This window comes from Vombatus ursinus, unplaced genomic scaffold, assembly GCF_900497805.2.
Source record: "Vombatus ursinus unplaced genomic scaffold, bare-nosed wombat genome assembly UNPS02014953.1, whole genome shotgun sequence".
NCBI lineage: Eukaryota > Metazoa > Chordata > Mammalia > Diprotodontia > Vombatidae > Vombatus > Vombatus ursinus.
The window spans coordinates 310,680-382,768 of NW_020954731.1; the positions used below are offsets into that span (position 1 = coordinate 310,680).

A 72,089-nucleotide genomic window follows, 5' to 3' on the forward strand; every position below is an offset into this window, starting at 1 on the left:
CAAGCAGGGCTTGAATGACCACGTCAGCTATGTTATAGTGAGGATTTCATTCATGTATGGGTTGGACTAAATAGCAGCTGGGATTCCTTTAAATTCTCAAATCCTGTGATTTTTAATTCTATATTTCTGATTCTAAAGCAAATTAACCACCATACACATTCCGATGCTTAATAAATTCTTATTGAATAAATCATCAAACATTTATTAAGGACCTACTATGTGCCAAGTATTGTTCTATGTGCTGGAGATACAAAAAAAAAAGATAAAACTGATTTTATCTTCAAAAAGCTTGCTTAGTTCTATCAGGAGAAAAGCGTGTACATATAATTATACACAAAATATACACAAAAAATACAATGTAATAATATATAGGAATGGCCTTAATGAGGGACAAGAGTAAACAAAGATCTCAGAGAAGAGATGGAGTAAAGAACAGAGGATAGGTAAGCTGGCCTGACTTGCAGTGCACAATGACGGAGAGAGGCATCAATGTGCCAATCAGTTGAACCTCTACCACCACCTTAACTACTATGTCTCTCAGACCTTGACGCAAACCACTCAGTAACCTGAATACAAGAGACTTGGGAGTAGCAGTGTCCCCCATACCACTAGAAGTACTTTCAGACTAGCCCTTGAAGCAATCATTGAGGGAAGAGATCATTGTGGAGAAGGGGTCCATCTTCTTCATCACTATTTGTAACAACTGCTGGCCAACTGCCTCCAGCATAAAACAAACATAGGAGCCCTGTAGGTGGCAGAAACCCTTAGACCACTATTGTGTCTTCAAGCCCAGTCCTCACATTCATCATCTGGACAGATGGATACAGTGGACAAAGACAAGCAGTACCCAATGGCTACCAAACAAATGCCAAACTCAGGGCAGAAAAGTCAGCCTAGATAAGAGAGTGGGTTATACAGAGTGAGATACAGCAGACAGTGTGCTCTAGGTGGGTTACACCGGCCTCATCACCTTGACTGCCAACTAACTTTTGACCCAGGGGAAACACACCAGAAACCTGAACCCAATAACCTTAGGAACAACAATGCTTCCAGCACACTGACTGAAGTCATCATCCTGAGAAGCAAACCCAGTGGAGATTCTTTTTAAGGTTCTATAGGCACAGCTACTGAAGTCTAAGAAAAGGAAGTTTTGTAATTGAAGTCCTTGGCACTGTCAGATGGCTCAACATCAGAAAATGATAGGATTTTATTAATGGTAATGACATTAATGAAGACACATTAGCATTTTCTTTGTAGGTGATTGCTAAGGACCATGGGACCCGTCAATCTGACTAGCAGATGAAATAATATATCTGTATCTATCTATAGATATGAATGAGTATCATATATGTATATATCCATACATATATACATGTATACATGTACATACATATATGCATGTGTATACACTCATGTGTGTGTATATGTGTACACACACATATATGTATATGAATGTGAGCTCCTTGAGAGCAGGAATTGTCTTAATTTTCTATTTGTATCCCCAGCTCTTAGTGCGATGATTTACACTTGTAAATACTTGAGTAAATACTTGACAAATACAAGTAAATACTTGATAAATGATTATTCATTCTTTTCTATTTTCTTTCTCTTCATATACCTATATGAGTATACTTACACACACATGCACACACATAAACAACTTAACTTTTGCTTTTTCTTTTTTATTCTTTGTTATTAAGAGATCCCTGGAATTGTAAGAAGAGTTCCACTGGAAAGTACAGGCTATGAACTACTAAATAACATTTTGGAATAATCTCTCTCTCATATACACACACATGCAAGTACACAATTTCTTATTATTTTTTTTCTTTTATTGAAGCTTGCTTTCTTTTTCTTCTTTTTTTTTTTAAGATTGAAAAGTTAAGTGATTCATCCTCTCTTCAAACAGGGTTATCCACACATCCCGCAAGAATGGTAGAAGGGGACTTCTAGGAAATAATATTTCTTCTCTGGCCTATCTTTCAGAAAGTATCTTCCTTGCAGAAGCTGAAGCTTCTGCTTTACCAGTTTTTCTATTTGTTTTTGCATCAACATTTCACCCTAACACCCCTATTCTTTCATCTGGATATGCATCTTCTCTGAGGAAAATTTTCTGCAACTTATTGTTTTGTTTTCCAAACCTATGCATTTATGAGTATGGGGAACTACACTGAGAAAACTGTTCCTACCAGTGGAGATAAGTATTTTATTTTTTAATGTAGTCTTAAAAAAGTCTCTAGAGTACTGAGAGTTAAAGGACATTTCCCAGGGTCACATAGGCAGTTTATCTCAGAGACTGGATATAAATACCAGTGTTTTTTGTTTGTTTTTGTTTTTGCCTTGAGGATCACTATCCACTGAACTAGGTAGGCTATTATTCTGTGAATTACCAATTTTTAAGATTATTATTGGCCATTAAAGTACTTTTTTTGGTGAGGCAATTGGGGTTAAGTGACTTGCACAGAGTCACACAGCTAGTGATTGTTATGTGTCTGAGGCCAGATTTGAATTCAGGTCCTCCTGACTCCAGGGTCAGTGCTCTATCCACTGTGCCACCTAGCTGCTCCTATTAAGGTACTTTCAATTGAGTCAACTTACTATCGATGGACAATACAATGGTTTCCATATTTGTCTTTGAGCTAAAATTTCAAAGTTATCAACATATAGTTTCAATCTATCTGCTTAAAAAATTTATATATATAAATTTTATTATATATAAATATATTATTATAAATATATACATTATATATATAGATATCTATGTATATCTATCTATCTATATCTATATAGATCTATACATATCTATATCTATATCTATCTATATCTATATCTATATTTATCTATATATCTATATCTATCTATATATCTATATCTATGTATCTATATATATATCTATATGTATCTATATATATCTATATCTCTATCTATATCTATAGATATAGATAGAGATATAGATATATATATGAAGGAGTACTGATGGTGTGAGTCTTTTGGTATAATATACCAAGATGAATTATTGCCAAACTCAATCGCTGCTAAATTCAGAAAACTTCTTGAAAAGAATGTAAGGAAAGCACATGTATGTGCTGAATAGTTTCATACCAACATCTGTGTACACACTAACACTGCAACCAATACCCAACTCATATGCATTTACAATCAAGTACATGATCCCATTTCCCAGCTCCATGCCTTCATACAAGCTGGCCCCCATACCTTGAATGCTTTTATTCTTCACCTCATCTTTGAAACCTTCACTCCCTCAAATTTCAAACGAAGTGCCCCGTCCTGTATGAGGCATTTCCTGCAACTTCTCCCAAATTGTTTCTGCTTCTTTATTCTCAAATAACCTTATATTCACTTGTCTTGGACATGTTGCTTCCCCCAGGTAGCATATATGAGATCTGTTTCCTTTTTGCCTTTGTAGACCCAGTACATAGCTCAATGCTGCAAACAGTAGTCTTTTAATAGATGTTGCATCCAAGTGGTGCAGCAGATAGAGTACCAGGCCTGAAGTCAGGCAGATTCATCTTTGTGAGTTAAAATCTGGCCTCAGACATTCACTAGCTCTCTGATCCTGGGTAAGTCGCTTAACCCTGCTGGCCTCAGTTTCTTCATCTGTAAAGTGAGATGGAGAAGGAAATGGTAAACCACTTAAGCATTTTTGCCAAGAAAACCCTAAATGGGGTCATGAAGAGTCAGACATGATTGAAAAAATCACTGAAAAACAAGAAGTAAATATTGCTTAGGCATGCAGTTGGACAAGTATTCAGAGGTATCATGGGGGAGCATCCTGATCAGCTATTCCTATGAGAGAAAAAGGGGTTGCTAATTAGAATTCTCCTTGAGGTTATAACAGCTAACATTTTATACAACTCTATGACTTTGTTCATTGTATTGAATACACTTTCAAAAATAAACACAGAAAAACTGACACATACCTGTCAACATATATGTTGCTAGTGAATCAGATTATGATCAGGTTAGGATGAACTGAGGAATTTCTAAGGTAGCCATGTTCTAAGACTCCTTGAGCTAATTCTCTCCCTTAAATGTTTGAAAATACTGGAGAGATTTTCTCCCCAGTCCAAAGTATAGTGGCCTAAAGCTGCTGAACACATTTCCTAGTCCTATCTGGGACCATTTTCCCCCCAACCTATGGGTTCAGAAAAAATCAAGGTCCTCCATAGCTAAAGTCTCTCCATAAATTTCATTCTTTATTCAGTATTCTAAATCCTAACCCCAGGACAGTTTAGGAAAGGCTTTGGATGGTTAGGGTTTAGGGGAAAGGACTATTTCAATAACATAAACTTCCCTGAAAACTTATGCCCTGCAAACAACCTTCTCAAATTTACTGATTTTTTTTCCCCTGGTAGATCTCTTTTTGGAGTGTCTTAGAGTGACTAGCCCTCTCCATCTCCTGCTCCTGGCTGTCATCTTTAATGTCTTTCTCTTCAACCTCAGAACTTTCACCATGATCTTTTTTTTCCAAGAAAGAGACTAAATCAGAAGTTTATGACCAAGAAACAGAAGAATGATTTTGGAGAAGATACTTTCCATGATGTTATCTCATCAGTCAATAATATTGCCAAACAATCATCCTCAACTTCACTTCATGAGCCATTCAATTTATATCAGAAAAAAATGTGTGTGTATGAAAAGATGTATAGATATAGATATAGAAACAGATATAGCTCTATAGGAGCTGGTATGAGTCTTTGGTCTTTGAAGTATGCAGTGGCCTATACTTACCCGGTTTCACTATAGGGGCAACCCAGACTATCCTGGGGCCTCACAGGTCCATCATTCTCATCCATCCACTCCCAAGCCCTTATCTGCCAGGGATCAGCAGAAGCGATTTTATTGTTACCTGGCATGTTTCTCTTTGGGGATAGACTCAGCCTTGGAGAATTATTCTTCACTTATCTGATTCAATTAACAAGTAGTATCAACCCTTTCCATCATGTTCCCCAATGGGACTGTGTTATCCCACCTTGAAGACAGATACCAGTTCCCTACTCCCCCATCCTGGATACACTTATACCAGTTTAGCAGAAAATCAGATAGTGAGATAAATGAAATCAAAATAACTAGCTGTATTATGACTCACAGACTAAGAAAAGATCATATAATGCTGGACCTAGAAAGGCTTTAGAACTCATCTAGTAGAAACTCTTCATTTTAAAGATAAGAAAATGTTGGATGAGAGCTCTCTCTCTCTCTATCTATCTATCTCTTTCTCTCTCTCTCATCCAAGGCCACATAGCTAGTAAATTTTAACATAGGTTTTCTGGTTCCTATTCCAGGGATTTTTCAGTGATATCACAAACCCTCAAATGAAATCCATGCAATAATTGATGATTCCTATTATTAGTGATGATCACTGCAATGATAAACATATAGTTATATAATGGAACTGGGGAGAAAAGAACAAGGCAATGGGAAAATTTGACATTAAAACCACAGACTTGCAAATCCAGAAAAATGTATTAATTTAGGAGAATAACAGCACAAGGAGGCCAATAGTAAGCCTAACTACAAAGAAATTTAATTGTCATGTTACATTCCTAGAGTGTAGAAGATTATACTAGGATGGGACTTTGGAAATCTTCTAGTTCCCTTATTTAACATATAAAGAATCTGATACTCTGAGAGTAGTAGATTGTCCATGGTCACAATGATAGGAAATTTTTGAATTTAGAACAAAAGAATTTCTTTTGAAGGTTCATCAGAGATAGACTTAAGATTTAGTGTCATCTCTGTCTAGAAAGTGGTAACATTGGCAAAGAACTAAATTAAATTCAGTGACTCAATTAAAGGAATATTTATTTTAAATCCACAATGTGCCTAACTATAGGGAAGATGAGACCACCATGGGTAAGATTTCGTACATTAGAGTGAAATACATGTAATGTTAAAAAGTTCAGGGCAAGCAAAAATAGAATACATCAGTGTATTTAGGGCCTCCGATTACTCATCTTTAAAACTGTGGCAAACATTGTCTTATTACATGATTCTCACTAATATATTTGTCAGTTAAATGTATCACCATATGAATTTCTAATATTTTTTCAGCTCCAGAAAGAAAAATAGACATTGGGAAAGGGACAGCAGCAGGCGATATGACAGGATAGTTGGAGGCTTTCTCTTATTAATGAGGCGGGATTTTAGCTCAAAATCATCTGTCATTTCAATTGTGTGGGGGAAGGGAATAATAACCACAATATCCATGAACTATAGTATTTGAAAGTAGAGGGTTTCTTTACAACCTTCGGAGATAAGTGAAGATATTTATAGACAGATGAGAGAAAAACCTAAGTACTCATTACCTGACCTGATAGTGGTGGGAAGATTATAAGGTGATAAACATTTGTCATCCAAAAAATCTCTACAAAACTTAACTACACAAGTCAATGTAACCTTTGATGATGATATTAGTTAGAAGAAAGACAGGTTTTCACAAGCAGTATTCTACAATGGACCATATCTTAACTGTTTCACAACTGAATAAAGGTGTGGGAAATGCAAGAATCCATTGTGGTAATTATTTGTTGACAGTGAAAAGGTATTTCTTTCAGTAGAGAAAAATCCCACCTTAAAGACTTTCTTCTTAAAGTATTTCCTATACATACATCTAAGTCATTCAAAATTCCTAGAAAAAAATTAACAACAAATAACCCTATTTGCTGAACTTTTCACCATAGACATTAGCTTAAGCATACAAGAAGGAGATATATGGTTCCATAGATCTTTGCTACTGGCTTAGAAGAAAGCAAGCACAGAATTCAAGATGAAAAGGCATGATGACAGTGAAGTCTGAAGATTGTTCTCAAAGGATATTAGCTCATTATACCAAGCTGTAGGTAGTATAAAGCTTCCTGGAATAGATCCATAATCATTCAAAAGAGTTTAGTCTGACTACCTACACAGGAAAATCTAACTGGATGGAAAAATAGTTTGTTATAAAAATATTTTCATCTTCCTTCTATTTATTGTCTCCTTTCATTTTTCCCTACTGGAAAACTAGACTCCCTCCCTGGAACCACCTGGGACTTTGGTAGCTCAGCTTTGGCCTTATTGTGTTTGGTTCCTCATTTCTACAGTAATTTTCTGACATTCAAATCCATGCCACAAAGTGTGTACCCTCAAAATCAATTTCCAGATCCCTTTTATGTATTGTCTTTTTACATTAGAATTGAAGCTCCTTCAAAACAGAAACAGCATTGGGTAACCTAGGTAACTAGACAAACCTGCGATATTTTACATGAGGTTCTCCCTAATTGGTAGAGAGAATGATGACACAAGCTGCATCCCTGAATGAGGGGGAAAGTTGGTATGAGAGCTTAAGAGAGGAGCAAAACTTTTCTTCTTAGAGAAATAAGGTTGAGGATTTAAATATTCTATTGGGAACCAATTTTAAAACAAATGGAAAGATTTTTGACATGGTCAAAATTTCCAAATGTCCCTCAAAATGTGCTGGTTTTTATCTTCCTTCCCTAGAGATCTCATAAAAATTTCTCCTTGAAAGAGAAAGGCCTTTTTCTTGATTGAGCTGAGATCTCATCTCACTCCCATCTAGACATTTCCCTCACGTTGTATATCTTCTGGCATATTCTAATCTGTATAATATGTCTGATTCTTCTTTTATTTGGTTGGATAAAGGGGTTTGCTTGCTTTTTGTTGTTTGTGATGATCTCTTGTATAATTAGCTTTTGGTGGAAATGAATTCATGCTGTGGGTGTAAATTTGTAGTATTCTTTTTCTCCTTAATGAATGGTAGTCAGGAGACTTCTGTTTTGAACTTATTGTACCTTCAGGTCAGAAATATTTAGGACGCATACACACACACACATATATATGTGTGTATATATGTGTACATGTGTATGCATATGCATACACAAGTATATGTATGAATATATGTATATATGTGTGTACACACACATATATTTAGTTGGCTACTCCCTTGGGTACTGGCTAACTAGCATATAAGCCATCAGTGTTTCAAAGGTTTTTCTTCTCTTTCCTTTCAGTTATAATATTGGCTCTCCTCCTCATTTCAAAAATGGTTCAGATATAAGAACTTATCAGTCTATCATTGCCTGTTGCTAGATTTATTTTGACAACCCATAAGAACATAAACAGCCTACTTGGGCTATAGCACACTTTATATTTCCTTCCTTTTATTTGTATCACCATCCCTTACTGGAATCTCTTCTTAAGCTCTCTTTAAGCTCTTTTTACCCACAAATGTTTATTTCTGCCTTATGAGGTGATAATACTCATAATGATTGATCATCATTTTTGGCAAAGCTTTACAAATGAAGTTGTATTTTAAAACCATATTTTTTTGGCTACCACATCTTTCCATTTGTCAATTAAGTCAAATGTTTGCTGACTGGTTCATTATGATTTTGTAGGTCATGTTCTAGAAATTGGTTTATACCAACTAAACTTTAATCATGTAACATGCATTTCTTTTTCTTTTTTTTATTCATTTTGAACTTAAATACAAAAAGACAAAAAAAATTCCACCTACACAACATAAAAATAGGATTCAATATAAAACCATGAATTTCCATTTTACATTGTTTACTTTTTAAGAAAAAAATCTATGTAAATAAATACTATACATAATTTTCAAAGCTACCCTGCTTTTTTGTGCTTCCTTCTAAGTTTTCTTTTGTTCTCTGCTGTGCACTTTATCAATTTTTTTCTCTCTCCCTCCCCACCTCACCCTAGAAAAGGCTACCAGTAGGCATAAATATGTGCATATATGTAAAATCATACTACACATACTTCTATTTATCAGTTTTTCCCTGGATGTAGATAGCATCTTCCTTCATAGATCCTTTGTAGTTGTTTGGAGTATTTACAATATTTGAAATGACTTGGTCATTCAAAGTTGTCCTTAAAGCAATATTGATGTTACTGGGTACAATATTCTTTTGGTTCTGCTCATTTCACTTTTCAATATTTCACGCAAATCTTTCCATTTTTTTTCTAAAATCCATCAGTTCATCCTTTCTTGTAACTCAGTAGTATTATATCACAATCATATACCACAACTTGCTTAGCCATTCCTCAATTGATGGGCATCCTCTCAATTTCCAGTTCTTTGCCACCACAGAGATAGCTGCTATAAATATTTTAGAATATATGGATTCCTTTTCCTTTTTTCCTGATCACCTTGGGAAATAGACCTGGTAGTGGTATTTCTGGGTCAAAGGGTAGAGGCAGTTTTATAACCCATTGGGCATAATCCCAGATTGCTCTCCAAAATGGCTGGATCAGTTCACAGTTCCACTAATAGTGAATTAGTGTTCCACATCCCCTCCAACATTTGTTACTTTCCCCTTCTATCATTTTAGCTTATCTGGTAGGTATAAGATGATATCTTTAATTTGCATTTCTCTAATCAATAGAGATTTAGAGCATTTTTTTATATGACTATATATATACATATACATATATATATGTGTGTGTGTGTGTTGTTTTGATTTCTTCACTGAAAAACTCCATCTGTATCTTTTGACCATTTATCAACTGGGGAATGATTTGTATTCTTATAAATTTGACAAAGTTCTTTTGTATATTTATCTGAGAAACTATCTATAAAAAATTTCTCCCAATTTTGTTTTTCTTCTAATCTTGGCTTCATTGTTTTTTTTTTTATACGGAATATTTTTAATTCAACATAATTTATGTTATCCATTCTATACCTCACAATACTTTCTATCTCTTATTTATTCATAAATTGTTATCCTATCCACAAGTCTGATAGGTAATCAACAAGCATTTCTTAATGGGCCAGACATTGTGTAAAGTGTTTGGAATATACAAATACAAACAATGCAACAACCTCTACTCATATTAATCTTGCTTTCTCATAATGTGACTTTTGTGTAAAATTATTTCAATTAATGTTGGTATCATTTCTATGGTTCATTATCCATTTTTCTTATCAAATACTTATTTAAAATATCTCAGAATTGAGTTGTTTCATTGTATGTCACTTCTTTGCTCTTATCAATATTCGTGGGTTTTTTTCCTAATTTTTACTAATTCTGATCTTAACCTTGCCAAATCAGTCAGTGGTATTACTACAGAAATATACTTGATTTGGGGATAATACCAATATCAATAAAAAAAACTTTTCTTATCCTATTAAACTATAATCATTTTCATTTTCTCTCCATTACCCATAAGCTGTACTTCTTTTGGACTTCTTTAGACTTCTGGAAGATGCTGTCCTGGGAAACTAATCATTAATACATATCATTATCCCGCAAATCTGAATCATCCTTGGTGTTCATATCTTATTAGTACCCTTTGTCTCTCTGATTGGATTCTCTGATTGGAGGACATATTTGTGAGCTCTAAAACCTTCATTTAAGTAAGGGAGTAGCACAACCTTCTCTCCCAGTTCCCACCAGTGGCACTGCTTTTGGACTTCTTTAGATTTCTCCTACGTATTGCCATTGCCAGTAAATTATTGTGGTCATTGTATATGCTGTTCTATTTCTTCTTATGTCATACTGCAGTAGTTCATAAAAATCTTCCTTTGATTTTTGTATATTAGTAATTTCTTAAATCACACTAATATCTTGCTATATTTATATGACAATTTATTAATCCTTTTTATTTTTTCTTTTCTTTTTCGTTCATGTTTTCTCTTCCAACATGGCTTATTTGGAAATTTATTTTGTATGAAAGAACATATATATGTGTGTGTATGTATGTGTGTGTATACTATATATATATATGTATATATATATATATATTATGTCAAATTACTTACCTTCTCAAAGAGGGGTAGGAGAGGAAATGTATTCAGATTCCATTAATTCTCTTCTGGAGGTGGATAGCATTTTTAATCATGAGTCTTTTGGAATTGTCTTGGATCGTTGTATTAGTGAGAATAGCTAAGTCACTCACAGTTGATCATTGTACAATATTGCTGTTATTGAGTATAATGTTCTCCTGATTCTACTCATTTCACATTCCATTAGTTCATATAAGTCTTTCCAGGTTTTTCTGAAGAATCCTGCTCATTGTTTGTTATAACACAATAGTATTCCATTAAAATCATATACCATAACTTGTTCAGCCATTCCCCAATTTATGGGCATCCCCTCAATTTTGAAGTTTTTGTTAACACAAAAAGAGCTGCTATGAATATTTTTGTACATATTAGTCCTTTTCCTTTTCCTTTGATCTTTTTTGGGATACAGACCTAGTAGTGCTGGGCCAAAGGGTATACACAGGTTTATCACCCTTTGGGCATGGTTCCAAATTGCTCTCCAGAATGATTAAGTCAGTTCACAACTCCACCAATGGTGCATTAGGGTCCCAATTTTCCCATATCACCACTAACATTTATCATTTTCTTTTCTGTCAGATTATATAATCTTTTAGGTGTGAGATGAGACCTCATATTTGTTTTCATTTCCATTTCTCTAATCAATAGTAATTCAGAGCATTTTAACATGTAATTGAGAAAAGATTAAATATTTTTCAATTTTTAATAATTAAATTAAGTTAAACATTTTGAAAAAAAATTGTTAAACTGACTAGGGCCAAACATTAATTATTTGACACTTCACTGGAGACCGTCTTCCAAAATAACACCAAAACACTAATGACCACTCTGAGAATTAGATTATTCTATATCTAACTGTATTATTTTTCTTGCTTTTTATTTTACTTAAATATATATTCTATTGATATTTCTGATTTTTATTTCACCCATATTTACTCTGTATCCTTTTTCCCTCCTCCTGGAGAGCTGTCCTCTAAAACAAATATTTTTAAAAGAAAGAAAAAGAGAAAAAAAAAAACATTGGTTAAAAAAAGCAATCAAAATATTAAAAAAAAAAACCCTAAAATATATGAAATTCTAAACCTGTGCCTCCTTAGAAGGAGTGGGAGCAGATATTATCTCATATTTCTTCTTTGAGGTCATAATTTTTCTTTTTAATTCTATAACATTCTGTTTTGGTTATTTTACGGCTATTTCAATTTTCATTATTTTTATCACATCCTGGCTTTCCTTATTTCAGTTTGCATCAGTTTATGCATATTTTATATACTTCTATGTATTATAACATTTATAGTTTTTATTTTTATAATGTGACATTTCCATTGTATTTTTTTACCAGTGTTTAGCCATTCCCCAATATCGGGGCACCTATTTTGTTTCTAATTTTTTGCTACCTTATTTTTCTGAGATATTTTCCTTCTGAAAATATTCTGGCTTGTAACTTTTTTCCTAAAATACTAGAGCTGAACTCAGCAAAACTATTACATTCCTTTTCCTAGACATTTGACATGGGTTAACTTGAGTTAGTCTCTTTACTATAATGGCATTGTAGACCCAAGCAAATCACGTGTCTGTGTTGTGTTGCTCTAGATGTTGGAAAGCTCTGAATTTTCCGTGGACAACATGATATTTGTGTAGTACTATCTTTAAGCTCCATATTCCACACACTGACAGTTTTCTCAGCTACAGTGAACAGAATATACATAAGGTCTTGGTTACCTTGGATAACAGCAATAGGAATCTACTTTTTAAAGAGAGCCTTAAGGTTTACAAAGTATTTTCCTTACAGTAATCCTGTGAGATAAATGCTACAAGTAGTATTCCCATATTACACATGATCAAAATGAAGCTCAGCAAAGTTAAATTATTTTCCCTAGGTCAGTAAGGCAACTGCCATTTACAAGTATCTACTGTATGCCAGACATTGTGTTAGGTACTGGGGGTACAAAAAGAGATTAAAGACAATCCCTGACCTCAAGAAGATTACAATCTAATGGGGGACACAATAAGCAAACAAATATGTTCAAATAAGCTATGCACAAAACAAAAACGTAATAATAAACAGAAGGAAAGCACTGGAATTAAGAGGAGTTGGAAAAAGATTCATATAAAACATAGGATCTTAAATGGGACTTTAAAAGAAGACAGGGAAGCCAGTATGCACAGATGAAGAGGAAGAGGCAGTCACACAGCTATTACATTTTGGAGTTAGAACTAAAACTGTGTCTCTTGACACAGAGCATGGTAATCCTCCAAGGCCCTCCCATCTAAAACAGTGCCCTGAAGACTAATGGCTCCTTTCCCCAATATTTCTGGGTACTTCATTGAATATAAATAACTGGCATGTGAATATTGAAAATTCTTCAGTTAATCTCAGTAGAACCCTCAAGTCTCTTGGGTGGATTCCGTCTCTATCCTCCATCCTGCCTTACATTAAGCTTCAAGTAAAATCCTGCCTATTTGGGGTAGGGGTTTAGTTCCTTAACAGAGGAGATGTGCTGTCTGGCACAAAGATGATCATGGGTATCCAGGAGAGTGAAAAGGTTAAAAGAAAACAAGTAAGGGTTTTTTGAGATGTAAGAAGTGGGAAGTGAGAAGATGAAATATCCCAGCCCAAGAAGTTGGAGTGAAGAAACATTGCTGGGCTCAGGAAGTAAAGAATGAAGATTTGGGGATGCCTCTGAATATTAGGATCAGGTAGGAAGGGTAGAAATAGAGAAGGGGAAGGCTGATAAGAATGGGAAGTTCAGCTGGTGGGCACCAGCGTTTTTCTCTGGGCAACTTTTTTATTTTTTTTTCAGGGACAGATGATTTGATGCTGTTTACTTGTCAGTCACTTGGGTTTAATTATAGTGTGTAATTATACAATTAATAATGTACTATGCTCCAGTCATTGCTTCCACATATCTGTGAGTGGTACTTTAGCATCCAGATGGTAAACAACTTGAGGGTACAGAGTACCTCTCTTCTTGTCTGTCTAATAGCAGTGCCTAATCTGGGGAGATGTACTGCAAAATTGTTCATCCGGAAAGAGAATGAGGTGAGAATTAAGAGGGCAGGATTCTGGTTCTAGTGGAGGAACTGACTCACTGTCAGGCTTGCTGTCCCTGAGCCCGTTTTCTTTTTTAAATAGAGAGCACTGGGATAGGGTGGGAGACATTATTAAATGATTTATAAGTTCACTTCCAGCTTTGTCAATTTTTTATTCTTTTTCCTGATGACCAAGTTTACCATTTTTCTCTGAATATTAATTTACCATCGTACACATACCTTTTGTGAAATCCTGTGATTCTTCAGAGAAGTCACTACAGCTCAGCAGGATTTCTCACTACAGGTCCCAGGTAAGTGACAGCATATGTCACAGTCCTGACCAATGTCATGATTTGTAGTCACTCTAAGAAAATTGAATAGGATTAAGTTTTTTTTGGATGAGTAACTCTCAAAAAAGCAGGGAAAGTGGCTAAGAACATATTTATATTCAGTAATCCAATATGTGTTTATTGAGCCCCTATTGTCTGTAAAGCCCTTTTGTGGTAATGGAGGAGGTACAAAATTTAGGTACAACATGATCCTTGGTCTTAAAGGGCTTAAAGTCTAGAAGGGGGAACATATCAATACAAATAATTCCAATATATGACTTGGTGGGGTGCAAAGTCAGTCCTGTGCAGTGTCCAAGGGGAAGATCATTACTTATTGAGGGACTCAAGGAAGGATGGCTTCATGAGAGAGTGGGAGTCTGACTTGGACTTTCAAGGATGGATAATAATATATGCAAAAAAAGAAGAGAGGGAAATCCTGGCACTGGGAACAATGTAGACAAAGGCATAAAGGTAGTAGCTCATAGTTCTTGTTCAAGAGGCAGAGTTGGTTGAAATATGAAGGTGATTATTGTTAATTAATCCTGGAAAAGTAAAGTAACACTAAATCTTGAAGGATGCCAGAGATGTTAAAAGGTGTAATAAATAGGACTTACAACTGACTAGATATGAGAGGAGAGAAAGAGGGAAGAATCAAAGATTACCTGCAAGATTTTTGAAAAGGAAGACATGGATGCTAATATGGATAAAGTGAAGTCATAAGAAAGATTTAGGAGGAAAGGCATCAGGTTTTGTCATGATCCTTCATTGAATTTGAATTCCTGGCAGGACATGCAGATGGAGAAATCTGATCAGCAGCCAGAGATGTGGTTCTGGCAGCTCAGAAGAGAGGTCAAGGCTAGAGATAAAGACTTTGTAATGACCTGCATAAAGGTGGTTGTTGAATCTGTGAGAGCAGATGAGATTGCCAATTGTGATAATGTAGAAAGAGAAATGAAGATCAAGACTAAACAGTTGTAGAATTATCAATTAAGGGGTTGGAAAGCAGATAAGAAGCCAGGGAAGGAGGAAATAAAGACTGATTGTAGATAGGAGTTGAAAAGGGGAATAAGTGAAGGCAAGAGGAAAATATGGTAATATCAAAAGCAGCAGAGAGAGATCCCTGTTAACATTAGAGAAACTGGTTTCAGTAAAGTGTTGGGAGTAGAACTTATTTTATAAGGGTGTGAGTATGTGGAGTAGTTAATGTGGATGAATATCCATTAAATATAGGCAACTTTTTAAAGAAGTTTAGCTATGGTATGGGGCAAAGGGGATGTGATGACAGTTGAATGAACTGGATTGGCTACCTGAACATGTGCATAAGTAATTGGAAAAGAAATAGTGGCAAAATGGAGAGTAAAATCAATAATAAGATAATTTTCTGTAGTGCTTTAAAGTGGGCAAAATTCTTTCTTCACAGCAACAGGATGTAGAAGTGTTAGGATCACTATTTTACAGATGAGGAAATGAGGCTCCAAGATCTTGTATAACTTGCACATGTCAATAATCAGTATTTCTGTGAAGCAAAATTTAAAAACAAAAATTACTTGCTTCTGGTCTTCTATATGCTGAGTACTTATATACCTGGGCTTATCAGTAGACTAATAGCTATTGTAAACCCCTGGAAGGACAGACACATCTCCAGCTTTGAAGGTATAAAGGAAATGTCATATGTCCCATACTTCAAGTCTCTCATATTTTTTTTAGTTTTATTGATATATTTCATTTTTACATTACATTTACAGATTGTTCCCACTTTGTGAGAGGTTTCCTGTAGCAGTGTAAAATAAGGAAGTAAAACTAAGAATACAATGGACTCATCTGAAAGTTCATACAATAATTCATATCTGTAGCACAACTTCACCTCCTCCATTGAAAAAAAAATTACAAAGTATATTTTTCTGGGCAAGTAGGTGGCGCAGTGGATAGAGCACCGGGGTTGGAGTCAGGAGGACTTGAGTTCAAATCTGCCTTCAGACACATAACATTCACTAGCTGTGTGACTCTGGCAAGTCACTTAACCCATATATAATTTCATTTTTTTTATATAATTTAAAATTGCTTTCCAGAATGTTTGGAACTATTCTCAGGTGTTCCAAGAGTACATCAATGTGCCTGTTTTAACACAGACCCTCTAATATTTATCATTTTCCACTTTTGTAATATTTGCCACTCATCTTTTTAAAGCCTACTAAATGACACCTTCTTCAAGAAGTCTCACCTTCCTCTGATTTTTCATTTTGCATGAATCAACCCTTTACCTGCCTTCCCTCACCACTTCAAACATTAGTTTGATTTGTCCATTTGCCAACCTACCACACCTCTCTTCCACCATTCATCTGATATTATTTCCCTCTCTATGAAACAGAAAATTATATAGTTCTTTGTTGTGTCATGTACTGTTAGATATTGGAAAGCAAGAACCATATATTATAATCCTTCTGTATTCTTCCCAGAAAAGAGCAGAACCCACTAATATAGTTTGGGCCCCTATATATCTTATTAGGCCAACTTCATGAATTGCTATGACCCCTCAACTTCATTAGCTTTTGTCCACTCTTCTAGTGATATGCCTCTCTGCATTTGGATAGGTTAGCAGTAGGATAACAAATAAACAATATATTAGTAGACATACACATACAGCTTTTCTAGATTGACTGGATCATCCAGAGACTATGTCCTATTGCTACAGTCTTCAAGAACTCAGTGTTACCGTCATACTATGAGTATACATTGGAGTGAATCTTAAGCAGAGAAATGACATGATGATGATGATGATGATGATAACTCAATTACATGGCATTTTGATTTCTGGGTGCTTTATATCCACCATAGTATTCAATTTTCAGAACATCCTTGGGGAGTAGGTAATGGAAGTGTAATCATCCTTTATTTACAGAAGAAGAAATGGAGACACATAAAGATTTATGACTTGTCTGAGTGGCAGGGCAGATCATTAAATTCCACACCCAGTGGTATCTCTCCATGCTATTTGAAGCAAATAGCTTGCTTTAAGCAAATTATGTAGAAAGGACATGGTTCAGGGAATAGAGAGCTAAGTCAGGAAGACCTGAGTTTAAATCCTGCCTCTGACATGCACTAGTTATGAAACGCTGTGAGAGTAACATAACCTTCCAATGCTCTAGGTAATTTTCTAAGACTACAAGTTGCAAAGAAGATGCCAATCTGCATTGGTAGAGGGATGTTTCTTATCTGGAAATTCCTTATAACAAATGAAGGGACAAATTCACGCCCTTCAGACATAAGGCAATGTAGTACAGTGGAGACTTCTGGATCAAGAGCCAAAATCCCTGGATTCTAGTTCTGGCTCCAAAACTAACTCACAGCTTGAAATTAAGAAAGTCTCTTAAACTCTATGGGGTTTGTTTCTTCATCAATCAGTAATCCAAGCCTTCCCTTTTCATAGGATAATTGAGAGAATCAAAAGAAGAGGTGTAAAGTTATCCTAGAGTGAGATAAGTTCAGGTTAGATTCCTTTATTAATTATCATATATGAAATTCAGCTAGGTGGTACATTTGAGAGAGTGCTTAGGCAAGAGTAATGAAAAAGTGAATTCAAATCTTTCCTTAGACATTTCCCTAGCTGTATGACCCTATGCAAATCACTTAACCTCTCCATGCCTCAGTTTCCTCATCTATAAAATGGAGATAATCATTGCATCTCTTACCTCCCACGGTTACTGTGAGGATCAAATGAGAAAATATATATAAGTAACTTTGTACAATACCTGTCAGATAGGAGATGCTTAATATACACATGTCTCTTTGCTTCCTTCCTTCTTAATATCTATAAACCCTACACCAGTTTCCAGAGATGGTGAAAAAATTATGAACACTGGCAACTAGCCTTATGGAACTCACAGTCTAGCAGAAAGATAGAACAAATGACTTACTTAAATTAAATTACATACTTAAATTAAAAATGCTATACTACAATGTATATCACAATGTACAATAATATATATTCTCTGGCAATTAATATAATCACTTAATAAATACTTGTTGATAATTGAATAATAGGTTAGTAATAATGGCTGATTGAATATGAGGGTTTCCCAAAAGATTCTTCACAAGTCACTTTTTCAGAGATCTTTCTTAATGGATTAAAAATCATTTGCTTACATAAATTCTATCTACAACCATTTGCCCGCTGCCAAGTGTAATTTTCACTTCCTCTCCATAGCTTATCTGCTACAATCATTAGAAGTACAGATGGCATTTTGCAGTAGTGAAAAACAGTCAGTCGGTTAATGAGCATGTTTTAAGCATGATCCCCTACTAAGGACTTGTGGATACTAAGAAAGGAAAAAAAAAATCACTCTCTGCCTTTAAGGTGCTCACATTCTACTGGGAAGAAAACATGCGAGCAACTGTGCACACAAGACATATACAATGTAAATAAATAGAAGCTGATCTCAGAAAGAAGCTACTAGCTATTGGAGTGGGTGGGTGGGAATGGAAGTCATTAGATTTAGATTCATGAGACCTAGACTTTAGTTTTCATTCTGGTCCTGACTTTACTTTGGCCTTAAGCATGTCAAACCTTCTAGGTTTGACTTCCCCGCCAAGGCCTCAACTTTCTCATCGACATTCTTTGATTCCACAGGTGCCTAAGGTGAAGAACCTCTGGAGGTTCTCTCTGCAGCTTTCCAACCTTGTACCTCAGCATTGCTGATTATCCTGGGTATGGCGAGAGCTCATCCTCTCCTTCCCTCTCTTTCTGTGCAGCTAGGCCACCCAATTCTGTTTGCCTGCCCAATTGCCATTCCATCATTCCACCAATTAGTCACAACCATACCCTGGCAAAAGTGCATAGAGTTTATGACCTTGACGGGGAGATGTGATGTACTGCATGGAATGAAACCACTTGGTGAAATAATAGCTCAAAAGAATGGAATACCCTGGAATATAATATTAGAGTTACCTGAGTCTTGAAGAAGATTTCCTGGAGCATAGGTGAACACTGATGAAAATATATGTCTTTGACTGTTTTCCCAGATAATTGTGCCAATCTGAAAACATCTGAGCTCATTGACTAAAACCTCCTTTGTGTAGCATTCCGTTACCTCATTGACACCCCTGCAAGTTAGAATTATCTCCAAATATGTTCACATTATTATCTTTTTGGATCTCTTACTTTTATCTTTAGGTCTTGGAACTTCCTAAGCCCCGGCTCTAATAGCCACCCACCATGCTGGCTCCCAATGACACCACTGATGAACAGCCGGCCTTCATCTTCATTGGAATCCCTGGACTAGAAACCTTACACATCTGGATCTCCATTCCTTTCTGCCTTCTTTACTTCATGGCCCTCATAGGAAACTCTGCTCTCCTTTTCCTTGTTACGACTGAGCAGAGCTTACGTGAGCCTCACTTCTACTTCCTAGCCGTGCTGGCCCTCACTGACCTGGGCCTCTCCCTATCGACATTGCCAACTGTCCTGGGCACCTTCTGGATTGGTGCTTACCAGATTGGCCTGGATGCCTGCCTGGCCCAGATGTTCTTCATTCACACACTGTCCTCTGTGGAGTCAGGAATCCTTGTGGCCATGGCCTTTGACCGGCTGGTAGCCATCCGTTCCCCACTGAGCTATTCCCGGATCCTAACTAGCCGTGCCATTGTCTGCCTCGGTGGGGCTGCCTTCATACGTGGTGCTGCACTGCTGGCTCCACTGCCCTTGTTCCTCAGCAATTTTTCCTTTTGCAGAGACAACATTCTTTCCCACTCCTATTGCTACTACCCAGACCTGCTGACCCTGGCCTGTGGGGACATTACCTTCAGCAGTGCCTATGGGCTGGTCTTTGTACTTTGCACCTTTGCAATGGATGCACTATTCATCATAGCCTCCTACCTGAAAATCTTGACCACTGTCCTGAGCCTGGGAGCTAGTGACAGGGGCCTGCGATCTATGCAGACTTGTGCCTGTCACCTATGCACTGTGCTCATTTTTTACCTCCCTCTCATCAGCCTGGCTGTGATGCACCGCTGTGCCCATGGAACACCCCCACTCCTTTATGCTACCATGAGCAATGCTTACCTCCTACTCACACCAGTTCTCAACCCTCTGGTTTATAGTCTCAAGTCCCGGCAGATCCAGGCGGTTCTACAGAGACGACTCTGGGTTCAGAGGGTCACAGCTGGAGAATGAACTGAGCTTTGTGGGACACATGGAGCTGTAGATGAATATTTGTGAGGAATGAACACTGTGGTCTAACCTTGGGAGTCAGCTTGCACCCATGACCTCTGACATGTGGATCTGTGAGGTGATGCAGAAAGAGTTTCTTCCTCTTAGTCTTATGGAAGAGCATTAGACTTTTGATCCTATACAAATAAAGCAGATACATGTGGAATCCCAAATCACCTAATTTTTGTTTTGCTTTGTTTTGTTTTGTTTTGTTTTTATAGTTTAGAAATTCATTATATCTTGCCACTTACATTCATGAAAGAAAGTAACTAAATCTCTGAAAATGTATCCATACCAGGGCAGCTAGGCGGACCAGTGAATAGAGCATTGGCATTGGAGTCAAGAGGACCTGAGTTCAAATCCAGCCTCAGATGCTTATTAGCTGTGTGACCCTGCGCAAGTCGCTTAATTCCATTTGACTTGCCAACAAACAAACAAACAAAAATGGATCCATACCAAGAAGAAGCTGAGGGATTATCGAACTTTTTATTCCTATTCTCTTACTCAGAATCTCTGCTTTACTCTATTCTATGAATGGATGACTTAACTGCTTAGACTGTGGCAAGGCACCAACCTAAAGAGAATGACCTTCTCCCTCTTCTTATCCTCAAAGGGTGGGGAGATGGGAAAGTGTTTCAGATTAAGAAACTTTCATTCAGAAGTGCAGACTGAGTGCAGAAGTGAAAGAAATGTGAGGGCTGGCTAATGTCAATAAATAATAGTCAGAGTGGGTGATGTCAATGACAACTGATGGGTGCACTTTTTCCCTGGGTATTATTTACAATTGGCCTGGGGAGTAGTCTCTCTGTTGTTGGCACAGCAGGAAGTACATTTCAGGCTTGTGAAGAGATTGAAATGGAAACATTCAGAGAAATCCCCAGATGGTGAACTAACAAATCAGCCAGACAATCACCAAACACTTAATGAGCATTGACTATGTATTCTCTTGTGCTGGGCACTGGGTAGGGTGCTGAAGAGATGTGCAAGGTGCATCTTGGGAAAGAGAATTCTGGATCTGAAGTCAGAGGATGTGGGTTCAAGTCCTCGTTCTCCTTTACTGAATATGTGTTACCTGTGAGACCTATGGCACATTATTTCATTTCTCTGAAATATAATTCAGGAAATCTATTATATATTTCAATCCCAGGCCAGAGGTTGAGGAGTATATAAGAGGTAGAAAACACAGCACCTTTCACCAAAGAGATTTCGATCAACTTGAGGAGATGAAATTGACACATATAAAACTACCAGATAATTTTATATACCTCTACCTGCCAAAACTCAAGCCTTTTGATATTTCAAACACTACCTCTTCCAGGAAGCCCTCTCAGATACCCAACCCCTAAATCTGGAAGTGATCTTCTTCCTCTCTGAACAATTGTAACACATTAAACCTTTCTTACTACATTTAACAAATGGACCTTTGATATAGCTAATTAGTAGGCAGCAAATATTTATTGAATTGAACGGATTTGAATTTATGTCTGTCTTATTTTCCCAACTATAACTCAAATCATAGGAGATAAATCACCTTGTCTGATGCTTCTTTTGTTTCCTTCAACACTAAGCACAGAATTGTGAAAACAATATGAGTATGTTTAAAGGATTACAGAATAAGTAAATGAATGGATGAGTGAAGTGATAAATTCAATATCACCAAACACAAGAATGGCTGAAACAGAGAGAATTATTTAACCACAATGAATCCAGTTTCACAGATAAATGTCATCAGGGCAAAATAGTATAAATATAACAGAATATTTCTGGTTTAAGATGTGCCCCTGAAAAATTTTGAACATATATGCTCAGCACTCTGTTGATATCTGTCATCTTCCAAACCATCTCTTTTAATGGCTATAAAACAAAATTTGTGGCTTTTAGGCCACATGCATTATCTCATTTGATCCTTGAAAACAAATAGTCAATACACACTTACTAAGCACCTACTATGGGCTGGGAACTGTGCTATGTGACTACTTTTTGAGGAGGGAGAATTTGATGGGAAAGATAATTTGTTCTGTTTTGGACATATTGAGTTAAAGACTCTTACAGAGGATTCAGTTTGAGGTGTCCAAGAGGCAGTAGGAAAACCTTAACTGTAGGAAAGCAGAGAGTCTAGGGAAGTATCTGCTATCAAAGTTGAATCCATGGGAGCAGATGAAATTGCCAAATGAGATAGTCTAGGGAGAAAAGAGAAGGAGGCCCAGGATATAACCTTAGGAGACTGAATGATTGACCAAGGGTTAGGGAATCTCTTTCTAACCATCCTGGGGAGAAATGAGACATAGCTCTCTGACTTTGGTGCCCTACATTCTTTTCCTTGATAAAGACCTTGTATAGAACTTCAAAGGTTAAAGTCAACAAAGGCCAAGCAGAGAGGGTAAAAATATAAATGTTAATTTGAAAGAATGTGTTCCTACAATTATTGGTCAGGACCAATCTGTGGACAGTGGGCAATAAGCATGGGAACTCACTCCTGTAAGAAGTAATATGTTATGGGAATAGAAATATGTCCCAGAATCATGAGAGATATGGCCAGATGATGATAAAAATAATGAGTATAAAAGTTTTTATTGAACCTGGACTAAGGGAACTTGGTTTCCAGAGAATAAAGAATGGAAACACAAGAAAAAAACAGTGGACAACATAAGTCAGAGCTGGGAAAAGGGTGAAGACATCTGGACTGAGAAAAAAGCTTCAGGAAATTGAACCAAGAGCTCAGGAAGTAAGGAGTCACTGGGGAAGTGTTTTGAAGGGAAGATGAAAGTCATCAAGTCGAAACACAACATTCACAGCCAGCCCTCATGCTGGCGCCCTAGTGTTGCCTACAAGTATGTACTATAACCAGTGGACAGGTTGACTCGCTACCGAATTTCCTTTACTTGTTCACCTAGCAGGAATATCCAGGGACAAAATGGAAGCCTAAGCCTCATGACATCCCTGAGGTCACCCCTCTTAGGAGGTCAAACAGTAGACTGAGCTGCCTTAATGGAGGGAGTTCCTTCCCCGCTGTGGCTCACCCACAGACTAAAATACTTATACATATACAACTTATTCACAAATACATGCACAAAGTGTGAATATACATATATGAGTGGTTCAAATGAACATTCATAAACACATTTTAGTTTTGTAAATGTTCATGTGCTTTCATTTAAATAAAACAATATAAGATGTGTATACCTGAACATATAAGATGTGAATACATGTACACAGATATGTGCATGTTCGCTGATCTAAATGTATTTGAATAAACATATAAAATAGGCATATTCAAATATATTTATATAATACAATATATTCAAATACGTATGTATATTCAAGAGTATACAATATGTGCATTGTATACACTTGTGATAACTGAGTTTACTTAATATACTTGAATATGTAAGTACGCATGTACTTATTTAAATATTTAGTTTTACTGAATTTTTGAAGTGTTCACTAGATGTATGAGGCTGTATTGCATACTGGAGGAATAAGAATAATTATGGCATATTTCCTGCCTTCAAAGATTTTATAATCTATTGGACATAGTAGTCTATTACATGCATGTATAGGGACACACTAAATACACGTGCATATGCGTAAGTATACATTAATAGAACTAAACTCAGAACATTATGTGAACATGTATATGTGTGTATGTTTACATACATATAGATATGCATGTTAGCATGCAAACACATATACATGCACATATAGAATATTAGAGTCAGAAGATACCTTGATTGCCATCTAGTTTAACTCAGGCTGGGGCACCTAGGTGGCACAAATAGTAGAGTGCCAGCCATAGAGTCAGGAAGACTAATGTTCAAATTCAGTCTCAGACATTTACTAGCTGTGTGACCCTGGACAAGTCATTTAACCATGTTTGCCTCAGTTCCTCATCTGTAAAATCAGCTGGAGAATGAAATTCCAAACCACTCTAGTATCTTTGTCATGAAAACCCCAAATGGTGTCACAAAGAGTTGGACGTGACTGAAACGACTAGACAAAAACATCAACAATAGATGCAGGAAACTTTTCTATGATTGCTACATCTATGAACATATAACTAATGTGCACAATGCACTCAAATACATTCAGAGACATGTACATACTCATGTATACATATATGCATGTGACTACAGTTTGCACATATAAGAATAATCATGTATGCATGCCCAATCATGCACACGTGTGCATGCGTATGCACATGGATAATATTTTTGCTACGTACACACATAATCACATATCATGCCTGTATATACAATATACTTAATGTGCATATACATGTACATAAATACTATCTGTGCACAGAAACATAATCATGCCCATGTGTGTAACTGAGTGCTTATATGTATATATTGATATAAACATATATACACACATATATGTGCACACAACCTGGGTCACACCAAAGCCATTTTTAATAAAGCCCAGTTTAAGAAGTTTGCTTTCACCCTATTTGCTAAGAGAAGGAAATTTTCTACTTTTCAATATGTGAATTAAAGGACCCTTCCTTGTGCTTGTTATGGAAGCTCATATACTGAAAGTGGAATGCAAATTCTTGAAACATTCAGCGTTAAAAAAGACCCTTCCTTCCATATAGTGCCTACATTGTGTTTCAGGCACCTGTTTCTGTGTATGAATGAATGAAAGAAGATTTGTTAAGCCATTCTATGCATCAAACACTAACATAATAACTTTAGATACAAATATAAAAGTGAATCTTCCTCTGACCTCAAGGTGCTTACATTATAATGAGAGAAATAGAAAATAAAATGGAAACTATAGCCAGGGTAGGCTGTTTTCATTTGAAGAATTCCTGGATATATATATTCATCATTATTTGATGGCTATACCTATAAGGCAGCTGATCAATACAATCTTTCTGTTGTCAATTTCAGAATTAATTTACTTATAGTTTCCAGAGGTACAAAGTAGGGCAAGGAGGGGTGTACATCTGTAGTGCTCTCTGGGAATCCCAGAGCAAGTGTGCTGATTCTTCTAAACCATGGTCTCTGGAGGTCTGGGTAGGGATGGGGGTGGAGGGGGCACGTTGCAGCAACAAGGAAGACAACAAGAAACTATGTCCATTTCCATTGGAGGGGTATGTCAAGGAAGCTATGAGAGCAACATATGATCAGGTATTTCCCCTGGAACTTGATTTAACCCCCAGTCAGCAGAAAGAATATTGGAGCTAATGCTGTGCCAGACCTTGGCCTAGCCTGATAAGTCAGAATAAGGTTTCCTGCCAGCAGTAGGGAGTTGAGGGAATGTTGACAAGGGAAAGACAAAAGTTTGGTTCTTGTGCAATGGGAAACATTGTAAACAATGACATCATAAACATGTACAAGTACACACACAGGGATACAGACATATTCTCACAAGCAAATGCAAACATAGGCACACATGATGATGAAGTATTATCATATGAAGATTGATTAAATGAACTGTGCATGATGTTTAAACTGGAGAAATGAAGACTCAATTTTAGTATAATAACTGTCTTCAAATATTTGAAGGTCTTTCATGTGGAGGAGGGCTATAGACTTGTGATTTCATTTGTGTGGGCACCAAAAATATCTATAAAGCATAGTGGAGGAAAACTCCCCCCACAAAATACGGAAATATGGAGTAAAGAAGGCCTGGCTTCAGATCATAACTCCATTATTTTATATCACATGACCTTGAGCAAGTCAAGTTCCCTCTGTGCGAGCCTTAGTTACTTTAACTGTAATTAACAATTAATCAACCAACAAATATGAATTAAGTGACTACTACATCCCTGGCACTGGGTATACAATCTTTCCCTGCTCCTCTGGAGCATACATGATGATGGAGAAAACCATAAGTACACATAATATAGGAATATAAAAAATAAAGAGGAAGAGAATAAAGATAGAGCAGTTAGGGAGAAAAGGCCCCAGCAGTTAGAGGAATTAGGAAGCAATTTCCGTAGAAGGTTGTGCTTGATCCACAACTTGAAGGAAGTGATGCATGAGTGAGAATGGATTGTTTTTCAGTCATTAATGAGTTTGAGGGCTCAGAAATGGGAGGCATAGTGCCATATGTGAGGGACAAAAGAAAGGCCAATTTGACTGGCTCATAGAGTGCAAGAAGTGGAGTAATGGATGATGAGGCTACAAGAGGTATGTTAAACCAGGTAGTTAAGGGCTTTAATATCTAAAAAGAGGAGCTTACATTGTATCTTAGAGGCAATAGGGAGCTATTAGAGATTATCGAGCAGGGCAGTAACTTAGTTACATAAGAAAAATCATTTGGCATGTATGAGGACAGAGTAGTCAAGGGGAGAGACTTGAGTTATGGAATCTGATTAGGCAGCTATTGTAATTTTCTAGACAAGAGGTTATGAGGACTTGGATGAAGGTGGTGTTAGAATTATAGGTAGAACAGGTCAGACGCGAGAGATGAAATGAGCATGCCAAACTGGCTCATGCTTACCCCTTTTGTACTACGTACTGCTTTGGTAGTCAGGTGAAGAATATGAACTCCTCAGAGTAATCTTTTAAGTGCATACAATAAAATATAAAAGAAATCAATTCTATTGAAGTTCATTTATCAAAATATTAAAAGTTGCAAGTTCATGGGATCCCTGAAATCTATCTATGGATTTCTTGGCAGGCCACAGTTTAAGAACCAATAGACTAGAAAATCTCAAATGTCCTCCTAGATTCAATATTCTGCAACCTAATGAATTTTGAAGGAGGTGTATCTCATCTCAAAGAGAAGAGAAAGGATATTCAGACAGAAATATACTGCTCCCTATTTTTCTCCAATTCCAAGGGATTCCAAGAGAGTAAAGAACCATGGTCATTTTAATGAGAGACTACTTTTCCCTTCCTCCACTCTCTCTGGTCTTGAACAGCCTGAATAAAACAGTTCTGATTTGCTTAGTCTTCATGCTATACACCAATGGGTTGAGAACAGGTGTAAGGAAAAGGAAGATATTGGACATGGTGACATGGGGAAGGGGGGAGTGGTACTTGCCAATTCGGTGGATCAAGGCCAAGGCAATGAGTGGCACATAGAAGATGAGAACAGTGAGGATATGTGAGACACAGGTATTGAGAGCTTTAAGTCGTCCCTCTCGTGAAGCAATACCTAGAACTGTCTTCAGGATAAGGGCATAAGAGAGGACAATGAATACAGAGTCAATGCCAAAGGAGCAAAGGACAAGGGCCAGGCCATAGATAATGTTGACCCTGATGGAACCTCAAGCCAGCTTCATCACATCAGGATGGAAACAGAAGGAATGTGAGAGAATGATGCTCTTACAGAAGGGCAGTCGCTTGAGTAGTATGGGCAAAGGTGTCATCAGGGCCACACCCCTTATAACAGCTGCCAGCCCCATCCCAATGATTCGAGAATGGGTCAGGACCATAGTGTAGTGTAGTGGATTGCGTATGGCCACAAAGCGATCGAAGGCCATAACCAGAAGGATGGCAGACTCCATGGAAGAGAATGTGTGGATGAAGAACATCTGCGCCAGACAGCTGTGAAACTCAATCTCTGGGTTATTAAAAAGGAAGACATTAAGCACTGTGGGCAGTGTGGATGCAGACATGCCCATGTCTGTTCCTGCCAGCATGGACAGGAAGATATACTGGGGCTCATACAGGCTAGGGGTTTTCTGTACAATGTAGAGGATAATGCAATTTCCCAGAAGAGCAATGACATACATGACACTCAGTGGGATGGAGATCCAGATATGCACAGACTCCAGCCCTGGGATGCCAGAAAGGAGGAAATGGGTTGGCTGGTAGCGGGTACCATTGAACATCTGCATGACACTGAATCTGAAAGGAAAGGAAAATCAGGGAGAATTTTTAAAAATGTTAACAAGTCAGGTTATAGAAGAATATAAGGGCATATGAGCTCGCTCTAATATTTTTTGATTGAAATGTCACTGACCAAGAAAACCAAGAAAGCTTCAGTACCATGGCATAGGGAGATGACCAGGAATAATATCAGAAGTCAGAAACAAGGCAAATTTCTGATTTGTTCATGTTTGTATAGGAAAACAAAACAAAGCAAGGCAAAACCTCTTCCAGTGTTCTCTTAATGCAATTATCCAAAAAAAAGAAGGTCCTTTTTCAGTTCTAGGATGACTATTAAGCAAGTTAGCAGTCAGTCACTGTGTGTGTGTGTGTGTATGTGTGTGTGTGTGTGTGTGTGTGTGTGTGTGTGTGTGTGTGTGTGTGTGTGTAGGGGGTATATCAATACATAGAGACACTAAAAGGAGAATTTTTTTAACATGAGGTGTTTTTTTATGTGCATATTTCGTGTCAAAAAATCATGTTTTCCATGGCACTAAGGTCTCATATTGTGATGCCTGGTCACTTATGCTATAGTGAAAGCTCAGAGCCTTCAGCAGATGGTAAAATAAGGGTGTCCAGGTTTTCATGAGATTTAGAGTTATTCCACTGAAAACAGTCTCTTAATTGGTCTCCCTGATTCAAATTTCTCTCTTGTTCTATTCATTTCCACATAGATACAAAAATTATATTCCTCAGATTTTACTGGTACACTCCCTGCTCAGGAAGTTTCAGTGACTTTATTGTCTCTAGCCTAAAATACGAACTCTTCTGTTTGTCATTGAAAGCAATTCACAGTCTGGTTCCAGTCTGTATTTCTGGGCTGATCTAGCATACTCTATGTCAGGAGGTCTATGTCCTAGCCAAACTGGCCTTCTTGTTTTGTTTTGTTTTGTTTTCCTATACAAGACATTTCATCTCTCATTTCTGAGCCTTTGCAATGGCTGTGCCCTAGCCCAGAGTGCCCTTTCTCCTCATTCCCTATCTTCCTTCAAATCATAGCTCAGGGACCCCTCAGATCACTTCTGATTTCCTTTTCCTCTCACCTTCATCCATGTATATTTTTGTGTATATTTATCTACATTCGTTTAATTTTCCTCAACTAGAATATAAGATCCTTGAGGGCAAGCCCTGTTTCATTTCTTTAAAGTACCTATTTTTTGAGTTGAATTGAACTGAAAGGACTTATGTATCATCTAGTCAATTTTCTTCATTTTCCTAACCATGTTCCTCCTACTAGAGTAGCTAGATGACTCAGTGGATAGAGCGCTAGGCCTGGAGTCAGGAAGACCTGAGTCCAAATTCAGCTTCAGACACTTACTAGCCATGTGACCCTGGGAGAGTCTCTTAACTTCTGTATACCTTAATCCACTGGAAAAGGAAATGACAAACTGCTTCAGCATCTTTGCCAAGAAAATCCCATAATGGGAACACAACTGAAGGACTGAATAACAACATTCCTGCTATTAATGTTTATGTAGCACTTAAAGTTTTAAATCATTTTGCACATGTATAACCCATATCAGATTGCTTGATGTCTTGGGGAGGGGAGAAGGAGGGAGGGAGAGAGAAAAAATTTGGAACTCAAAAACTTATCAAAAGTAAATGCTGAAAACTATCTTAATGTGTAATTGGAAAAAAATAAAATATTGCTAAAATATTTTAAATCATTTTATATGTTTTATTTTATTTGAGCCTTAAGACAACTATGCAAGGTTGCTACTATTATCCTCTCATTTCACATATGAGGAATTGGGGCTTAGAGGGGTTAGGTGATTTGCCCAGGGTCACGGAACTGTGTCAGAGGAGGAATTTGAACTCAGAACCTTCTCATTCTAAATGCCACATTCTGCCAGCTATACTAGATCAGCAATTGAGGCCCAAATAGATTGAACAATTTGTCCAAGGTCATGCAGATAGCTAGAATTCAAACCCAGGTCTTTCAACTCCAAATCCAGACCACCCAGAACCAAGAGCAGAAAATGACTCACATGAGTTTTTCTCATACACTTTGGGAGCATGCAAGGATTTCAGTAAACAATCTCCAACATCTAGCTAAAAGGGCTTACCAACAGGTAATAAATTTTCATGGTGCATAACCTCAACTGGCCCCCCTCAGTGGTGCTCAATAATCCTTTTGCTCTTATTAGCTTTCTCTTTGACTTAAATAGTGATTGTTCCTTCTCACCTTAAGAACCTAGGTTCACTCTTAACAGTAATAGCTTAATTTATATAGCTTTTTACATTTTGCAAAGTGCTTTTCAGCGTATCTCATTTGATCCTCAAAACAATTCTATAAGGTAGGTACTATTATTATCTTTATTTTATGAATAATAAACTGAGGCTATAATAATTTTATGTGATACATTAAAATATAATATAATAATATAACAATGTATAATATAACATGTAATAATATAACAATACTCTATAAGGTAGGTACTATTATCTTTATTTTATGAATAATAAACTGAGGCTATAATAATTTTATGTAATACATTAAAATATAATATAATAACATAACCATATAATATGACATGTACTAATATAATAGTTTATATTATTATAAACAACAAACTTATGTTTATTATAAATAATAAACAACTGAGGTTGTGAAAGGTTGAGTGACTTTCTCAGAGTCACAGAGCCAGCAAGTGTCTGAGGCTACATTTGGCCTTTCTGACTCCAATTCCAGCATTCTAATCATTGCACCACAAAATCAGGAAGGAGATTTCTCCAAACCCCATAGTAATCTCCTAATCACCATATTTAGTGCCTTTTTTTTTTCAATTTCCATGTCCCTTGAATCCTGTCTAGCATTTGAGACTGCTGACCACCCTCTGCTATTAGATAATGCCTCCTCTCTAGGTTTCAGAGATACCAAACTCTCCTGATTCTCTGCCTCTTCCTTCTTTGTCTCCTAGTTCCTCATCTTCTTCCTGACCAGTGGGTGTGGGTATTCCCCCAAGATCTGTCTTAGTCCTAGTGTCTTACTATTCCACCTTCCCTTGCTTAGTAATTTCCTTAAGTTATGCGATTTCAGGTGCTGTGTTTCTTCCCATGACTCCAGATCTATAAACACCAAGCTCTAACTTCTACTCTCAGGATCCCTATTTCAAAATACTCAACAGGTATTTTTACCATGACAGCCCACTAGCAGGTAAAACTTAACATGTACACAACTGAGTTCATTTTTTTCTTCCTCTTACTATAACTGCTTATCTTGAATAATAACAACAAAAACAACAATATTATTTATTTAAAAATTATTTTCTTCCAGGGGCATTGCTATGCACCCAATGTCTCATTCAGAACCTTAGAAGAAGCTCTGAATCTTTTGTCCCCTTCATCTTTAACATCGAACCAGTTAAACCCTTCAACGTGTCTCATACCTTTCCTTTGCTTTATTCCCACTTCCACTAACATACTATGATTCTTCATTGTCATCTGCCTGGGCTAATGTTATAGTCTCCTGACAGATCTTTTTGTTTCCCTCATCTTTCCTCCTTCAATTCTATTCTTTATACTGTAATCACACTTGTTTTTCTACACAAATCTGTGTACAAACCTTTCTTAGTGCCACTCAGATTCTTTGGGGGCTCCCTTTTGGTTTAAACCCATGTTTTCATCTAGTCTAGGGGTCTCTAGCCTTGAAAACTCCTTTCAGCAATGCTGGCTGGTAATTGCATCATAACTTCAAGTGTTGCAACTTCTCTAGCAACGAGAAGTCAAATATACTGCTTATGTTCACAAAGCCAGAATGGGTCTATTTCAGGACTTGAGCACATATCCATCTGATCCTGAGACTAGTCCTTTATGATGCCATGATGCGTCTCACCATAAATTGTGCATTTGAGTTGACCACATGGAAGCAAATCATAAATAAAACATCCAGGTTGTAATTATTGAGCTTCAGAGCCATGACAAGTAAATATTGCATTCAGAACAAAAGTTCTAACTTATTTACATGGACTTAAACATCCTCTTCAATCAGATACAATGCTACCTTCCATCCTTAGCTCATGCGACTATCTTCTGTGCCTTCTCCACTTTATGAAACTGGGAGAGTTGTTTTCCATTGAGCATGATCTGTGAATTTCCCACTCCCTGCATTTGATGGTGTCTTTGTCTATGTCTACAGTGTTCATCTGAAAAGCCAACTCATCTCTAATACACTCATCCCATTGTATTATGTTATAATTATCTGCAAATATTTTAAATCTCCCTACTATACCATAACCTCCATGAGATCAAGGACCACGTGTTTTGTAGACATTGTGCCATTTATTCCTCCTCCATCATGTGGAACAGTTCTCCAACACTAACATTAATAACTCCATATGTATATGTACATATATATATATATGTATATATATGTATACACACACACACACACACATACCACACACACATATTTCTCTTTTTCATTCCAAAGAATATTTGCCTCATTTGAACCTCCTATCGGCCCTCTGAACTAGACTTAGGCAAGTGATATTAACCTAACTAATAATATAATATCAACAAAATAATAATAAATTATAATTGATGAATTACAAGTGATATTGAAGAGTCTCAGATGAGTTGATTGCCCCAAATCTCACAGCTAGTTAGGGGCGGAGCTAGTACTAAAACACATATCCCCCGATTCCAGGTCCAACGCTGTTTTTCAGCATAAACTGATTAAAAACAATGTACAAATTCATAGACTTAGAGCCCAAATGGAGCTTGGAGGCCACCTACTCTAACTGTAGAAGAACCACAGAGGGGTTTAGTGACTTACCCTAGGTCATGAGTAGCAGTGTTGGATTTCAAACCCATGTCCTGTGATTTCAAATCTTTTTACTGTCTTCTGTTGTCTAACAGATTTAGAGTTAGATCATCCCTAGAGATATTAGCAGGCAGTTAGGTGTTATAAATAGGGCAATGAGACTGAAGTTAGGAAGACCTGAATTCAAATCCAGCCTTAGACACTTGCAAGTCATTTAGTCATTTTTCTGCCTCAGTTCACTGTTCTCTAAAACATAGACGATAATAAGAGCACCTCCCTCTCAGAGTTATTGTTGTGAGGATCAAATGAACTAATAGATACCCCTTTGCAAATCTTAAACACCATACTTGCTAGCTATTACCTTCATGAACCCACTTATTCTCAGCAAAGAAGGGAAAAGCAAATGAAAACAGAAAAAAAGAGGCTAGAGAAACAAAAGATATGTAGAGCTCAGTTTTAAGACACACATCTTTTTACAGAAGAACATAAAGGAGTTCCAAGTAGAAGGGAAAGAGGAAAGAATAAACCAATCCATCAGCATATGTCTGTTTAGCATCTATTATACGATGGGTGCTGTATAAAGCCCTCTCTGAGATATAAAGAAGTCAAGATGCTGACGTTTTAGTTGGGAACTGAGGCATAAACATGTGAAAGAGGTAACTGTATAATTGCATTTGAATATTGACTTTTGTAGTTAAGAAGAGAGGGAAAGAAGTAAAGGCAAGTGCAGTCTGAGGAGGCTTTCTTTTCTTCGTGGAAGTAGTGAAAGTGGAGCTAGAGCTGGGCCTTGAAGAATCTGGAGTAGGGGAGGAGGAGGAGGAGCAGGAGGAAAAGGAATAGCAGAAGGGTAGAGTAATGTAAAAACAATTTTATTTTCATGTGAGATGAGCTGAGTTGAAATCCTGGCTCATTTCCTTGTAACCCCTGAGACCTTGCCTTAGGCAAGTTCTTATCTCTCTCTAAACCTCACTTACTGATCTCTAAAATAAGAGTCTGACCAGACAATCTCTAGGGTTCCTTACAGCTCTAGTTCCTATATTCGACTGTTTTTTTTTAGATGTTATAAAAAATCCAAATGATTTCCTTTCCAATCACTTTCCAACAACTCTCCCATTTCTCAAGGACTTCAGTTTCCGTGCCCCTTACTCACCCAGGTTGTGCAATACACAGAGTTCTAGTCATTCACCTGGAACCCACCACTGAAATCCAAGGGGATGACAAGGTCTGCCAAGATCCCTACAGCTTTTAGGATTTATCTCTCCTAGATACTCCCCTGTGCTTTCTACCTCCCCAAAGCCCCAGGAGGGCAGTCAGACCAGCTAGAATTCTCAGAGGATGAGAGGGAAAGGAGACTAGACATGGTTGGGTAGGCTGATGTTGAGAACATATTTGCACATAGCTTATTATCTTGTTTTCCTAAGAAATTAATCCCAAGCAAGAAGAGACTTTATGTAGATTAAGTCAGTGTCTATGGCTATTATTGTTTAATATGAAGGATCTGGGGAATATCCCTGTATTTCCCGAATTCTTCACATGCGTTCTTACAACTATTTTCCATTACATTCTTGAACAGCAGTTTTCTTAGGTGTTTCATTTACTTTGTTTCCAGTTCTCTGCTACCTAAATAAGTGCTACAATGAATATTTTTGTTCTTTAATACTGAATTCTGTGCCTAGCAGTGGGAATTCTGGATCAGAGGGTATGGACGTTTTAGCCACGCTTATCATGATTTCAAATTGTTACACAAAAAGGTTGGATCGATTGAAAACTCTCTCAATACTACATTAGTGAGCATATCTTTCAGCCCTCCAAAGTGACTATCTCCATCATTTATCATTGTTGCCAAATTGAAACGGGTGTAGTGAAATTTGAAGTTTCAATTTTCACGTTGCTTGTTATTTGTGACTGAAGCAATCTTTTATATGATTGTTAATTTTTTTCAACTTTTCTTTTGAGAACTGTTTGTTAATATCGATTGGGGGGAGTCTTTCCTTTTACATTTGACCAATATGATATCACAACAGTGAGTTGTTCAAGAAACTAGAGCAGGTGAAGAAGAAAGCATCCATGAAGGAGGTCCTAGGAAGAAGGTTTATGTAATGAAATTAGGACTAGAATAGAATCCAGGATGCTTAAGTATTGGGTTAAAATCATGGTGTTGCTACTTATTGGTTTATTGACCTCAGAGTCATCATGATACAGTGAAAATAATGCTTGATTAGGTCAGAGGACCTTGGTACAAATCTCAACTCTATCCCTTAGGTAATATTTCCCTGAAAACTGAGAATTTACCTTTTCCTTGAAGGATGGGTACACTTTAGATATGCATAAATCATGGAGAAGGGCACTCCAGGAAGGAGTGCAAAAGACTGGGAATATTGACCCATAGGACACCAACAAATATTGATGTAAGGCGTTAAGATTCATAAAAGACTTTCATCACAATAACCCTATGTTGTAAGCATTACAAGTAAAGTATTGTTATCTTCAGATGAAGAAACTTGAATATTTAGGACATATATTTAGGATGACATGAGTAAATGTCAGAGTCAAAACACATACCGAGATGTCCTGAATCAAGGTCAAGTACTTTTCTCTTTAGAAAATGCTGCCTTTTTAGACATGAGGTTGAATAATCTGGTGTATAGATGGAAGAAACTGGCAGAAGGGACTGTACTCACAGACATGCTCTCAGGAGAGTGGAGAATAATGATGTCAAGAGAAGAAACTCAGTATAGAAGAATCACAGTGTGTGTAATAGTATGTCAAAATTTGAAGGAACATTATGAACCTCTTTTCTAACCCTAAATAGCATCTATACCACAGTCAATAATTAGGCATCTAACCTTTCCTTAAATCCTGTCATTGAAAGGAATCTCACTATTTTTTTTTTTTGGTGAGGCAATTGGGCTTAAGCGACTTGCCCAGGGTTACACAGCTAATGTCAAGTGTCTGAGGCTAGTTTTGAACCTAGGTCCTCCTGAATCCAAGGCCAGAACTCTATCCACTACACCACCTAGCTGCCCTGAATCCCACTATTTTCCAAAGAATACCATCTCACTCTAGGGTAACGCCAATTACTAAGAATTTTTTTTAACCTTTAAATATTGGTGACTTGAATGCAAGAAAGTTCTCTCTTTCTATTTCTATACTTAACTTGGGTAACAATTTCAGTAAATTGCAAAGCTTATTTGATGACCCTACAGTTTTTTTCCCCAAAAGTAAGAAAAGGCTCATCTTTAAATACTAACATTCCAATCAGTGTTATTTTTTAAAATAACTATGGGTCATGGAGCAGTCTAGTCTCATAGATATATCAAACAAAATATAATGGAGAGGTACATGATATATATGAACATGTTATAACACATAACAAGTAAGGACTTGAAAAGAACTATAACAAATGATGACATTAAAATATGTATGATAAAAAATGGGCTGGTTATGTGGCAAGAGCAAGGGATATCTAGTATTTACTGTACTGAAATCTTCAATGTGTTAGAAGAGAAGTGGAAAATTCTTCTGGCTATTTGGATAGACCCTGTGAGACAAAATGTACGGGAATCAGACAAAGGGAACCAATAGGATGGCCAGACATCGATGGCTTGCAATCTCCATCAGTGAAGGGAATATCCACAAGAAGGAATTAATTTGAGTATTATTTGATTAATTTGAGTATCAACTCTCTGTTAACCATTTGTTTTGATCTTTCTAATCCAAAGATAATTCTTTTTAGCTGAGAACAAGAATGAAAATAAGAATTGCAAGAATGGAGCAGCTGTCCCATCCAATCATTACCCCATCCAATTCTTTGAGCTATCTTTGATACTTGTCTTTTCACTAATATAATTAAAAGAAAATACTTTGTTACTCTTAGCCTTCTTCTCTAATCAATGCTCATTTTGAGCTTTGGTAGTCCTGACACTATTATGACAGTGACCATATTTTGGCAATCATCCCTTCTTGCTTGTCCTTGTTTCTATCTTATGTACATATGTTTGCCTGTCTTTCCCTCTTTTCAACCTAAGTTGTTTAGTAAAATTCCTTGTACATCCATATTAGTTTCTTTAAACAACCATGATCACTCTCCTTCTTTATTTTTCTTCCTATCTTCAGAGCTTTCGTGAGAGAATTTCATTCCTCCTGGGCTGACAATCTATCCTATCTTAAAATCTTTTGAAATCTACTCTCCCAAATTCTAAGTTGTGAATCAGATCAGCATTATCTTTTCTTTCTCTATTACAAAATCCAAAATGGAATGGTTATTTCCATCAAATTCTCCATAGTTCCATTCTAACAACCATTTTAGAAGCAGCAGCAGAAGAAGAAAAAGATGAAGAAGAAGAAAAAGAAGAAGAAGAAGACAAGGAAGAAGAGAAGGAGGAAAAAAGGAAGGAAGGAAGGAAGAAAGAAAGAAAGAAAGAAAGAAAGAAAGAAAGAAAGAAAGAAAGAAAGAAAGAAAGAAAGAAAGAAAGGAAAAGAAAGTTTTTCTTTACATTGAATGAAATTCTGTCTCTCTGCAACTTTTGGCCATTGTTCCTATGTATTTCCTCTGGGGCTAAGCAGAAAAGCAAAATTCCTCTTCCATTATCTAATCTTTCAAATATTAGAAAGCAGTGATCTGATTTTGCTAGGTCTTCTTTTTTCCCAGGCTAAAGATTCCCAATAAGCATGAAGATGAATAGGGACAGGAAATTTACATTCTTTTGAATACCAGAGCCATCTTAGAAGATTCCTTGGTGCTTTGCTTATTTCCCTCACTACAGATACAATAATGGGCTGTTGGCACCAGGGGCTTTACAATCAATATTTGGTGATGTTTAATTCTTCCTAAGGGTATAACATATCACACTCCCTGAGGATTCAGGCTGAGCCAGACACAAATTATTTCTTTTCTCATGGGCTTTTTTTTCTTTTCTGCTTTTTTTCTCCACTGATTTGGTCTCATTTCGAGTAATTTCTAATTTTACCCCTTTCCCAGCCTGCTGGTAGAGTCTCCAGTGTGATTGCTGCACATAGATTCAGAACTGCAATCTCTACTTCTGGATCCCCCTTCCTCTTTACTTCTTCTAGCATACTCTTGGGACTTTAGCAGGTGAGAAGCATTATGCAATATTTCATCATCCATCTCAATCAATCTTTTAAATAGATGTCAGAAATAGAAGTGGCAGAAGTGGCTCAGTTACTCTGAAAGACTTGCAGGTAACTATTCATATTGTAATATCTGAGCATGGGTAACAGAGGTTAGGGACTATCCTGACTGAAGTAATAACTGGGAATAGGGAGATCTGTCATTTCTTGATCCCAAGCAACTTCTCTAAGAGTTGAGATGCAGATGGAAAACCCTTGATTCTAAGGGCTTCAGCTACTTTCAACTGCTTTGATAGTCCTACAGATTTTGTTTCTAATCCCAGTGCAGTAGGATTTCCTGCCACCATTTACTGTTGGCAGGACTTATCTTTTGCATCCCAGAGAAAGCAGGTGGTTGGTTACAGAGGCACCTGGGCAATCGAGGAATTTCTCCAGCCCCACTCACACATCATCCTGCATAAAATTACAATGACTGAGTCTTTTAAGCTAACCAGCAGAAGCTAGCCAGCTTCACCTGTAGGGGTGGGGAACACGTGAAGGTTTTTCAGTCACTGGCCAATTCAATCAATCAATCAACAAGATTGACTAAGTGCTCACTGTGTTCCAGGAACTGTGGTGGGCACTGGAGATGTAAAGACAAAAGACAAATAATCCTTTCTTCTAGGAGCTTACATTCTATCAGGTGAGACAGCCTGTACATATATACACACATATACACACATACATACACACACACACATACACACACACAAAAGAAGTGCAAAATAAATATAATTGGAGGGAGGAAGCACTGCAAGAAGCTGGGGTGGGGTGAGGTAGTTAAGATAGGCTTCTTGTAAGAGGCAGCATGTGAGCTGAATTCCCAAAGAAATTAAGGATTCTCTAAGACATCATGCTGGTGCCAGTAGATGACATTTAGATGGTATATTGTTATGGTGTATAAAGTATAAAGTACTCTACATATATAAATTGTGTGATTTGATCCTTACAACAGATTTAGGAGGGAAGCAATACAAATACTACTAGCCCCCTTTAACAGATGAGGACACTAAGGCTTGGAAAGTTTAAGTGACTTGAACAAGGTCACACGGATATTTGAACATCAATTTGGGTTAGGGCTCCTTCCACTATACCATATAATAATTCATATTTGCAGTGTGTATACAACAAGTTTTTATGAAGCATCTATTGCATTTCATATTTTCAGAGCCAGGTGTCTTAGAACTATTTAGTCCAACACTTTCATTTAACAGAAGAATACATTGAAGTCAGATTGCTAAGTGACTTACCCAAGGTTACATAGTTAGCAATTAGCAAAGTTGAGGATAGATTACAAAAATTCTGTCTTCAAATCCATTGTTCTAGACTTCCAAAATCACTCTTACAGGCTTGTAAAAACAAAGACAGAGATGAAAAATAGTCTCTGTTCTTAATGAACTTAAATTCTCTTTGGGAGATACAGAAAAGTATATATAAGAGGACTGGAGGGAGAGAACCATAAAAAGAGAGATAAGAAAAGGTTTCCCTTAAGTGGTGAGAGGGTGTAGGAGTTCAGCTTTGAAAGATGCTAAGGACTCTAAGAGGTGAGGAGGGAATACAGTATGGGAATAAAGTATGATCTGTGGAAAGGCATGGTGTTGGGAAATGGAAAGCTGGGTTAGATAACAGCAAGAAAGACAGTTTGGATGTTAGAGGGTGAACAAGCAAAATTAATGTCAATTTAGCCTGGAAAAGTAAACTGGAGTCAGACTATGATGGGCTTTACATGCCAAGCTCAGGAATGTGTGTTTTATCCTACAAGCATTAGGGAAATATTTAATATCTTGGAAGAGGCAAATGGCACGATCAGTCCTATGTTTTAGGCAAATTATTTTGCCGGCCATTTTGTATAGAATGGATTAGAAATGGGGAGACACTGGAAGCAGTCGAAATAACCAGACAAGGGAATGTTATAATTTCCAGGAAAAGAGGGATAAGGAATTGAACCTTGATGGTAGTTCATATGAATGGAAGGTAGGCAGAAAATGATCTGAAGGAAGAAGTGACACATTATTTAATTTCATACACATGAGAATTCTTTGAGCTATAGAAGCGGAGAATCTCAGATCTGGAAGAGATCTCAGAAACTATCTAGTCTAGCTCCTGCCTGTAATATGATTGCCTGACTCCATATCATTAATGAAAGAAGATATTATCTAGATTATTTGGAATCTTCCCTCAACTTCCAGTCATTCCTGACTGGGGAACATTCAGACCTCCAGTGACAGGTGGGTAATAATGAAAATAATATTAATAGCTACATTTATGTAAGACATAAAAGTTTGTATAACATTTCTTATATATTGTTTTATTTAATCCTCCCAATAATTCTATGAGGGTGCAAGGTATCGGTTTCCCCATTTTACAGAGGAGGACTCTCAAATTCAAAGAGGTTAAGTCTCTGTTGACTCTAAAAACAATGCTCTTTCTTTTTCATTACTTTAAAAGATTCATGATTACATGAATGTGGCTTCTTCCTCCACTAACATAGCTAACAAAACCTTCATACCCTAGTTAACTTCTGTTCAATATGATTTAATATAAAGTAATTCAATAAAATGCAAATCAATACTTTTTTGATTTTTCTTTTATTTTTTCTCAATTGCATATAAACTAACAATTTTAACATTTTTTTTACATTTTGAGTTCTATTTCACTGTCCTCTAAACTTCTTGAGAAGGCAAAAAGTTTGATGTAGATTATATGTGTGGTCATGCAAAATGTTTATATAGTAGTCATGTTGCAAAAGAAAACAAAGATAAAAAAAGCCAAGAATAGTAAAGTAAAAAAAAAAATAGTATGTTTCAATCTGCCTTCAGACTCCATCAGTTCTTTCCCTGGAGGTGTTTAGCATTTTTTACCAGAAGTCCTTCAGAATTATCTTGGATCATTGTATTTCTGAGAACATATAAGAAATTTGCAGTTGATCATTATAAAATATTGCTATTACTGTGTGCAATGTTTTCTTGGTTCTGCTCGTGTCACTTTGCATCAGTTGTTTAAAGTCTTTCCAGGTTTTATGGAAAGCATCTTGCGCTCTATTTTTTTTTATAGCACAATCCTATTCCATCACAATTATATACCACAATTTGTTTAGCCATTCTCCGATAGATGGGCATCCTCTCAATTTCCAATTCTTTGTCACCACAAAAGAACTGCTATAAATATTTTTGTACATATAAGTCCCTTCCCTTTTTTTTATCTTTTATTGGGATACAGACTGAGTAGTGGTATTGCTGAGTGATAGGGCATGCAAAATTTTATAGCTGTTTGGGAATAATTCCACATTACTTTCCACAGTAGTTGCCTCTAGTCACAACTCCACCAACAGTCCATTAGTTCCCTATTTTTCACATCCATTTCAATATTTGTGATTTTCCTTTTTGTTCATATTATCCAATCTGATATGTATGAGGTGGGATCTTAGATTTGTTTTGTTTTGAACTTCTCTAATCAATAGTGATTTATAGCATTTTTTTTCATGTGACTATAGGTAGGTTTGATTTCTTCTTCTGAAAACTGCCTGTTCATATCCTTTGACCTTTGGGACTTATATAAGTTTGACTAATTTCTTTATATATTTGAGAAGTAAGGCCATTATCAGAGACACTTGCTGTAAAAATGATTTCCTCTAATCTTGGTTGCATTGGTTTTATTTGTGTAAAATCTTTTTTAATTTGATGTAAATAAAATTATCCATTTTGCATCCAGTAATACTCTCTGTCTCTTATTTGGTCATAAATTCTTCCATTATCCATAAATGTGGTTGGTAAAATATTCCATGTTTCCCTGATTTGTTTATGAAATCACTTTTTATGTCTAAATCATGCACCCATTTTGACCTTATATTGGGTACATGATGTTAGATATTGGTCTATATCTCTTTTGACTAATGCTTTCCAGTTTTCTCAGCAACTTTTGGCAAATAGTTCTTTCTTGACAAAAAAAAATTGGATCTTTGGGTTTGTCAAACTCTAGATTACTGTGGCCATTTTACCACTGTGTATTGTGTATCTAATAAATACCGCAGATTTAGCATCTATTTCTTAGCCAATACCAGATTGTTTTTATGATTGCTGCTTTATAATACAATTTAAGATATGGTACAGATATGTACTGCTAGGCCAAAAGTGTAAGGACATTTTTAAGCAGAGTCCCTTGATATTCTTGACCTTTTGTTCTTCCAGTTGAATTTTGTTATTTTTTCTAGCTCTATAAAATAATTTTTGGTAGTTTGATTGATATGCCTCTGAATAAGTAAAAATTCATTTAAGTAGAATTGTCATTTTTATCATATTGGCTTGATCTACCCATGAGCAATTAAATTACTCAAATTGTTTAGAACTGACTTTATTTGTGTGAATAATTTTGTAATTGTGTTCATATAGTTCCTGAACTGATCTTGGCAGATAGACTCCCAAGCATTTTATATTGTCTACATTTATTTTAAATGGGATTTCTCTTTTTATCTCTTCCTGATGAACTTTGTTGTTAATAGCTATGGATATAGATAGAATATAGAAATGCTGATGATTATGTGGGTTTATTTTATAATCTGCAACTTTGCTGAAATTCTTCATTATTTCAACTAGGTTTTTTTTGATAGATTCTCTAAGATTCTCTAAGTATACCATCATATCATCTGCAAAAAGCAATCATTTTGTTTCTTCATTGTCTATTCAAATTCCTTTAGTTTCTTTTTTTCTTATTATTATAGCTAATATTTCTAATACAATATTGAGTAATAGTGGTGATAATGGGCATCCTTGATTTTATTGGAAAGTTCTGTTTATTTCTATGCTTTGTAGTGTTTATAATAGGAATGGGTATTATATTTTGTCAAAAGATTTTTCTGTATCTATTGAGATAGTCATAATTTCTTTTGATTTTGTTATTGATATGGTCAACTATGCTGATCATTTTCGTAATATTGAACTATCCTTTTATTCCTAGTATAAATTCCAGCTGGGGGGCAGCTAGGTGGTACAGTGGATAGAGCAACGGCCCTGAAGTCAGGAGGACCTGAGTTCAAATCCGGCCTCAGACCAAATACTTGACACTTACTAGCTGTGTGACCCTGGGCAAGTCACTTAACCCCAATTGCCTAAAAAAAAAATAAATTTCAGCTGGCCATAGTATATGATCTTTATGATATATTGTTGTAATCTTCTTGCTAATATTTTTTTTAAATTTTCAATCAATATTCAAAATGCGTCAATAGTTTCTTTTCTCCATTTTTGCTTTTCGGTTTAAGTATCATCATTATATTTGTTTTGTAAAAGCAATTTGGTAGGATTCTTTTTTTTTTGCCTTTTTCAAATAGTTTATGTAATATTGGAATCCATTGTTCTTTAAATGCTTTGTAGAACTCACTTATGAATCCATCTGGTCTGGTCCTGTTATTTTTGGGCGGGGGGGAGAAGGGTGGGCTACTCATTTATGGTGTGTTCAATTTCTTTTCCTAAAACTGATTTAAGTAGTTTATTTCCTCTTTGTTAATCTAGGCAATTTATATTTTCATAAATATTCATCCATTTCACTTAGATTATTAGATTTATTGGCAAAAAATAGGGCAAAAGACCTCTTGCTAATTGCTTTTATTTCATCTTCATTTGTGGTGAATTCATTCTTTTTATGTTTGGTACAGGTAATTTGTTTTTCTTCTTTCTTTTGATTAATCAGATTAACCAATGTTTTATCTATTTTTTAAATCAAACCAGCTCCTAGATTTATTTATTAGTTTAATGGTTTTCTTACTTCAGTATTATTAATCCCTCCTCTGATTCTTAGGATTTCTAATTTGGTGTTTAATAGGGGATTTTCAATTTGATCTTTTTTCTATTTTTTTTTAGTTACGTGCATAATTCTTTGATCTACTTTTTCTGTATTTTAATGCTGTAAGCATTTAGTGATATAAAATTTCTCCTATGTGCTGCTTTTGTTGCACTCCTTAAATTTGGTGTATTTTTCATTGTTGTCAATCTTTTTAATAAAATTATATATGGTTTCTCTGATTTGTTCTTTGACCCGCTCATAATTTAGGATTAGATTGTTGTCTCCAATTAATTTTTAATACATGTTTCCATGGCCCTTTTTTGAATATATTTTATCACATTATGGTCACACAAGTATGCCTTTAATATGCAATTGGTTATGAGGTTTTCATGCCCTAATTTTATTGCTCAGTCATTTCAGTCAAGTCCACCTCTTTGTGACACCATTTGGAATTTTCCTGTCAAAGGTATTGGCACGGTTTGCCATTTCCTTCTCTGACTCATTTTAAATATGAGGACACTGAGGCAAACAAGAATAAGTGTTTTACCAAGAGTCACACAGCTAATCAGTATTTGAGGCTGTATTTGAATTCAGGCCTTCCTGACTTCAGGCCCCAAGCTCTATCCTCTGTACCATCTAGTTGTCCATTTATGCCTTAATATGTGGTCAATTTTTTGAAGGTGCCATGTACAGCTGAGAAAAGGAACTCTTCCATTCCCATTCAGTTTCCTCCAGAGTTCTAGCATATCTATTCTAAAATCCTATTCATTTCCTTAACTACTTTCTCATTTATTTGGTCCCCTACCAGTATAGTTTTATTGTCTATGTCTTCCATTAACTTATTTAGCTTTTCTTTATGAATTTGGAAGCTATGTAACTTGGTGCATACTGTCTATTATAACTTTTAGTAAAATGTAATTTCCCTCCTTATCTTTTCATCATTTTTTTTGCCTTTGCTTTATCTGAGATCATGATTGCTACTTCTGTTTTTTTTTTTAACCTCATGTGAAGCATAATCTATTCTGCTCCAGTCCCTTATTTATACTCTCTGTGTCTCTGTTTCAAGTGTTTTTCTGACAAACAACATATTGTTGGATTCTGATTTTTAATACATTCTGCTATCTGCTTTCATTTTATGGGTGAATTCATTCTACTCATATTCACAGTTATGATAATGAACTGTGCATTTCTCTCCATCCTATTTTTCCCTGTTCATCCTTCTCTCTCTTTTTACTGTGTCCCTCCTCAAAGGTCTATTTTGCTTCTGACTACTACCTCCCTCAATCTGCTCTCTCTTCTATTAGTCTCATTCCTCTTCTCTTATTCCCTTTTAATATCCTACTTCCCTTTGGGGTAAGATAGATTTCTATACTGATCAGAATGGGCGTATTATTTCCTCTTTGAGTCACTTCCGATGAGAGAAAGGTTTAAGCATTGCCCACTCCTACATCTTCCCCTTTGTTGTAAAAGCTCTTCCTTTTGTTCCCCTTTTATGTGAGATAATTTTTACCATTCTTCCTCTCCCTTCCCCTTCTCCCTGTGGATCCTCTTTTTTCCCTTTAAATTTTTTTAATCCTCCTTAATCAACTCACATCCTTCCCTTCTATCTGCATATACCCCTTTTAACTTTCCTAATAATGATAAAGTACTTAGAAGTTGCAATTATCATTTTTCTTATAGGAATGTAAACATTTTGGTTCCTTTATGGTTTCTCTTTCATATTTACCTTTTTATGCTTCTCTTGAGACTTGTATTTGAAAGTCAATTTTTCTATTAAGCATTGGTTTTTTTCATCAGAAATGCATGGAAGTCCTCTATTTCATTAAATACCCATTTTGCCCCTGAAGAATTATATTCAGTTTTGGTCGGTAGGTAATTCTTGTTTATAACTCTAGCTCTTTTGTCTTCCAGAATTAACATGTTCCAAGTCCTCCAATCCTTTAATGTGGAAGCTGCTAAATCTTGTGTCATCCTGAAGGTGGTCTCATAATATTTCAGTCATTTCTTTCTAGATGTTTGCAATGTTTTCTCCTTAATCTAGGAGCTCTGGAATTTGGATATCATATTCCAGAAAGTTTTTATTTTAGGATCTCCTTCAGGAAGTCATCAGATTCTTTCAATTTCTATTTTACCCTCTGGTAAACTACCTCAAGGCAGTTTTCCTAGACAATTTCTTTTTTTTTTTGTCTGTTTCACTATTTTTATTTTTTTTTTGTAAATAGTATTTTATTTTTTCCAATTACATGTAAAGATAGTTTTCAACATTCATTTTATAAGATTTTGAGTTCCAAAATTTCTCCCCTCCTATCCCCTCTCCTCAGGAGGGTAAGCAATTTGATATAGACTACACATGTACAATCATGTAAACATTTTCACATTAGTCCTTGACAGTTTCTTGACAGTTCCTAGGTTCTTTTTATGATCATGGCTTTCAGGTAGTCCAATAATTCTTAAATTATCCCTCCTGGATCTATTTTTCATGTCAATTGTTTTTCCAATGAGATATTTCACATTTTCTTCTTTTTTTATCCTTTTGATTTTGTTTTATTGTTTCATGGTGTTTCATGGAGTTATTAGCTTCTACTTGCCCAATTCTAATTTGTAAGGAATTGTTTTCTTCAGTAAACTTTACTACCTCTTTTACCATTGATGAACTCTGCTTTTGAAGGGGTTCTTCTCTTCAGCAGATTTTTGTGCCTCTTTTATCATTTTGCAATACTTTTTTAAGGTGTTACTTATTTTTTTTGTTTCTCCTGTACCAAGTTATTGACTCTTTTCATAATGTTCTTGCATCTTTCTCATTTCTTTTACCAATTTTTCCTCTAACTCTCTTATTTGATTTTTAAAATTCATTTTGAGCTCTTTTGAGAATTCTTGTTTGACTTGTGACCAATTCACAGTTTTCTTTGAGGCTTTGCATGCAGCATTTTGACTTTGTTGTCCTTTTCCTAAGTTTGTGTCTTGATCTTCCCTATCACCACAGTAACTTTTTATGGGTCAGGTTCTTCTTGTTGTTGTTTGCTCATTTTTCCAGATTCCTCATTTTTCCACTTTATTTCTTGACTTTTAGATTTATGTTAAAGGTGGACTCTGCTCCTGGGTTGGAAGGGGTAGTCTCCCAAGCTTTAGGATTTTTGTGCTTCTGTTTTCAGAACTAGCTCTGATGGTCTGTAAGTTTTTTGGTGCTTCCAACATGGTATGATCTAAGAAGACTTGTGGTCACTTCTCTCCTGTCCTGCGTCTTTACCCAGGCAGGAACTGTTTCCCTGTAACCCATAGCACTACACTCCTTCTGGCTTTATGACTGTGAGCAGGTTCCTCCACTTTCCAGTAGCCACAATTGCTAATATTCCCCTCCATCTTTGAATTGAGATCAGAGTTCCTATTTCCCCTTGTGTACCCATAAGCAGTCTTCTCCACCCTGGAACCAAGATCAGAGTACCTGTTCCCCTGTGGTTATAAGTGCAATAGCTCCTTTTTGCCCTGTGTCTGAGACCTGGAACTGTGTATAGGAAATGCAACAGAGTCCTAAACCTATTGCCAAAGGGTCCTCTGCTATCTCATTCCTACCAGTTGTTTCCCTATTCCCAATATCTGTAGGCTGAGAACTAAAGAAGCTGCTGCTGCTCCCATGATCTTCTTTCCTTGAAGGATCTTCCTGCCCATCTCATAAATCTAACCTATTTCTAATCTGGGTCCTTTCCTGCCTTAATTCTCTACAAGTCTGTCTTCTTGTTTCATTTCCAGTCCAACATGACTTCTGTCTAATCACCTCTGCCCTTCTGGAAGCAGTATATTGCCTGCTTTTTTAGATCCTACTTCTGAATTTTGAATAATCGTTTCCCAGGTCTCTTTCCCTTAGTTCCCTGAACCAGAGGTTTCTCCTTGTCCCTAAAGAACTAACTCAACAAATCTGTTTTCTCTTTCACTGAGCTTTACCAGCCTACTTCCAAAAAATTAAAAAAAAATAAAAATAATAGCTAACATATGACTCTTAAAGTTTGTAAAATATTTTATTTGGATAATCTTATTTGACCCATACAACAACCTTGTGAAATAGATGCTATCATTGTCCCCATTTTACATATAAGGAAACTGAGACTGAGAAAGTTTCAGTGACTTGCCAAGGTCACACAGTTAATAGATCTTTCTGACTCCACATTCATTATTCCATCTGGCTGCCTAGATATCTGAGTCTTTCTCACCCTACTTAGTGTTAGGACCATTCAATCTGATTGTTGTAATCTCAGCACAAATATAAATCTCATGGAGGATGATACTTAATCTCAAGTATATTCAAAAGGTCTCTATAATGTGTGTTTTTTTTTTCTAAGGTACTGTGACCTGTTGTCTCTCCATTACTTCCTGAATACCATCTCCCTTCCGGCCACCATTCAGAGGTGGCTCTGTACATCCTCAATATTTATTTGACATATTTTTTGGGTATTCATTCACATCTAACATCTTTCTTTGCTTCCCCTCCCAGTATCCATGCCTTGGAATCACACTGAGAAGGACCCCTCCCAAGACATTTTGCTGTCCTACAATAGTACTGACTTTCAGCCATCTGTCTTCATTTTGACTGGTCTACGAGGACTGGCAGGGGCCCGCATGTGGCTAGGCCCGCTCCTGAGCCTTATGTATATCATCACTCTAGCCAGCAATTGCACATTGTTATATCTGGTCAAGATTGAGAGTAGCCTCTGGGAGCCCCAATATTTTTTCCTCTCCATGCTGGCAGGAGCTGACATTGGCCTGACCATCTCAACATTGTCCTCAGTGCTTAAGGTTTTTATCTTTGGTCATCATGAGATTGCATTTAATGGCTGCCTAAGCCAGCTGTTCTTCATTCACACCTTCTCCTCCACAGGATCAGGGATTCTCTTGTCCATGGCCTTTGACCGCTTTGTGGCCATCAGCCACCCATTGCATTATACCACTATCCTCACCCATCCACGCATCACTAAAATGGGCCTGGCAGCCTTTCTTAGGGGCATAGCACTCATGACTCCATTGCCCATCCTCCTCAAGAGGCTGCCTTTCTGCAAAGGCCAGACCCTCTCCTACTCCTACTGCCTCCACCCCGATGTCATGAAGCTGGCCTGTGGTCCTGTCAAGATCAATATTTTCTATGGTCTAGTCTTGGTCATCTGCTCCTTTGCAGTGGACTCCTTGCTCATTGTCCTCTCCTACACCCTAATCCTTCGATCTGTGTTGGGAATTGCTTCCAGAGAAGGTCAGCTCAAGGCACTGAACACCTGCCTTTCCCACATCTTCATTGTCCTCATCTTCTACATGCCACTCCTAGCAATAACACTGCTGCACAGGATCAATCAAAAGAGTTCCCCTCTAACCCATGCTGTTCTAGGCAACGTTTATCTCTTCATGCCTCCTATGTTCAACCCAATTATCTACAGTCTGAAAACTAAACAAATACGTGCTGCCCTGCAGAAGTCCTTTGGCAGCTAGAAAACCTGAGGGGATAATTTCTCATGTTTCCTGAAATACATCTGGCCTAAAAAATGGAAACCAAGGTTCTAGCTCTGGACCATGGGCTTAAGCAGAGTGCGTGTTCTTGTTTTGATTTTTTTTTGTTTGTTTGTTTTGTTGTTTTGTCTTGTTTTGCTTTATTTTTGACTGGGTCTCCTTATCTTATCTGGGCTAGACGTGAAATGGCCACTCATCACCCCAGTTTCTCTGTCTATCCATCCTAGAACTTTGTCCTTTTCCATTTCTGATCTGCTCTGCCTTGTTACCATATTGGTAGTTGGTTTAGTCCCATTCCAGCTCAGAACTCCAAAGACCCATCAAATGATTACAAATGTGCATGTTCCATTACACCCAGTCCCTCAGACATCTTCTTGATATGTTGATAATCCTCCCTGTCTCCACTTAATCTTTCACAGAGATTACTTTTCTGAATTCGGATAAGTGAAGGGATGGGACCTTATGGATAGATGTAAGGATGCTCTCCAATTCTCTTTCTCTCTGTGTGTCTCTGTCTCTGTCTCTCTTTTTGTCTTTGCATATCTCTCTTTGTCTCTCTTTATCACTCTCAGTCACTCTGTCTCTGTGTCTGTCTCTCTATCTTTCCAAGGAGTTCCCACTTCTTCTTTCCAACCTATCATTCCCCATAAATAAATAATTTCCCTTCCTGCCTTTGCAGGAAAGCATGGGAAAAAATATCTAAGCTTCCCTGACTATTAAGTCATTCAATTCAACATTTATCTAGTAACTCCTATGCATCAGACACCACATTAGTTACTAAACATTACAAAGGTAAAAATTAATTATTATGACCCTCACCCACTGCCATCAATGAAGTACAAAACAAAATCAAGCAGTCCCTTTTTAAATTGAATTTGAAGGATATAACGTGTATACAAGAATGTAAATATATATATATATATATACATATATTTATATCTACAAAGTAATAGAAAGTCTTTCCATGAGGAAGCTTGTACTAAATAAATGGGAGAGAGTAAAGTGGGGTGAAGTTAGGAAAGTCCTCTTGTATGAGGAAGTAACTGAGCTGTGCCTTGAACAAAGCCAGAAAAATTCTCTCTCCTCATCTCTGCCTATGAGTTGCCTTGTCTTACGTCAAGTCTCAGATGAAGTCCTACCTTCTGCAAGAAGTCTTTCCCAGTGCTCCTTAATCTTGATGCCTTCACTCTGAGATTATACCCACCTTATCACATCTAGATAGTCATTTCTACTTAATTATTTGCATGTTGTCTCTTTCATTAGACTGTGAGCTCCTTGAGAGCAAGGATGATTTTTTGTTTGTTGTTTTGTTTTGTTCTGCATTTGCTTGTATATTCAGCACATGGCACATAATAGAGATTAAATAAATGTTAGTTGTCTGTCTTTCTGGCAGAGGTGCAGAGTGGGTGCATTTCAAACATGTGAGATCATTTGTAAAAAAATAAATAAATAAATCACAAAGTCAAGGATCACATGTAATGCATTGTAAATAACTTATAGACCAATTTGACTAGCCAAGTGAGTTTATTCATTCAATTTATTCATTGTATAAGTTGATTAACTGATTTTGAGAAAATTAGTAATAGTTTACATTGGTGAAGCCCTTTTGAATTTTCAAATGACTTCCCTGTTTATTATTTCATTTATTCTTTCCCAACATCATTTTTTTTTAGCATTTTCCTGACAATTAACTGAGACCCAGACAGATAAAACAATAACTTGCCCAAGGTCACACAGTACTTTCCTAGAAAGGCCAGAATATCTAACCTAAGTATTCTGATATCTCTTCCAAGGACCTTTACATTACATTACAATACTTAATCTTCCTTAACCTAAATAGGCCCCCCGTAAGCCCTACTAGTCAAATAATGCATAATAAAGCAAGCCCCATTGCTTCTCTGGAAAGAACACTTACTGCTAGGTCTTCATTAGTGAGAATAATGAATAAGTTGAAGTAGTTAGATTATTAAAATTCACAATGTGTACTTCTATTGGGTTGGAATCAAAGATTATATTTTATATAATTATTTCTTCAAATAGTGTGAATTTTATTCTCACTATTCAGGACCTAGCTGTATGAATTTCCTATTAGTGTACACAGTGATTGTTACAAATCATGCCCAATCTTTGGAAGATTCCATACCCACCTTTACAAATAAACCCAACTCTCAGCAGATAATATCACAAGTATTAAAGATATTCAATGTAAGCTTCTTTAACTCTCTGCTTCCTCACTTCAAAACTCCCTTGTTACTCCACCTATTCTAATATCCTTCCTTTCCATTGTAGAGGAAGTTTCCTCTTTTCCAAGACTAACCCTTCTATTTGTGTCACCCATAATTAGAATTAGAAATAATTGAAGCTATATTATATTATATTATGTTATATTATATTATAACCTGCTCCAATTCATACTTGATATATGAAATTTATTATAGTATCCTAGTAGGGGATCATACAGACTCCATTTTTCCTATTTAATATTTTATTTTCCCTTAATTGCATGTAAAAACAATGTTAAACTTTTTTTTTTTTTAACAAATTTTGCATTCCAAATTCTTTCCTTCCCTCCCCAGCCCCATTGAGAAGACAAATAGTTTGACATAGGTTATATATGTGTAGTCAAGGAAAACACATCTCCACATATAGATTCTACTTAAAGACTCTCAATAATAGAAAATCCATTATCCTCCAATTCATTCTATTTTATTTTTGGACAATTTTTAGTGTTAAAAATGTTTTTCTTTGTATTGTTGAATTTTTTCTTTCGTTAGTATCTCCTCATGTATTTTAATTTTACCTGCCAAGACCAAGAAACTAAATTCTAATTCTGTTTCTATTTGACAGTCCTTCTACTATTTGAAAGTAGCATCATGACCCTCACCCCATGTTCTTAAAGCTATCAACTCTCATCCATAAGCAAAAATGAACACAATATGTCAGGTGTGTGACCAAGGCAGGAGGCCGGTTGACTCTCATTGACCTCATTCTTAATATTAGATTTCTATTAATACGCTCCACTACTGCATCACTCTTTTTTTTCCTGCAAATCATGTAGAATCATAAAATTTTAGAGGTGGAAGGGACCTCATAGATTATCTAGTCCATTATATAATGGAAAAAATATTCTAGAAAGAACACTAGATTTTGAGTCAGTAAATATGGGTTTTATTCTTGGCTTTGCTACTTGCTTCTTGTGTGACCTTAAGCAAGTTATTTAATCTCTCTGGTGCATAATTTCCCTTTGTACAATATGAAGGGATAGAATATATCATCTCTGAGACCTTTTCAAGTTCTAAACTTAAGACACCATGACCCTTGGTCATCTATCCTCTACCATATATGGCCTATAGTGGGAATTTCATTAGATCCCAATCTAGAATTGGATGACCTTAATTGCTCAGAAAATGTACTTACACAGAGCTAAAATGTGCCTCCCTACAACAGCCTTTCATGACTTCTGGTATTATGCTCTAGTGTCAAGCAGAGTAAGTCTGATCTCTTTTCTTTATGATAACTCATTATTAAATATTTGATAATAGTTCTTCCCTAAGACTTATCTTTTCTAGATCAGATTCCCTAGTTACCCATGACATTGATCAATGTCCATTATTTTTTTTTCTCTTCTTTCTACTCCTCTGTCTGGTATGGAGATCATTCCTTTCACTCAGGGACCTCACCTTAGATTATGGAGACTGTCCTATATACTTCCCAAATGTTCATATCTGTGGGTTATTGTACAAACAAAACAATGGCTATTTGCATAAATATTGCCCAAGTAGCACTGGGCTTCATGATTCTCTGGATCTTTAAGTCTCTCCTCTTCTTTCATAAAAATGAACAGAGGATTGAGACCATCCATGTCAAGGAGATTGTTCAACTATATTTCTGACCTTTTAAGTATAGATAAAGTAGCTAGGAGAGAGTTTTATTTTTCTTGGTCTTCTCACATCAGCAAGTATACCCATTCCATTTGGGTTTTGGTACTCCAGATGGTGTTGGCATTGAACTATGTTGCATCCATTTTGTTTATATTATGTGTATACTTATGTTGTTTCCTTTATTAGAACTGAAACTCCTGGAGGTTAAGGGTCTTTTTCACTTTTGTCTTCCTATCTCTGATGCTTAGTACAGGGCCTAGCATATGTTAAGTACATAATATCAAATGACATAATATTTGTAAAGCCTTTACCATATTGCTTGGCCCATATGAGGTAATTAATAAATGCTTATTTAAAAAATATATATATAGATTATTTAATATGTAAATGTGGCCTTTAAACATCTCTAAGGGCTTATATTCCCATGCCACTCTTATTTTTTATTTGTAGCAGATCTATGATTTCATTAATATGAGGAATTCTTGGTGGAGAAACTTCCTTTACCAATGCAGATCTACATCTGTTCTGCAACTTGGAGTCTTAGAGACCTGCCTGAAGTATCGAAACTCACATGATTTATCCAGGGTCATTCAACAAGTCTGTGTCAGAGGCAAGGCTTGAACTGAGGTCTGCTTGATTCTAAGGCCAGGTCTCTATCCACTATTTCCCATTATCTTTGTCTTTAAATATCCTGCAAAAGCAGTCACTCAAAATCTGAAGGGGCCCATCCTTAGACATATAAGTACTCAGGCTAACAATACATCAAATCTAGCTTCTTTTCACCCAACAGAACACACAAAAGTCAAAGTAATCATATCCGGGACTATAAATCAATAAGACCACTTGCCTTTTTCGAGTGATCTCCACCTTGCCCAGGGACCTATACAGTCATTCAGGCTTATGTGGGGGAAGGTTCCATATATCTTATTTTCTTCCTCATCAGCGGCTTTTAAGTCACTGTCCTTCCCTGCATAATTTTAATTTGCTGTGATGAATCCTTTCTAGATTATTTGTTAGTATCCCCTTCTCTCTGGATAAGTCTTACTGTTGGTTTATTTACTTGGATGTTAGAATTATAATCAGCCTTTCTTAACAATCTTCTTACCTTCTGGCCTTTCTTTTCTTTTTCATACAGATATTATAAAAAGCCTGAATAGCATACTGAAGAATTATATGGGGAGAGGAGGAACAAAAATTATTTAATTTCAACTAGTACATATAACTTCCAATAAGGATACACCCTTTACCATTCAGATCAGCACCTGCTCAGCTAGTTGCAATCTTAAAGATTTGTCTAGGGCATTGAGAGGTTAAGTGGTTTTTGTTTGTTTGTTTGTTTGTTTTTGATGTAGCCTATGTTTATGTCAGAGGTAAGACTTGAAACTCAGTCTCCCTGATCATGAGGCCACCTCTGTGCCATTATAATAGCCATTATGTGTTGTTGCCTCATAGCAGGAAATAATGCAAGGAAATTATCTGCAAGTATTACAAACATAGTGTAAAGTTGTTATTGTTCTTTGTTTTCGAAGAGAACCAATGACATCACAGGTGATGTTTTAACTTTTGGGTGAATTGGATTTAAGTGAGACAGAGTTGCACAAAGTCTTTTCCAGAGTCATCAAATTCCAGGGGCAAGACAAGAGTCAGGATGACTGGTGATGGCCCAGGATGCAGTGGATGAACTCGGCATCTTGATATCTGACCAAGAAGTAAGCATGCCGCAGTACCTGCTTTAGCCCCTTTCATGGCCTTTGGAATAAATAGTTCTCATCTGTCCATTCCATTTGAGGAAGTCTTCACATGCTTGGGGTAAACATCCTCTTAACTCACTGATGGGTTTGAGGCCTGTTGGTTACCCTCAATCTGATTTAGCCCTTCTGCTGAGATGATTTACCAGGGTGTGATCACTGCTTATGCTACGGCTTCTTGGAGCCACAGATGAGAGTTGGGTGAAAGATGGACATCAAATGGGAATGAACAGCCCTGAAAAGGGCTCAGCAAGCCCTCACACCAGAGGTGCTAGTCCTTCTGTAACACCTTACATACCCCCAAAATAAATTAATAAATGTGTTTGCTATAAAACATTCAAAACTTCTTTTCATTATTTTTTGGTTCTGTTTATAATACTTCTTCCATTTTCATTCTTAATTATCTTTAGGAAATTTTGCTTCTTCTGGGTTTCTTCCTAAAATTTTTTAACAATATTTTATTAAAATAGGCTATATTAATGATACATTAAATATAGGCCATATCTTTTTTTCTCATTTTTATTCATTTATTTATTTAAGATTGTATTCATTTTTACTTTTGCCCTAGTAATTTGATGGTCTAACTGTACACCTACAACTGATTCAGGGCTTAGTCCTACATCATAAACAAGTCATTTCCTGTCTCTTAAAATATAATCCTTTTGATGTGTGTGTGAGTGTGTGTGTGTGTGTGTGTGTGTGTGTGTGTGTGTGATGTTATCTGGTGCTTGTCCTGTCTAACACCTCACAATTATTTTCTCAGGACAGTGTATCATTGCATTGGAATCAGTGTATATGCTGATATAATTTGGGCTTTTATTCAAGTTTGTTGTAGATGTTCTATACTTTATTCTCATCTCTATCCTCTGAAAACGATGTTGGCATATTAGCCCCAATTATTTTTACATTGATCTTTTTGCAAATTCTTATCATGTGCCCTGCCATCCAAGATAATTAAATGTCTCATGAAACCATGCTTCTTCATGCTCTTTGATGCAATGTCAGTTCCTCTACTTACCCCACCAAGGTGTACCAGTGAGCCATCCTTCCACTTAGCTGCGACTTCCTCTTACATATTAGTTTTATTTATAGTAAGAATACCAAGGTTAATAATATCTAGTTCATACAGTAATATTTTTACTATGTAAAGTTCACTTTGGAAAAAGATTATGGTATAAGGATGTAGCATTTAGAGCTAAAAAGATAGTCTGACAATACCATCTGTTATTCTGCCAAATGTCCCCCAAATGAAAAATAGACATTCATATAGATTATTACAAATTAATATAGAAAGTTTAGTTGATGTGAATCAATTGCCATAGAAAAGAGATAAAAGGAAATTAGAAACTGGCACAAGGAACAAATCCTTGATCTTTTATTAAGCGGAGAAATATGACAAGTAAATCAATACTTACTTAGAACAGAACTTCATTTATAAAACCTCAGAGAAGAAGGATTTTATGGCACCTTGAGAGTAATCATGGATCTTTCTGAAGAACCCCTACGAGAAAAATCACAGGAAAATATATTTTAGACATCTCAAAAATTAATTAGACAGTATGTGCTTTATAAAGGTCCTTCTGCAGATTTATCCATCAAAATTAAACTCAAAGAATCAAAGAATGCCAGAGTTGGAAGGAATCTCAGAAGCCAACTATCTTAATCCATACCTGAATAAGAAATATATTGAAGTAGTCATCCAGCCCCTCCTTTAATACTTTTAAGGACTGGGTGCCAACTACCAAGCAAAAAGCCAATTCTACCTTTGGGTAGCTCTCTTAAGAGAATTTTCCTTACAATGAAATAAATTCAGTATCATTGAACTTTTATCTGGGGCAAAACAGAAGAATTTGATTACTTTTTTCCACATAATAAGCCTGGAAAGTCTTAAATGCAACTATTATAAGCCTCCCCTAAAGCTTCTCTTATATAGGCTTTACATCCCCAGTGATGTTCATGTGGCATACTGTCAAGGTCTTGGCAGTATCCTGGTCACTCTCATCTGGATAAGGGAAGCAATATTGTACAGTAGGAGGAGCACCAATTCTGGAGTTACAGGACATGGGTTCAAATCCCACTTCTGTAATTAAAATCTAGGTGACACTGGAGAAATTACATTAGCTTTTGTGGTCCTCTGTTTCCTTACATGTAGATTGAGGTGGCTGGACTAGATGGCCTCTTGAGGTTCCTTCCAGATCTAGATCTAGACTCCAGTTTATCAATGTCCATTATAAAATGTAACTGAACATGGAACACAGAAATAAATATAGTCATCCGGATGCGGTGTGACAAGAAAAGACTACGACTCTTTAAGCATAGACACTAGGTCTTTCTGTGTAGCCTAAGATAGCAGCATTTGTAATTGTTTTACCCCATCAGAAGTTCATATTGAGTTTACAAAGTTGAAAAGTCATTGGGCCATGCTTATACTTATGAAATTAATTTTTGCAAACCATAAGAGATAAGATTTTACATTTAGCACTATTAAACTTCATCGTACTAGATTTGTTTCATTATTCAAATTTGTTATGATCTTTTTGAATCACTATTCTGGGACCTGAATTTTCAGAACTTTTTTTGATTGATTTTCTCCTTTCCCATCTATGTTTCCTCTAAAGGGAAAGAATTCTACAGGTATTAATTTTATTTAGTCTCCCAAGAGGATAATGCAATTGATGTTTCTCTATTGTATGAGGTCAAACTTAACTGTGAGAATAGTTCCTGGGAGGGTACCAATAATCTCTTATAGCCACCAAGATTTTCAGAGAAGCAATAGTTGAGCTAAACTAGGGCTATTGGCTAATGGAATAATGTTCTTAGGGGCTTTACCAGGTCTGAGATTCTATACTTAGCCTGATAGGGTTGCAATTAGTTTCCATCTAATTAATTCACTTCTCAGTGAATTAATTACTTATTAATCCACCTTTCTCTCATGTGACATTTCTCCATAGATCCAACCTATTCCCTCCTTCCAAAATCTTAACCACAAGCTTTCCTGCACATGAGTTGTCTCTGGAAACTCATGTTTTTGCCTTCATATAATTTACTGTTGTAGGTCATATCTTCTACCATCTGTTCCCTAGAGATGCATAGACTCAACCTTGTACCTTGTGGATTACATAGGCATGTCATGGAAAGTGATTCCTTAAGGTCCAAAATTTCCTTTTTTTGGGGGGGGGGTGGTAAGGCAATCAGGGTTAAGTGACTTGCACAGAGTCACACAGCTAGTAAGTGTTATGTATCTGAGGTCAAATTTGAACTCAGGTCATCTTGACTCCAGGGCTGGTGGTCTATCCACTGTGCTACCTGGCTACCCCCAAAATTTCCAATGGAGGAAGCTCATATCCTTGGAACCAAGAGATCTTGGAGATTCACTTAAAAATAAGAAAAAAAATTGTCCCTGTAGGATCTAAATGTGGTGAAAGACAAATAATCTGTGTAACTCACCTGGCCTTACAAGAACAGGTAATTCTAAGAATTGGGGTGCTTGGGCATGTGAGTAGTGATGCTGGTGGTGATAAGTGGTACACATGGCCATCTAACATCTGTAAGAATTGAGAGGGTAGAGAAGTCAGTGCAATAGAGAGTTGCCTTGAGGGATTTCCACCTAAAGTTAAGAACCCAATCAAGTGTTCTTGCTTCTCTTACTTTTGTATCAAGGACAACCCTTTCCCTTCTGCAGAAAACAAACAAACAACAAACAAATTAAAAAAAAAACCTAAATGCAAAGGCAAAATGTTATTAAGACTTTTAAAATGCAGAAAGAGGATTAAAATTTTTTGTCATAGAGATAATAGGTGGCCAATGTAGTTTATTGGATGGTAATAATATTTAGAATTTCTGTAGCATTTAAAGATTTGCAAAGTGTTTTACAAATATTACTTAATTTTATCATCACAACTATGCTGGAAGGTAGGTATTATTATTATTCCAGTTTTACAAATGAGAGAACTGAGGCTGATAGAGGTTAAATGACTGAGCTAGAAGCACATAGCTAGTAAATGTGTGAGGCCAGATTTGAACTCAAGTTTTCCTGAATCTAAGTCCAGGACTTTATCTAATGTGCCATGTAGCTGCCATCCAGCTGAGTAGAGGAGTGACATGGTAAAATTATTTTGGCATGTAGGCGGAGGATGGATTTAATTGGGGAAAGAATTGAGACAGGGAGATCAACCAGAAAGCTATCTCAATAGCCTTGACATGAAAGTCATCTACATAGAGATGATAACTGAATCAATGAGAGTTAATGAAATTACAAAGCAAAATAGCACAGAGGCAAAAGAGAAGAGGTCAGGGGACAGAGCTTCCATCCACCGTAAGTTGACATGACCTGGAAGAAGACTCAGGAACTAATATAGAGGAGTGATCAGAAAGGAAAGAGGAAAACCATGAAAGAACAGTGTCATGAAACTTAGAGGGGACAGAATATCTAGGAGAAGAGGGTGATTGACAGTATCAAATGCTTCAGAGGTCAAGAAGGATGAGGATTTAGAAAGGTCATTAGATCTGGCAATCAAGAGTTTAATGGCAACTTTGAAGACATCAGTTTCAATAAAATGAAACTGGAAGTCAGACTGCAGAGGGATTAAAAGAGAATGAGAGTAGAGTAAGTAGAGTCACTGATTGTAAACAGCTTTCTCAAGAATTTTAGCTACAAAAGAGAAGAGATATGTGTTTAATCGCTCTTATTCTAGGGATAGTCAGATTAGCTCCTACTCTCAAGGAGTTCATAATCGTATAGGAGAAATAAGGCATATGGCCATTGTTTTTTTTTTTTTTTAGAAGGACAGTGTTGAGTGAATTTACTGTGAAATAATGTGAAATAATTAAATATGTCAATATATATAAACCTTATAACTTTTTTATATCTTTAAAGAATAAAATACACAATATGGCCTCCTTTTGCTGAAATCGTTTTATATGATTTGGCATTGAGTTTACAAAATTTTAACAATTTTTTAAAAAAATTTTCATTGTGAATCCACACTTTTGACACTAGATCTTAAGCATACTGTCGAAGAAAAATCCACTTTTAAAAATTTAACTTTCATTCTAATCCATAGCTTTTCAGTGAGTTTTAAATCAGGCAGATTCCTAGGGTGAAGAAGCATGTTTATTTACATATTTTGGATAGATTTCTTAACTTTTTGTAACATGTGTGGCACAGTGCAAGATCCTTCTGTCATAGTCCTCTGGAGATTTCTGTAATTCCAAAAAAAAAAAAAAATGCTTCAATATCAATATATTTATCAGAGTTCATTATTTCTTTGTTGATTTCCTAAAAAGCCTTTCAGCCCCATTGGCAGTAAAGTATTCCTGTTTTGAGATAGTTCTCTCACATAAGTAAGTCCTTTCTGTGAGTAAGTAGTGTTCCATTATCACCCTTACTTTCTACAACTTGATTCTCAGTATCATAGTCTAAGTGCAGCTGTCAGTAGGTTAAGTCCTTGCAGGGTACCCAGTTTATGTCTAAGGAAAGGCCCATGGTCTGGCCAGAGAAAGAAGCTGGGCTAAACAGTCCCTTAGTGAGTTTGAATGCTGAAAAAAACATATAAAATAATAGCAGTCAGTCCAATGCAAATTTTACTGCAAGCATCAGGGAAGAGCATCAATGGGAAAGTGGAAAAGGGGACCCAACTGCAATTCAGGCATACACACTAACATAGAGTATTATTCACCTAAGTGCTGCACTGCATTAAGGAGCACAGAGACAAGAGTCCATTCAGCAGAAATGGGGTACCCCTGAGGTATGCTCCTGAGTACTCTTCTGAGAGTGATTATACTATGATTTTGGATGGCCTCCATGAAGCCGGCTGAATTGTGTATCATGGTCAGGGTAAAATATGAGTTTGGAGGTTTGTTTCCTGGGAAAAAAAGAAGCTGGTGGTAGACAAAATATTATTTGGGGAACACAGCTGGACCAACCTTTGAAAAATATAGTCAGAATCTCTCCATGTGTATGTTCTGTAAACTTACGGACTTCCTTAATGGGTAACTGTCATAATGACGTCAAAACATCAAGCCTAATTTTATAACAATGATTTCCTGCAAAAATTCTATAAAGTACATGATGAAACTGTCATGATAGTCTCAAAACCAGTAGGCTTAATCTTATAATAATCCCCAAGACATTTGGGAATGATGTTGGATATTTTATAGCCTTATGTAATGGATGTTTTACAGTCTTACCAGATTATCTGCACTTTTACCAATAACATCCTGAATAAAAAATGTGAGTTTAATAATCAAAAATGATAAGTCAGCAAGAGTTTGGTCATTTTAATGCTGCTCTGAAATGACTAATATACAATAATAGTGAGAGAGTAGATAGTATAAAGTTACTCTTAATAGGTTCAAATCACCTAACAAGGGTGAACTATATTCCAGAGTACTGAAAGATATGATTACTGAAAGGAGACAAGCAAAGATGGCAGAGTAGAGGAAAGTACAGCTCAGCTCTCCCTTCACAAGTATTCCCACAAAGATTTAGAAAAAGTGCCAGACTAAGTTGTTGTCATGAAATCCTAGGCAAAATCATAGTGAACCTTGTTTCCAGTCTACATCAGGATAAAGAGATTAGCAAAGGTTTATGGGCACTAGGAATTAAATATAGCATGATGATTGTTGCATGGAGCCTTTCAGAGTAGACTGAAACAGATCCTTTGACTATGTGCTATGGCAAGATTTGGTCCTGGATGCATCAGGGCTGGGCCCAAAGTTGTTTGGAAAGCTAGAACAGAAGCCAACTTGCAGCATTGTAGCTCAAACCCTGTAGATGTGTCACAGGTAAAGTTTGGGTAAAGGAGGGGATCTACATCTAGGCATAGGTGAGCTGTGGCTTCTGCAGAGCAAGTAGAGTTCATCAGCCTGAAAGTGTGCATTAAAAATAGGGAAAAGAGGTAAGCATCAGTTGTTTGGCTCCTACCCTGGAGTGGGGTCCCCCATTCAGTCCCCTACCTTGTCTATGTTCTGGAGCTAAATAACAAGGACGGGGATCTCAGACTAAAGTAGCACCTAAAGTTCTCTTGCTCTGAAACAGAACTTTCCTCCTAGGAAACAGGGGGGTGGGCCAGTAGCAGAATATTCAAGCTCCTGCAGTACTATGACCCAGATCCATAACGGGATTAGTAGTTGTGGAAATGCAGAGCAGAAAGAAATGATCATATTTCAGCCTATAACAGAATGCTTTGTAAATATGGAAAGCCTGTAAGTCCCCAGACTAATTAAATCTTGAAGAGCACAGTACTCAAAACCCCTAGAGAGCAATATCAAGACCTTAGAGAACATAATTCAGGACAAAACAAGACTCAAATATTTTTTCCAGAAGTGAACAGAATCTAGTCTTAACACAAAATCCCAATTCAGGTAGGAAATCTGGAAGAGTAAGTAAGTAAGCAAACAAAAACATCTTCTACCATAAAGCACTATTATGGTGAAAGGGATGCCTAAGATAAAAATGCACAAGAAAACAATGACTCCAAAATGTCTATCTGGAAAGCCTCAAGAAAAAACAAAACAAAACAAAACAAACAAAAAACCTGTCATAAGTCCCACGAGAATTCCTGAAAGACTAAAGCACATATAAAATAGTTAAAAATTATTTATAAATGAAATTAGCACAATGGAGGAAATAAGTAGAATAGATATGAGAGTTTGAAAACATAGATTGAAAAGGAAATTATTTTCTTACAGGAAGTAAAAAGCAAACACACACACACACACTTTAGCTAAGCAACAGAAAGCTAGTAAGTGTCTCAAAACCAGTAGGCTTAATCTTATAACAATCCCCAAGACATTTGGGAATGATGTTGGATATTTTATAGCCTTATGTAATGGATGTTTTACAGTCTTACCAGATAATCTGCACTTTTACCAACAACATCCTTAAATAAAAAATGTGAGTATTTTTAAAAATTACAATGAATCAAATAGAAGTTAACGAGTCCATGATACAAGAAATATTAAAACAAAATTAGTACAGTGGAAAAAAAAGAAAATATAATATCTCCCATAACAAAAAAAACTTATGTGGAAAATGGATGAAGAGATAATTCAAGAGGCATTGAACTACCTTAAAAACAAAAAAAAGGTGCTTAGCCATCATATTTCAAGAAATTACAAAAGGAAATTGATCAGCATTATTGTAACTGAAGAATAAATAAAAAATAAAAAAGAGCTTAATGATTACCTCCAAAAAAAAAAAATCCAAAAGAAAACTCCCAGGAATGCACTAGCCAAAGTAATGATCAGGAAGGAGTGTTTTGTTGGGAAAGTGAAAGGGAGGGTGAGTGAATTAGAAGATTGTCTAAAATAATTCGTGAATTATGAAATTTTCAAGGGCAATTTTGATTATATGCAATTTTCGACTTTGCAGTTGACTTTAGAAACTAACCAGACTACCCTGTCATCTAAATCCTACATCTCCATTTGTTTTGCAAAAGATGTAATATGTTTTGCTAAAAATCAAGGTAAGAATTCTATTTATCTACCAATTTAGTAATCCTGTCAAAAAGGACAGGAGGTTAGTTTGGCACACCAAATTTGGGTGAAACTATATTGGTTCTTTGTGATCACTATCTACTTTTCAGCAGTGGTACTGCAAAAGATATCATCCTAGCCTATCCTCTTTTCTTTAATTCTTCTCCCCTGTGATCTTTTATGCTTCCGTGGATTTGATTATCAACTCTTCACAAATGACTTCCAAATTTATGTGCTTCACTTGAATCTCACTTCTTAACTGCAAAATAACATGTAATGGACAACTAGATCTCAAGATAGTGACAGAATCACAAATTCAATACGTTAAAAAGCACAGTCATTGTCTTTCCCCTTAAACCTACTCTTTCTCCAAATCTACTCCCTCCACTATTTTTGTGGCACCACCATCCTTCCAGTCACCTAGTTTGTAACCTCAGTGTCATCTTTGGTTCCACTCTTTTTCTCACCTCCCTCAGATGAAATCAGTTGCTAAGTTTTGTTGATTCTGCTTCCATAATATCACTCACATCCATTCCCTGACATCCCTAGCAGACCCCGGCAGATCACTGCTAGACTAATATTATAGCCTCCTTGCTTTCAGTATCTTCCTTCTCCAATCCACTGCCACCGCCACCACCGCCATCATCATCATCATCATCATCATCCTCATTAGCATTTATATAACAACACTATAAGATTTGCAAAGTGCTTTATAAATATTTGATCCACACAATTAAAGGGGTAGATGCTATTATTATTATTATATTACATTCAATATTATTGTAGGACAGCTAAGCCAACAGATGGAGTATTAAGGCCTGGAGTCAGGAAGACCTGAGCTCAAATCTGGCCTGAGACACTTACTAGCTGTTTGATCCTGGACAAATCACTTAATCCTTTTTTGCCTCAGTTTCTTCAGTTGTAAAATTAGCTGGAGAAAGAAATGGCAAACCACTCTGGTAACATTGCCAAAAAACAAGAAACAAACCCAAAACACCAAAAGGAGTCACAAAGAATTGGACATGACTGAAAACAACAAAACAACCAGATGCTATTATCACTCCCAAACAAGTAAGTAAACTGTGGCAGGCAAATTAAGTGACTTGCCCAAGATCACATAGCTAATAAATGTCTGAGGCAGTATTTGAACCCAAGTTTTCCTAACTTTGGTCCTGTACTCTGTATCCTGAGCCATACAGCTGCAAAAGTAATCTTCTTAGGGCTAGGGTTTGACTATATCATTTCCTCATTCAAAAACTTTCAGGGCCATCCTATTACCTTTCAGATAAATCCAGTTCAATATATTTATTAACCACATACTATTTTCAAGGCATTATGTTAAAGTAGGCTCTGCAGAGAGAAATAAAGATAAAATGGTTCTTGTTCTCAAGAAGCTCACATTTACTAGGACACAATATGTACACCAAACACACACACACACACACACAGACACACACACACACCCCTATGTTTATATAGGGGTGTGTGTCTGTGTGTATAAATTTCAAATTAATATTAAGAGGGAGAATATATTAATAACTGCCCTCACCAGGAAGGTTCTACGAAGGAGATAGCACCCGAACTGTCTAACAGAAAGCTAAGTATTATAAATTTTAAAAAGCAGTCAAATAATTGTATACTGTAAAGAATGAATCCTGATCCTTACCCTGGCATTCAAGTCCTTCCACAGTCTGACCTCAATTTACTATCCAGTCTTATTTCATTTTTCTCCCTTTAATTCACTATATCTTCTGATCAAACTGGAATGTAAGATATTCCCCAAAAATCTACATATCCCATTTTTCCTCTGTGTATCTTTAGAGGCCATCCACATGCCTAGAAGGAATTTCCTTCTCATATGTGTTGCTTCCCCCATTAGAATGTGAGCTCCATGAGAATAGGTACCATCTTGCTTTTCTATTTGTATGCTCAACACTTAGCACAGTGCTTTGCTTTTAGTAAGCACTTAATATATGCTTTATTTATTCCTTTGTGCATTTATGTAAATCTTTGATATCTGCTTTGTGAAATAATGACAATCCCCAAACACTGGAAGTAGTCGGATGTTTGAATGAAAGAGGCAATGCATGGCCTAGAATTTGGACTAGAATACCTCTTTGCTTTTTCAAATTATAAATTCTTTGATTAGTATTTCATTCAGAACAGAAATGTTCAGAGGAGAAGGACTGCAAAGAAGCAGGAATACTACTGTAGGCAAAAGTTTGTTCTTTCAAGTCTACTGCCTCAGTCCAAGGTATCACAATTTCTGAGATTGCAATTTTTTCATTCAGTTAATTTACAAATATTCAAACGTTCTTATTCCCATAGCTGTATTGAATGTGCTTGGAAGAAACAAGAAGGTCATCTTTATGGTCAGAAACATGAAGAACCTTTGATCTTTCCTTTTATCAATCAGTCAATAACAGTCATTAAACACTATGTAAGTTGTGCTAAGTTTTGATGATACAAAGAAGGACAAAAACACAGTCTTGGTCTCAAGGATTTCATAGTCTCATGGGAGAAACAACATGCATATATACATACATATAGATAGATAGATGCATACATACATAAAAATATATACACATTAGGTGAAAAATGATCTTAGAGGAAAAGGCACTAGCAGTTTGAGAAAACCCTCCTGTAGAATGTAGAATTGATTCTGAGTCTTGAAGAAAACTAGACAAACCAAGAAGTGAAGGGAGACCATTCTAAGTATGGAGAACGGCTAGGAAAAATATATTGAGTTGGGAGATGGAATATCATGTGTAAGGAACAAAAAGTAAGCCAGTATAGCTGGATCACACAGTATTTGGAGAGAGGTAAAGTGAAAAAAAAAAAAGGAAAGGTAGAAAGGGGCTAGATTGTAAAGGACTTTAAATGCTAAGGCAAGAATTTTATATTTATGACTAAAGGTAATGGGAATTTTACTGAGTAGGGTAATTTATTGACTAGAAGGATGACATAGTCAGAATTTCAGTTCAGGAAAATCACTTTGGCAACTGAGTAGAGGATGGATTAGTCAAATGAGACAACAGGGTGACTGTGATTTTTTCCTCAATAATTCAGGTGAGAGGTGATTAGGGTTGGTAGGTTTGTCACTGGAGACAAGGGAGAAATAGGATTTGACAAAATATCGAATATGTGGGATTCGTGAGTCTGGGAACAAAAATGATTTGAAGGTTAAGAACTTGAGTGAACTGAAAGGTTGGTGACGTGCTCAACAGTAACAGGGAAGTTCAAAAGTGGGCGTATTTCGCCTGGGGTGGGGATAATGAGTTCTCCTTTGGGAATTTTGAATTTGCGGTAACTATGGGATATCCGATTCAAGTTGTCTAAAAGGTAGTTGGTGTTGCCAGACTAGAATTCTACAAGTACCCGGGCTGGATAACTAAATTTAGGAATCACCTGGATAAAAAATGATAACTAATGAATCTTTCATTTTTAATACCTTGTGGGAACTGTCAGGAGAAAATCTTTAATTGTCCACCTGGTGAATCATATTTCTAGAATCCCCCAGAACTAATGGGACAAAATGACAAAAGTGTCCCAACCACCACCGATCTGAGTTTCTACCTATCCAGCCTCTGCCCAGGGGTAAAGAGGCATCGTGGTACATATACCCAAGGACATACAGGAAAATAACACTTCTAGAAAGAAGACAGCCAATCCCCCATATCACTAACACTAAGTATTCCAGTCACCTCCTGCCCATCCAAAAGTTTTTAAAGATGTTTCTCCAAAACTGTGATAGATTGTTAGTTATCATTTTCTTCTCCACAACTGTTTCTTTTTTTCCCCCTTTTTTTCTTTCTCTTAAAAATAGGGACTTTTTACTGTCTTTTTATTCATTCCTTCATTAATTTGTTTATTTACTAATTGGGTTTTCCCCTAGCTACATGGAAAAACATTTTTAACATTCATTTTTAAAACTTTGAGTTACATATTCTCTCCTTTCCTCCTTCCCCACCCGCGCATTGAGAAGTCAAGCAGTTTGATATAGGTCATATATGTGTAGTCATGCAAAATACATCCATAATAGTTATGTTGCAGCATTAAACACAGACAATAAAACTCAATAAAAATAAAGTTAAAAAGTATGTTTCAATCTTTATTCAGACACCATCAGTTCTTTCTCTGGGGATGGATAGCTTTTCCCATCATAAGTCCTTCAGAGTTGTCTTGGATCATTGTATTGCTGAGGATAGTGAAGTCATTCACAGTTGATCATCTTATAATATTGATGTTACGTTGTACCTAGTACATTTCACTTTGCATCAGCTCATGAAAGTCTTTCCAAGTTTTTCTGAGAGCATCCTGCTCATTATTTCTTATAGTAAAATAGTATTCCATCATAATCACATACCATAACTTGTTCAGCCATTCCCTAATTGATGGGCATCCTCTCAATTTCTAATTCTTTGCTCCCAGAAATGAAATGCTATGAATATTTTTGTACATATAGGTCTTTTTCCTTTTTGGTTTTTTTTTGGGGGGGGAATACAGATATAGTAATGGTATTACTAAGTCAAAGGGCATGCGTGATTTTATAGCCCTTTGAGCATAGTTACAAATTACACTATAGAATTGTTGAATCAGTTCACAACTCCACCAACAATACATTAATGTCTCATTTTTCTTGCATCCTCCCCAATATTTGTTATTTATCTCTGCTGTCCTATTAGCCAGTCTAATAGGTATGAGGTAGTAACTCAGAATTTTTCCAATTTGCATCTCTCCAATCAATAGTAAGTTAGAATACTTTTTCAGATGGCTATAGATTGCTTTCATTACTTCACCTGAAAACTGATCATATCTTTTGATCATTAATCAATTGGGGAATGGCTCTTAGTTTTTATCAATTTGACTTAGTTCTCTATGTTTGAGAAATAAGAGAAATTTGCTTCAATTTTTTACTATTGTTAACTGTATTTCCCTCCATTCCACTCAATAAGTAACAAACCAAAAGGCTAAGCCAGAAGCTCCACCTACTTTCTCTACCTTCCATCTTTGGCTCCCTGAGTCAACATGCAACAGAGGCTGATAGGTCTTAGGAAGATGGATACAGCCTCAGCCAGGGCTCAGCAGCAACTCTGAAATAAAAAGGATCCAAGACTGACTTGTAGGAGATTCCTCAGCAGCAAGGGATATGAAACCCTGAGGGATCTATTAGAAATAACAAAACTGGGCAACTTTTGACTCTTGGATACTGGGCACTGGAGGATGTCACGGGGGACAAGTTTGGATAAATTAAGGCCCCCTGAAGTCATCCTTAAGTCAATAACAAGGGAGTTAAAAGCCTAGGTGTCAGAAGGATGTTTAATGAGGGGGGGCCTAGCAGCAAGTGCTGGCACAGTGGCCTTCTATAAATTGATCAAAAGTGTTCACTGCAAGATGCTAAGGGCATTTTTTCTTGTCTCTTGACATGATGAAGATACCAAGGAAGCACATGAACTGTCTATACCTCACTTTTGGCAATATCTTCTTTTAGAGTCAATTTATTTCTTTGAGGACATCTCATATGCCAGTGCTCCTTTGTAAATCCTTATTTGTCATATGTTGTGACCTTTTTTATAACCAAGACAAACAAACCAGAGGCATTTAGCAAATGCCAATTATGTACCAGATGACTACTCTAGGCACGAGATATTTGAGGACAAAAATGACCAATCCTCCCCCTCTCATTGAACTATAATTGATATTCTTTTTTATGTTTTTATATATTGTGGTGTTCTATGACTTGCACCCATTCAAAAATACAAGTCGATCATAAGTATTAAAAAGATGGTATTTTGCTTTATGATCATTGAAAAGTTTGTTTTTTTTTCCAAAAGCAACTCAAGCCTCCCTCCTTCTATTTGATTTTGGCCTTAACTCATCAATTGTAGAATCCATCTGAGATGGACAGCCTGGAGTATGAGCTCTGTTGATTGCCAATCTAACTACCTGTTGTTAATGGTTATTCTTTATCACTTAATGTTTCCTCCATGTAGTTTGTGGGATCAAACAATTTTGAGTAGTTAGAGATCTCTTCTGGGGGTCTCTATGGTTTTTCAGTAATTGATAAATAAAAAAGTCACCTTTAAAATGGAGCATCTAGTGACTTTCATCATTGGTAAACAATTGCTTTTTTTCAATTTGGGGCTTGATGTTGGATCTCCTGTGACAGTGGCAAATGCCATTGATAAGCATACATGTCCTGTTTATGCTTTTTGATTTTAATAATCAGTAGGTTTTTAGACAAGGCTTTTCTTTTCTTAATAAGTTTCCAAAAAGTTAAAAAAAACTTTTGAAAGAGAATCTTTAAAATAGTATTTAGCTCCACATCAAATGTTGTTTTTGTTGTTTTTACAATTAACAAATTGATAGAGATCTTGTATGCAACACAATATTCATTAAATGTTGTAATGGTAAATATGTGATATCATGCATAATATATATTGAAAAATCATGCATGTTGCTTTCTAATACCGTTATCAAAAGCATTGTGGATACAAGTATACATTATATTCATGATTATGCAGACAGGAAAGAAGGCACAATGTTGATAGCTGTTAATTTTCTCTTTGTTTTATTTTCCAGAGAATTGGCTAAGATGAAAAAAATACATAAATATTCAAAGTTACAGGACTTGGGGGGGGGTTATGAAAAGGTACATTAATGCACTTTCAGAGGAAATGTGAATTGATGACAATCATTCTGGAAGGCAATTTAGATAAGCAGCATGCTAATAAAGTTACAAAAATGTCTATACTTTATTTTTTTACCCAGAAATCTCTCTGCTAAGTATATGTCTCAGAGGGTCAATGATAAAAAAAAAAAGAAAGGCCCCATATACACCAAGTATTTATAGCAGCAATTTCTATACAAGCAAAAAATTAAGGGGGAAAAAGTAGTTGCCCATAGATTGGGAATGGCTGAACAAATTGTGTGCATGAATATAATGGCACATAACTTCATATTTGGTTGATGGTTAGTTTTGTTGAACTTCCTTTAAAAATGTTGTTTTGGCTGTTTTGCTGGTACAGATATATATTAGGAAATATAAGTAACTTTAAAAGAAAGATATGTCAATACAAACTTAAAAATAAACATTTTTAACTATCCACTGATTCTGTATGTTCTACGAGATAATAATGTTCACAGTCTTCCAAAAGTGTTCCTTTTTATAAAATTTACAAATGATTTTTGATTTTAATGTGCTGTCCTTGGATGCCAAATCTATCCACTTGGCAAGAAAGCATTTTTACACTTACTAAGACATTTTAAATTATTCTTTTGGTCACTTGAAAGATTTGCATTATGGCAATTAATTTACATCAATAAAATTAAACTTCTGTATGAAATTATTATAGCTAGTGTCTATGCCTTTTACTTTCCACATCTTATATTTCATTTTTCTCCATCAATAACTTGTTTGAATAGGTTAGAATGAATTTGTTTGTTTTAATAACATGCTGTATCTTTTCTTATTTTTGTTTTCTTGTCTAGCTTTATGCAAATTCTTATTTTCTTTTTAATAAATTGGTATTCTGCCCAGATCCACAGCCAACTGATTGAGAAATGCCTCGTCTATTGACAATAATTCACTTCATAGCTAGTAAAAATTCAATTTCTTGTTTGTGTATGTGATGGTAGTCATTGATTAAGAGGTTGAATGCCTCCTGATTCTTTCATGCCTTCCATGTGTAATTGATTTGCATGTGGGGGAAAACAGAGTTACATTAACAATGGTAGAAAAGAATTAAATTTAAACATAATTCTATCTAGAATATTGAAATTAATATTAACTGTTTTTAATAGTTTAACTTTAAAGAAATATTATTAAATGGAAAAGCATACTATAGTCCATGTTTCAAAGTTGACATTACCTCTGGGAATCCTGGTTGGTCAGACCCTAGCAAAAGGCCAAGAGTTAAGAGCTACTTTCAGACACAAGCAACCTTCAGACATGCAGCTAATAGCAACATATGCCGAATGTAGATCAAATATGTGGGAAGAAATAAGCAGACTCATGAAATTTAAACTCAGAAACTCAAATCCAGGAAAATGAAGCACACCTCACAGACACAGAAATAAGTAGATTGATAACCAAGCACATGTTTATATTCCAAAGGCAACACTGGACTTCTGGGGCAAACTGATTCTTCTCATGAATACTTTATGCACGGCAAAGCGGATCTGTTTGGTTTTAAAGCTATAGACCAGTGGATTCAGGACTGGGGTTAGGAAGAGGAAAAGGTTGGCCATAGTGACATGAAAGAGAGGTGAAGTGAATGTACCAAATCTGTGAATTAGGGCCAGAATAATGAGTGGCACATAGAAGATAAAGACTGTGACTATGTGGGAGATACAAGTGTTAAGGGCCTTAAGGTGGCCTTCACTTGAAGCTATGCTCACAACTGTCTTCAGGATTAGGATATAGGAGACAACAATGAACACAGAGTCAACACCAAAAGAACAAACAACGAGTGTCAGCCCATATATTATGTTGACCTTGACAGGTCCACAGGCCAGCTTTATGATATCAGGATGGTAGCAATAACTATGGGAGAGGATGATGTTCTTGCAGAAGGGTAGACGTTTGAGCAGAATAGGCAAGGGTGCCATCAGTGC

General features: G+C 36.3%; 3 protein-coding genes and 1 pseudogene across 3 annotated transcripts in view; 2 read left to right on the top strand and 2 right to left on the bottom strand.

Moving 5' to 3' along the window:
- The first annotated feature begins 19,390 nt into the window (after positions 1 to 19,390).
- Positions 19,391 to 20,347, top strand: LOC114030293 (olfactory receptor 51F2-like). The gene has a single exon (XM_027845099.1). The coding sequence runs from the start codon at positions 19,391 to 19,393 to the stop codon at positions 20,345 to 20,347; it is 957 nt and encodes a 318-aa protein (XP_027700900.1).
- A 6,871-nt stretch (positions 20,348 to 27,218) lies between these two features.
- On the bottom strand, positions 27,219 to 28,178 carry LOC114030294 (annotated as a pseudogene).
- Positions 28,179 to 48,370: 20,192 nt separating this feature from the next.
- LOC114030295 (olfactory receptor 51I1-like) lies at positions 48,371 to 49,348 on the top strand. Its single transcript, XM_027845101.1, has one exon. The coding sequence runs from the start codon at positions 48,371 to 48,373 to the stop codon at positions 49,346 to 49,348; it is 978 nt and encodes a 325-aa protein (XP_027700902.1).
- Positions 49,349 to 71,576: 22,228 nt separating this feature from the next.
- LOC114030296 (olfactory receptor 51I2-like) overlaps positions 71,577 to 72,089 on the bottom strand; it is a 1,005-nt gene continuing 492 nt past the window's right edge. The window contains exon 1 of the mRNA XM_027845102.1: positions 71,577 to 72,089. This exon is cut by the window's right edge and continues 492 nt beyond it. Within this exon, the coding sequence (XP_027700903.1) occupies positions 71,577 to 72,089 (513 nt within the window).

Coding starts and splice junctions, on each gene's coding strand:
- LOC114030293 (XM_027845099.1), top strand. CDS start 19,391: ATGCTGGCTCCCAATGACACCACTGATGAACAGCCGGCCTTCATCTTC.
- LOC114030295 (XM_027845101.1), top strand. CDS start 48,371: ATGCCTTGGAATCACACTGAGAAGGACCCCTCCCAAGACATTTTGCTG.